The sequence below is a fragment of the Panicum virgatum genome, chromosome 4K (assembly GCF_016808335.1).
Source record: "Panicum virgatum strain AP13 chromosome 4K, P.virgatum_v5, whole genome shotgun sequence".
Taxonomy (NCBI): domain Eukaryota; kingdom Viridiplantae; phylum Streptophyta; class Magnoliopsida; order Poales; family Poaceae; genus Panicum; species Panicum virgatum.
Window position 1 is genome coordinate 2,670,316 of NC_053139.1, and position 60,948 is coordinate 2,731,263.

General features: G+C 46.7%; 1 protein-coding gene, 1 non-coding gene and 2 pseudogenes across 4 annotated transcripts; all 4 read right to left on the minus strand.

Annotated features, from left to right (window-relative positions):
• Positions 1 to 192: 192 nt before the first annotated feature.
• Positions 193 to 331, minus strand: LOC120705312. Its single transcript, XR_005687899.1, has one exon. It is a non-coding gene; the product is annotated as a small nucleolar RNA Z247 (small nucleolar RNA).
• A 14,525-nt stretch (positions 332 to 14,856) lies between these two features.
• LOC120704952 (probable protein transport Sec1b) lies at positions 14,857 to 30,963 on the minus strand. The gene is made up of 21 exons (XM_039989504.1): positions 30,900 to 30,963; positions 30,763 to 30,821; positions 30,360 to 30,441; positions 30,074 to 30,152; positions 29,906 to 29,956; positions 29,703 to 29,799; positions 29,579 to 29,611; positions 29,058 to 29,186; positions 28,056 to 28,241; positions 27,860 to 27,943; positions 27,685 to 27,780; positions 27,531 to 27,601; positions 26,853 to 26,949; positions 26,107 to 26,232; positions 25,916 to 26,011; positions 16,123 to 16,242; positions 15,938 to 16,015; positions 15,401 to 15,600; positions 15,190 to 15,283; positions 15,005 to 15,094; positions 14,857 to 14,892 (listed from the first exon to the last, which is right to left on the minus strand). Exons 1-21 carry the CDS (start codon positions 30,961 to 30,963, stop codon positions 14,857 to 14,859), a joined length of 1,968 nt encoding a protein of 655 aa, XP_039845438.1.
• Positions 30,964 to 31,673: 710 nt separating this feature from the next.
• On the minus strand, positions 31,674 to 34,739 carry LOC120702510 (annotated as a pseudogene). The gene is made up of 5 exons (XR_005686423.1): positions 34,336 to 34,739; positions 33,513 to 33,633; positions 33,339 to 33,430; positions 32,608 to 32,704; positions 31,674 to 32,389 (listed from the first exon to the last, which is right to left on the minus strand). The product of XR_005686423.1 is annotated as a hypersensitive-induced response protein 4-like (transcript).
• Positions 34,740 to 34,998: 259 nt separating this feature from the next.
• Positions 34,999 to 39,320, minus strand: LOC120702509 (annotated as a pseudogene). Its single transcript, XR_005686422.1, has 8 exons — positions 38,814 to 39,320; positions 37,691 to 38,702; positions 37,540 to 37,604; positions 37,378 to 37,433; positions 36,766 to 36,869; positions 36,579 to 36,651; positions 36,302 to 36,482; positions 34,999 to 35,430 (listed from the first exon to the last, which is right to left on the minus strand). The product of XR_005686422.1 is annotated as a BUD13 homolog (transcript).
• Positions 39,321 to 60,948: the final 21,628 nt, after the last annotated feature.

Here is a 60,948-nt window from a genome sequence, read left to right on the forward strand (position 1 = left end):
GCCTTGCACCACCATTGTTGGAGCGGTCACCATTATTGTTGTTGCCACGGTGTGATCCGCGTCCACCTAAGCGGCCACCACGATGACGACCACCGCTGTTACGACCACCACGGTATCCACCGTGATAGCCTCCACCATGTGATGCACTGTTTGCTGAGGAGTTGGATCCACCACTCAGAAAGTCAAGACGTTGCTCAAAACTCAACAGCTGGGAGTACAACTCGTTAATAGTAATTGGTTCCACACGAGCAAGCACTGCAGAAACAATGGGATTGTATTCCATGACCAAACCAGTGAGGATATATTGGACTAATTCTTCATCTCCTAGGGGTGTGCCAGCAGATGCCATGTCATCCCCCAGGGCCTTCATCTTCCCGACGAAATCTGTGATCGTCAGGTTCTCTTTCTTGGTGTTAGCCAAGGCAATTCTGATGTTGACTGCCCTAGCTCGAGTCTGGGAGGCATAGATACCTTCCAGGGTGCTCTAGACTTGCGCCGCCATTGCACAAGTGGACACCTCTGCCAGCGCATCTCGTGAGAGCGTTGACAACAGATAGCTGAGGAGGTTCTGATCCTTAGTCACCCATGCGGCGTACGCAGGATTCATCAGCTTCTTCCCTTCTTTATCTTCGATCTCAGCAGCAGGGGCGACGGATGTGCCGTCAAGGTAGCCTGCTAGATGTGCAGCGCGCACTGCAGGAAGAACTTGAATCTTCCATACAGCATAATTGTTCTTGGAGAGTTTCTCAATCACCGGATGACCCAGCGTGGGAGTCGAAGAAGAGGAACTCACCATTGTAGATGTATGGAGGAGTGGCTCTGATACCATGTAAAGATAGTCAGATTATAGGTAGAAGCACCAAGCCCTAACTTGGGTCTCTGGTGTATGCGTGTGAATTAGTCACAAGTTGCAAATGCTACATATATATAGTCTTGGAGATAGATCGGCCAGAGGAATCTAAACTTATTACAACAGATCTCCTAATAGGATACAACTACCAGGCCGATCACAATCCAAAACTATCTGTTACATAAAACCTTTTTATCTCTAACAAGAGATGCTTGAAATTGCATTGCATGCACACATACAGAGAGAGAGAGATGCCTGTATTACATATCAGGTTGTGACAGAACCGCCTAAATTAAACCGGCTTAAGTGCGCTAACTATCATCTTAAGTGTTAATCAAGTCACCGCGCACTTAAAACGGTGTAATCCGGTAGCCTGTTGGGTTAAGGATCGAAAACACTGGAAGTCTCACCCGAAGGCGAGCAAAGATGATTACAAGCAGACAGAAGTTTCTTAAATTTTAAATTACAAAACAGAGCTTAACAAAATGTGTTTAGGTAATGCATCAAAGTTCAAAATGCAGTGGAAATTAAATAAAAGCTCGGTTTGAAAACAACATTATCTACATAGTCGTGAGGACGTCACATCGAGCCCACTGATGTGAATCCTAGTTAGCTTCAACCAGCAGCAGGTACCTGAAAACAGGATAACAACAAACCCTAAGTATACTAATACTCAGCAAGACTTACCCGACTAGTGGTATATACTTAGCCGACTCCTAGATATGCAAAGCTGTTTGGCTCTGGGGTTATTTTGCCGAAAAACTACTAACAGTGAATCCTTACTTTCAATATTTTAGCTCAAGTTTATTATACAAATACCAACTAGGCTTGCCTGAACATCTAGAGCACGCATGGTTGATCACATTATCTTTTCAGAGTACCACAGTCATACCTCATATTCCCAACTTTCCATTCCCAATTCCATCTTTTACTACGATGTGACAGAGAGATCAAGGTTCTCATATTCGCGAGTCACGGCGAATCGATCCGATTTAACATTGCAAGGTGGACCTAACTCACATGCCAAGTGCGAATCCGTCGAGTCACACCGAGCAACCATTCCCACGATTACCCCGAAGCCTGAATCAAGCCCGCCAAGCACCCGAATGAGGAGGCCCACACGTGCGAACACCGCGTGAACCCGTGGACGACTATCCCATCCGTCAACCCTTGCCCAGCACCGCAGGTCGAGAATCAGATTCCGACGCAATTTAGGTAATTAGCTTACCGGTTTCGACTACCTCCTACTTCCGGCATGTGGTTAGTACTGTTCAATCCTCGATCAGTAGTGCCTACAACGGTACGGTCCTCAATCGACACAGGCGGAGGCTCACTTTCTATTCATTCCATATCCATAACCAAATTCATCTCCGCCTGGTCTCCATTTTCTTTCCTCACTGATTCATTCTCCCGCAACTTTTCCATAAGTAACAAGACCTATATCTCGCGAGTGACAGGAATCACTCGACTTCTACCGAGTTCCTACTTAGCAAAGCATTTCTAACGACACCTGTATACTAGTAGAGACTCATAGGTACCTAGGGAGAAACATGCATACTAGGGTTTCATACAACTCCTAGCAACGTAAATGCACAATACTTAAATAATAACATTGAATATTAAAATTAAGGATTATGCTCCGGGGCTTGCCTAGGAGTAACACTAAGCTAGTGTTAGTACTAACAAGGCCTTGGGCCCTTCCGACTTTGAGCCGGGTCTTCGGTTGCTCCAGCGGGTCCTTCACTTTTCAGGACGCGTCCACCCAACACCGTCTTGTGGTTCGGTTCTGTCAGCACGTGCTTCCCGTCCACACATTGTACGTCTACCGTACCTAAATGATAGGCAACAATGCAAGTACATGAACTTCAGGAAAACAACCCTGATGCATGGGAGTTCATGATGTAATGCAAGGCAATACGATTAAGAAGAAAAATATGACTGGGCAATCATTTATCGAGTAAACACTACAAACAAGCTCAAAAGGCAAAAACGGGTTGGTGCTACAATATGAGAGTTCATTCAATTTATTTTAGCCTGAAGTATTTCCTACTAAAAAGCATTACCGGCTTGTTTAGAAAAGGCTAAGCAAAGATATAAAGCAAGAAAGAACAAATAGAACAATTTATTTCACTAGCAAGCAACTTCAGCAAGCCCAACAAAAGCAACCTACAAACTGATCATAACAGAGTTGGAAAGATCTACAACTGAACAAAATATGTTTCTGAAAAGTACACATGCAGAAAAAGGATTTACTTAACAACATAAAAAGAAAACTATAGCCGGAACAAAACAATGTAAAACTAGCAAGACAAGTTGAAAAAGAAAGATCTAAAAACATGCATATAGATTATGAGCCTAGCAATTTATAGTGAAATACACATGCAAATACGAGGCTATTATATAAATATTGCATGCTCAGGATTTATAACTTAATTAGCACCCACAAAACAAGTTTTAATTGAACTTAAACAGATGAGAGCAAGATAAAGACACAAATCAACATTTTCTGTAAGCACATGGCCATGTTAAATGTTTAGAAGGCATATGAATACCATCCAAGGGCAGAGGAAACTCATTATACATATATATAAAATTCTGTTATTTATAAACCATTTACTCAGCATTCAACGAGTTAAGTCAATAACTTGGTCATACTGCACTCAATGAACTTGAAATTTTTACCACAGCACACACATCACAACAATAGCCTACCACAGAATTTTTACATCATTTGGAGCACTAGAACTTCAGTTACGAAAAACACAAGCAACACTAGCATTTAAAACCTTAACAAGCATAATCTATTTTTATAGTAAATGTTATCAAATAACACCCATCATATTATGATTCCACTGTGTAGATCTACTTACAAGGATTCCAAAACTTTTTCGTTTGCTATTTTATGATTTTTCTACAATTTGTAACTGAATTTGCAAGCTCACTATTTTTGAAAAAGAAAAGGAAAAAGAACTTTGCAAACAGGCCCCTGGAAACTTACACCGGGGACCCTGGAATTATTTGGGGCCTTGCAATTCGGCCCTTGGCCGGCCAAAAATAGGGGAGGGGCATAGGGAGGGCGGTGCCGGCTGGTTTCCGGCCGCTAGGCTCGCCGGCGGCGAGGGGAAAGTAGGGAAATAGCTTGAGGAGGTAGAGAGCTACCTCGTGGTGGGTCAAATCGGGGTTGGGGACGGCCGGACGCGGCTTGCCCGTGGCGAGCAGGGGCGGGCGGCGCAAGGCGGTGGTGCCAGGCGAGCTCTGGCGAGGCTAGGCGAACGGCGCCGGGCCGTGGAGCTTCACTAGGGCTAAGGGAAGCTTGCTGCAGGGTCGGTTGGGGCGGAGAGAGACCGGAGGAGGGATCTTGACGGCGGCCTAGGGGCAGCGGCGGCCATGGCGTGCGGTGGCGGCGCTGTGGCTCCGGCCAGCATAGGGCCAAGCGGCGGCGCTGTGGAGCGGGGTGAGCACCAGCGCGGCCAGCCGGTGTCGAAGCGCGTGGAGGCTCGGCCCAGGGCCGCGCAAGGGCAGCCCGTGGCGTGCGACGGCGGCGAGCGTGGCGGCATGGCTGGGAACGCGCGTGGAAACTCGCCAAACACACAAAACGAAGGGGAGCATGAGCTTCCCTGGATCACATACAGTCGATTTGAGTGGTCACTCGAAGAAAACGGAGGCCGCAGGTAGGAGATCGACGGCGGGGCAAACCTTGGGCGGAGCGGTAATGGCGGCTGCGGCGGCGCAGGAGTGGAGGGCTCGGCCGAGCTCATGGAGGGGCGGAGGAGGTTCGGGGCGAGGCGGAGCGGCTCTGGGCGCGTGGAAATCAGGGCGGGATGGCGAGGGGCGGCCGGAATCGACGCCGGCGATGAGCTCTGTTCAACGAGCTCGACCTGAGCTGGAGAAGGGAGAAGGGGAGGTTTAAATAGATGAGGCTCGTGCTCGGGATAAGGACGCGCAATGCGGAGTTCGAGGATCGCCGGCGCGGCGACACGTGGAGTCGCCGGCAACGATGCGGGGTCGCGGCATGGGCACGCGTGTACGGGCACAAGAAAGAACAGGGTAGCATAGTGCCCACGTTTGAAAAGTTTTGACCCGATTTTGACCATCCATAACTCAAAATTTCATATGGGAACTGGAATTTGGCCAAAATAGAAGTTGTAGAGGAAGAGAAGGTCTACAACTTTGAGTTTAGGCGAAACTTGATTTGAGGCTCGGATCAGGGAGAAAAACTGGATCGAACTCAGCTAAACCGAAGTATACTACGCATGCTTAATTAACACTAATGACCAAATTAGGATCATAATTAGCAAATTAAGCATAAAATTAACACCGGGGTGTTACACAAGTGCAAACCAATCTATCTGTGGAAACTATGCAAACTTTAATTTAGGCTACCGGATCAACATTCAAGGGGAGAGCGCAGGGAGGGTAGGATGGGGATTTGCAAATGTATGATTACCTAATTTAAGGACGGACAGTTAATTGTAAAGTTATCTCTCTTTCAATGCCTCTTGTATGTTAATCCGGTGGCTAGATTGAAGTTTGCGTACGCTCGTTCACAAACCAACCTAGTATAAAAATATTAATAAAATTTCCTCAAAAAGCTGGCTTGCCTGTGATCCGCTATGGCCATGGGTCTGTTAGCGCAGAACTAGGGCCAACACACCAAAGTGCTAGAACGCGCAGCGAGCGACGGCACAACACAGCGCTGATGCTCAGACCGGTCAAATCGGTCAGGTATACTGGTCAGACCAGTTGTCGCCGGGAAGACCGGCGGCAAGACCAACGAATGTCGCCCGGGAAGGACCCGTCGGGGCAGGCGCATGCAGGGTTGCTCTAGGATCGGCAGGCCACCTAGAACGCCCTCAATCGACGTAGAGACGAAGAAGGAACAATAGATATTAGATGGAAAAAAGCTAGGGCAAAAAGAAAGTAAAAAGATAAAAGTTTTTTGTATTTGATCGATTGGATACCCTAATCGGCCATGAACTTTTATATTTATAGGGTGGGGTGGACTTATCCTGCAAAAAATCCTATTATAAGTGCTAAATCTATTAAAATTCCTAATTGTACTCAGATTCCACTTGGACCAGTCAGACCCACCGGTCAGATCGGTCGGTCGTGCCAGACCGGCTACAGATGCTTCGACCGGTCAGACCGCTTGAGCGCACTGGTCAGACCGGTCTGTACAGGTTGCTGCCAATTTTGGTTGTCAACATATGCCCTCCTATTCTTTGGCAAAGCTTGCGTGCCAAAGAACACTCTTCTGAACCAAAATTGTCTAAGGGCGATGAATACATCAGTTATTTTTTGTGCTAAGGGTGATAACCATTTATCGGCCATATCTTGCTTCTTCTTCAAGCTGATGACGAAACAACTTGCTTAGGCCTCCATACCTGCTTCATGGTCGCTGATCTTGTTGGTACAACCTCCGCTTGCTATTCCATGGACTCGTTCTTGCGCATCCGTTGCAGCCTCCTCTTTTGGGTGTGAGACAAGCCTGAAGGACACCACCTCGGTTGTAGATATTTTGAATCTTGTTTTATGCTCTTATCACACTCTTTGCTGCAATTAATGTCTTTCTTGACCAGATTATCGCTAATCGGTCTTTACAAAGCATAACTTGGATATATATGAGGATAATAAATATATTATGACTGCATGTGCATCCTACTATAATCCAAAAGCATACAACAAGGATACCAGCAATACCATGGAGCAATCGGTTCATTAAATGAATTACCACGACTTAAACTTGATTGCTCTTGAGACGATGATGGCTTTGTATCCTTTACTTTGTCTGGCCGTCCCTTCTGCTTCTGGACGACTCCTTTCTTATCATATTTGGCCAAGAGTTTTTTAAAACTCGGCCTTTTTTTTCTTTCTTGTTTCTGGAATTCTTTCCAGAATTCCCAGAGTGACCGGTCAGACCGGTTTCCAGACCGGTCTTCGCAGGCTCGGCTCCTTTTTTCTGTTTCTACCCCCCCCCCCCCCCCGAGCATTAAATTGTTCCATAAATCTTCAGGGACCTTCTTTTGCTGGAGCTTTCTGGTGAGATTTCGAAAGCTCAGATCTCTCTTCACCAATAATTATATTTTTTTTTCTTTTGCCGATTCGGCTTGATTTGGCCCAATTAACACTTTAGGATTACTCAATTCAAGCATATGTGTATGTGCAGGGAAAGGATTCTGATCCACCTTTATTTGTGGAATAATTATTCGGTCTTCATTAATAGCTGATTGAATTTGCCTTCGAAGCACATTGCAATCATTAGTCGCATAAGGAAAAGTATTATGAAACTTGCAATAAGCTTGCCGCTTTAATTTTTTAAGCGATGGTATGACATGCGACATCTTGATGTATCCATTCTTATATAATTCATCAAATATTCTCTCACATTTGGATACATCAAAGGTAAATCTTTCTTGCCGATCCTTGTGAATCGGCTTAAGAGAACCGCAAACGCAAGGTTTATCGTTGGAGGGCCAAACAAATTTAGCGGTATACACACCCAAGCACATAAACAGGACAATTAGGTTTTTCATTAGACTTTTGAGAATCTCTAGCTTCTTTAGCTTGGCTTTCATTAGCCAGAGCTTTTTGTAGGACTTGACTAACATCTAGAAATTCTTGTCCCTCTAGCTTTGCTTTATGAAAATCAAGTATTAGATCAGCTAAATCTTTATCAGAAATTGTCAAACTATAGCATCGGTTTCTAGTATCTCTAAATCTTCTAATATACTCAGAAACACTTTCATGTATATTTTGCTTTACCGATGCAAGATGTGACAATTTCAATTCAGTTTCACCACTAAAGAAATAATCATGAAATTTTTTCTCTAAATCAGCAAAAGTGAAAACTGAATTGGGTGGCAATGAAACAAACCATGTAAATACAGCACCCGATAGAGATAAAGAAAATAATATCAATTTGTAAATATCATTAGTGCTAACTTCACCACATTGTATAATAAATTAACCAATATGCTCCAATGTAGTTCTACTATCATCACCAGTGAATTTAACAAATTTAGAAATTTTAAACCATTGAGGATATGCAACATAATCGTAATTCTCAGGGTATGGTCTTTGATAAGATCGGCATTTGGCTTTAGTCTCTATACCAAAAGTTTGCCGAAATATTTTAATCACCTCCTCTTTAATACTATCTGATCCAACATCATCGGCGTTAAGCCGATTTGTGATCGGTGTATTATTAGGTTGAGCAAAGTTCGGTGATGTAGAATATCGCAACGAACTTGATGCCCCATATGGCACATTGGCATTAGGTGAAGCATTATAATTAATTCGGCTTTGCTGATTAGTCGAATTAGTCACAATAGCATTATTAGTTGGAATTGCCGAACCACGTATTGTCTTATCGGTATTAGATGTAGATGCATTATTACCAACAGACTTCATACCAAGATGTATTTTAATTCGGCTAAAACGATCATCAAACATATCATGCATATTTTGACCAATAAATTTCAACTTATTATTCACATGAGAAGAAACAGCATCATCTATAACATTAGCTATTTCAGAATTAAGGGCAGGCTGCTTGTTCTCATCGAAGTTCACCTCAAAGTGTGAAGCATCGAAGTCGGCATCCGTCGTGACCTTCCCTTGTCGGTCGATGGAGAAGTGCGAGATGTACTGATTCATGGCTTCTTCTTCCAGCCTTTGAATCTCCTTCTTCTTCTCTTCTCTGATCTTTTTCTGGATGTCATCAAGAATCTTCTGATGCTCGGCCGGAAATTGTTGAACATTCGGCCTCAGGATATTGGCAGCATCAACTTCACCAGGTTTAGGAATACCAGTCATGGCAACTGATTTATTTTTTCTTTTCCCCAGCGGAGTCGCCAAAATGTATGTTGGCGCAGAACTAGGGCCAACACACCAAAACGCTAGAATGCGCAGCGAGCGACGGCACGACGCAGCGTCGATGCTCAAACCGGTCAGACCGGTCGGGTATACCGGTCAGACCGGTCGGGTATACCGGTCAGACCGATTGTCGCCGGGAAGACCGGCGGCGAGACCAACGAGGACCCGTCGGGGCAGGCATACGCAGGGTTGCTCTAGGGTCGGCAGACCATCTAGAACGCCCTCAATCGACGTAGAGATGAAAGAGGAACAGCAGATAGTAGATGAGAAAAATCTAGGGCAAAAAAAGTAAAAAGATAAAAGTTTTTTTTGTATTTAATCGATTGGATACCCGGCCGTGACCCTTTATATTTATAGGGTGGGGTGGACTTATCCCGTAAGAAATTCTATTACAAGATCTAAATCTATTAAAATCCCTAATTGTATTCGGATTCCACTTGGATCGGTCAGACCGGTCGATCATGCTAGACCGGCTACAGACGCTTCGACCGGTCAGACTGGTCTGTACAGATTGCTGCCAATTTTGATTGTCAACACGGCCGTGCTGCTTAATCGAGAAGGCAGGCTAGAACATCGCCCCAACCAACGGCCTAAGCCCAACCCAAACCCCCCGGGCTGCCTCTCGACGACCAGTCAACCGCCGCCACCACGAGCCTCGGCCGCCGCCTGCCGCCCGCCGCCCGCCGCCCGCCGGCCAGCATCGACCGGTTCTGGCGGCATCCAGGACGACGACGCCGAGGTCCGTACGTGCCTCCCCCTCTTCTTCTCCTTCCGCATCTGTGTTCCTCTTTTAGTTTTAGGCCTCCCTTTACATGTAAACGCAAAATTTTTTGCGAAGGAATCTTGCCAATTTGAAGTACTAAATGAAATCTATTTACAAAACTTTTTGCACAGATGGGTTGTAAATCGTGAGACGAATCTAATGATGCTAATTAATCCATGATTAAGCAATAATTAGCGGATGGTTACTGTAGCATCACTGTTGTAGATCATGGATTAAGTAGGTTCATTAGATTCGTCTCGTGATTTACAGCCCATCCATGCAAAAAGTTTTGTAAATAGACTTCATTTAGTACTTCAAATTAACAAGATTCCTTCGCAAAATTTTGCGTTTTGCGTTTATGAGGTGGGAACTGTTAGCCCTTCTTAGTTAGACTACTCTCGAGTCTGGGGTAGTCGCCGCGTCTGTCTGGCTAGTGAGTTTGTGGCACCTGACGGCTGATTCCAGCACTGGGTACAACCTGACCTGCTCAACTGATTTGTGGACCCCTCAACATCTGCACTGCCGCTATTGTCTGTTGCCATCTTGTGCTTTGCCTGGTACTAGAATGATTTGACTGTAATCATTCTGGCCTCGCTGCAGTTTGTGAACGAGCCTACGCAATGCCTTTGAATCTGGATCCCAGCAAACAAATGGAGAGGGCTTCCTATCTGCAGTTCAAGGCATGTTTACCATCCTTGATTCAGGTATGCTTCCTCTCACTGCAAGACATGACCCAACTTGCTGCACTAGTACTACTCTGTTCTCCGTTCAGCCAGCTCATTACTCTGTCGACTATTTCTGACTTCCCATGTCCCCCTCCATGGAATCCTGCAGCAAAAACTTGCTAAGAAGGGCGGGGCTTCAGTTGATTGGCAAAATGACATTCAGTTACTTTGGTATTTCTATCTTGAATACAAGAGCCTGTGCTATGGCTGGGTCAATGACGACATGCAACATGAGCCGAAAGACTCAGGGAATCAGGAACTTTTAGTTCTGAGGACAGAGTATGGCCTCTCTTTGACTCTCTGTTAAGGGATTGTGGTTTGCTTTCTTTTCCTGGTGACTCGAGCAGTAGGGTCTCAAAATTTTGTATGTGGCTGTGATGGAATTTAGTTGAACATAACTTCCTAGTTCTTTTTTCTACTAGCTGCCAGTCAAAAATTTGATATTTTCTAAAGAGTACAATTCAAGTTTACTGTGCCCAGAAGGGTTTGCCTGCACATCGGGCTTTTGGTGACTGGCTGTGTGCTTAAACTGCATTTCTATTAGCAATTTGTGATATCGTGTATGTCAATGTAGTGAAATTGTGATGATTTCGGAATTTACGATGATATATGCATGCTGTTGGTTGTGGTTTGCTGCTTACTCATTCTCTATGCATTCTTTGATGTCTGCTAGGTAGCTCATTGCCTTCTTATTGTCGAACCACTAGAGTCTCACAGTGCTACTATGTCAAGTAGAACTTCTCACTGAAGCTACTATTATGTCATGTTATAACATCCCTCCCCCTTTGGGTTCTCCTCCATCAACAAGAAATAGGGTTGAGTGATCCATCTACTCTGTCCGCTAGAGCAGAATCTAATTTGTGGAACCAAAACTAGGCCACGTTTTTAAACAGGATTGATGCTAAGCTAATTGAGTGTTATTCTATTCTCCAGGTGTTTATAAAGGGCTTTCCGTGCCCTTTATAAATTCAATTTTCCTTCAGGCTGTCAAATCAATTTTCATTAATTCAATGGAAACAATGCAGTCTCGCCTATCCTATCCTCCTAAGTCCTAAATATATACCCCTCTAGGGCTTACCCCGTTATGTCATTCCTTGAAATAAATCTTATGTGTGATACGATACTGCTCGTGCTATTCCATTTTGTTTGCTATGATCCGGATGGGAGCTAGGGCTATGGAAATGAAGAAGGTTTATGCTACTTTGACAACTTTGCTTGATGTTCTGGAAATCCTCATAGGGGAGTACCAGCTAAAAGATTTCATAGATAAATTCTAGAGGAGGTAATTCATGGCAAAACTCCTGACCAGGCTAATATTTTATCACTTCACAACGATTTTTTTTAATACAAATTTTAACTCAAATTACAGAAAAATACTATGAAATTCTCAAATTACAAAAATAGGTCATAGTCATCTGCTGGTTGGACGAAATATGGATTTTGTCCGGTGGATAGATGAAATGCACTAATTTCGTCCCTTCAGTAGACGAAATATAGGAATTTCATCTAACCGTCGGACGAAATTATATTAATGCATGAATTAACAATTTATTACTGTTTTCATTTAGGATAGCATGACGAAATTTATATTTCGTCTAATGGATAGACAAAATCAAATTTCATCCAATGGGTAGACGAAATTTGAAATTTCATCTACCCATTGGACGAAATTTAGTTTGATTTTCCCCCAAATTTGATGTTTGCAATGCTGTTTTATACGTGTCTCACAATTGATTTGTTGTTTTACATCTGGAACTCCGAGTAGGGCGTCGAGCTGTAGGAGCAGACCGTCGCTTTCATCAAGAAATGAGGAATGAACAAGGCTCCTGCTGCCGGCAAGGGTTCATGGAGATTGTGAATTTGTCATGAAATAAGAGTGTTTCTAAGAGTTTTATGCTACCGTTGATCATTTGCAAACTTCAATTGTAATGCCTCAATTGTAATGCCCTGAACCTTATTCGATCTGTTCGTGATCCCAATTAAACTTTCAATATTTTTGGATCCTTTCATTAGTCAGTCACGTGTCCTTCCTACTCAATAAAAAACTATCAACATGTCTTATTGAACAATGATTGACCGGCATTTATAGTGGAGGATAACTGGTACTGCGAGAGTGTATTACTTTTCTCATTTTTTCACTCGCCTAACAAATAAAGGATGTCCTTTCATTTCGTGAAAATATGTTATGGATGTGAAGTTTGGGAGGAGGGTACCATAGCGAGCCATGGTGACATGGAATGGAAGGTCATGGTGACATGGAATGGAAGGCATGGTGACTTAGGAAATTTAAATTACAGAATTGTTGTAATGGCATGTAATGGCAGAGGTGCCATAACTAAACCTAACATACCTATCGTTGAGTGGTTGCCGCGCCCCTATCTCGAATCTAGCCCAGTCGTGCCACTTGTAACCTGGTACTTATATTTTTACCCCAATACTCACTCCGTCCCAAATTATTTGCTTTGATTTTTCTAAATGTATAAATTTTGTTATGCTCCTAGATATATATTATGTCTAGATGCATAATAAAAATTGTATATCTAGAAATGCTAAAATGACTAATAATTTAGGATGCAGGAGGGAGTATATGTACAACACCACCAAATCAATCATGAAATATATTTTTATAATTTACTTATTTAGTAGTTTAGACATGATTTTTGTTCCCGTAAACTTGATCAAACCTGAGATAATTTGACTCAGGATAACAATAGTTAGCAAAAGGCATGCTGATGCACCAAAAGCCATACGTATGCGGATGTTCATGGATGCGCAGGAATTATCCAAAATGGCTTGCGTGATGGCTCTGCAACACCTTTGCATGGCTCGTGCACTTCCTCTGCTCCCAGTTCGATGTAAAACACATGCAACCGGCTGTCCACCGAGCTCATCCAGTAGACGCTGTTGGGCAGCAGCCCGAACTAGGTGGCCGGACACCACCCTCCAAAGCCGCTGCCGGAGCCTGCTAGAATAGCCCGATCGCCGATGCTCTCCACCCTGACGTGCTCCTGCTTGGCGAAGTCCATCCTGTAGACGCCGACGTCGGCGACGCTGGTGATGTCGATGCCATGGCACACGCACACCGTGTGGAGGTCGCCGCCGATCTCAACAAGATACGTGGCCGCCGTCGCCATGAAGTCGCCCTCAGGGATACGGGGCCGCACCATTTTCATCGGCACGGTGCCGAGCTCCGGCAGCCCGGCGCCGGCGGCTGGGGAGAAGCCGATCACGCCGCACCGGGTCGACGAGTGGGGGTAGTAGAACCTGCCCCGGCACGACGCGAGGCGGTGCACGGTGCGCTTGCACCACGCGTCCCCCTCCGGCACCCGGATGCTGGCGCTGCCCAGGTCGTACTCGTGCCTGGTCCACGCCGTGCCGCCGGCGTGGCAGTACCACAGGATGGTGCTCTGCGGCGGCTCGGCGAGCAGAACCGTGCATCGTCCGCCGGCGACCGTGCAGCATGATGGGTCGCCAGACAGCGCGCAGACGGACCGCAAGGGCGGCGGCTGCGCCAGCGGCGGCAGCGCGATCTGGTCGGCGGCGGCCCCCGGAGCGCGCGGCGGGTTCCACAGGAACGTGGCGCGGTCGCCGGGTCCCACGCGAGCACCCAGCCGTGCGACGTGCCGACGTGGGCCAGCTCCGCTTGCCCCGCAGCTCCTCGACCTCGCACGCGCGGTGCGCGCCGTCGGAAACGCTGAAAAGCTTCGTGCGCTGCTGCTCGCCGCCGTAGTCGAAGACGAGGCAAGGTAAGGTGGGCGCCGCCGCTGCCATGAGTGCGCCTGCCTCGAGGCTGATTGGTGTCGGACGGCGACGTCGCCATGTATGGGCCCGTTCGTTTTTCCCGAGACAGTTACGGAGTCCCGAGACAGGCCGTTTTCTAACCGGTAGGAGCTTATTAGTCCGACATCAACATGGGCATGCGATCATCACGGACAAGGATACTCCCTACTGAACGAGGTTGTTGGTGCCATGGTGGTATGGCTTCGATTGGTTAAAACTTAAGACAAAGTGCTCCGGTGGTCCGCTTTCTCCATTTGAAAGTTGTCATTCGAGTTTTTTGTTGTCTGTCAAATATTTCTATATTTGGTCATCAAATTGCAAGAAAATTGTATAGTTAATGATAACATGCGAATGCAAATTGTATATTGTAAAAGTATTTTTTGTTGTGAATTTAAAAACATAATTAAATCTTATGCTGTTAAACTATACGATATTTTAGAAAGGGATTGATAGCCAAAGATAATGAAGGTAGAGATGTTGGCAAAACCATCCTATCAATTTTTCTATTAATCTGTTCGTCAACAACACCACCAAAAAATAAAAACGGACAAAATGTTGTACGCACGTCTCTTATTTTACATCCTAATATGCCAGCTCACTTCCTCAACTCAAAAATAAAGAAGAACAACGTGTGATCAGTTCGACAGACATCAATCATTGGTGACAATTGACAACATCAACCTGATAAATGTAGAACTGTTCACTGGCCAAGTGTGTCTGCTGTAAGCTGCAAAAGCAAACGAATTAATATACTACGGACTGAGTAAAAAAATGGAACGAAAATGATTGAACCAATAAGAAGAGAATGTACCTTATATCGAGTACTATAAGGTGCGAGTTCATTCCATTGCTCGGCATGCAAACTACTTGTTAGCGGCGCTACCTATCGACTTCAGCTTCTGCATGTGGCAGAGTCGTTGCATGAACAGAGCAGGCTGAATTTCAGCAATCCAGTGCGAAAGAATTGATGAAAAACAAAATGGGAAACCTTAAGACAGATCGAGTTTTTACCGAAATGAACTGCGGAGGGTCATCGATGCTAGAAGAGCCCAAAACGATTTCGCGCTTCATTTTCATTGTAAGCTTGTGCACCGTGCGCAACTGATCCATTGGAGTGTGAAATGGTAAATAAATATATATACGACACAGCAGAAATCGAAATTACTAATGTATTTTGCAGTAAAGACACAACGTACTTCAGATCTAGTGGCTCCACCAATCATGAAGACGAAAATCCGGTTGCCTAGCCTCTTGAACTCACCTGATGAGTGTCTCAAGACTGAAGAATCACTGCCAATCCAATTTATTATGATAAGAAAGTAGCCAAAGCTTGGAATCCACTGAAGTAGGTGTGTTTCTCGAAATTCATAAGGCCCAAGCGATCCAAACAGAAAATTATGTTTATACCTTGATTGAGAATCGCCAGAGGCCCGAGACTTAGCCCATTGTGGTGTCCGCCTTGACCTCATAGACATTGGCTGTGGGTTTTGTGGTGGTCCTGCCGTTGATGCTGTTTGAGTGGCACCTTGAGGAGCAGAACTTGGTTCACTCATAGATGGGTATTCTTTCAGAGGTAATTCACCTTTGCTCAGTTTCTCAATTAGCTCCTGTTAATAAATCATGGAACTCCAACTGTTACAACCGATAATTCAACCTGTAACGAAATTCAGAAGAAAAAACTTGAATGTAGAAAAAAAAACACATGCACTTAAGAAAAATTCTGAAGAATAAAGGCAACATACTTAACCATAAATTTAAATAGTAATTTTATTTGGTTAATGGTAAGTAATTCTTGACCACAAAAACCTAAGGAGATACTCTCTTCAGTCAGGACTATACAACAAAATATAACTGCATGCAGGTCAATCTTGCTGTTGGAATGTCATATAATTCTGACACAAGGTAATATTTGTTGAAGACAAGGGAAGGTCAATAAGCACATGCCTCAATAAGTGGGAAAAATCGTGATAACGCCCATGTTTCCTCCCCATCCTGTTTTTCTATCCTGGCAGCATTTTTCTTCTGGAATAAAAATTGGAAGCATGTGAATACAGGGGAAGACTGTAGAAAGTTATTTCGTACAAAGTCATGACTTTCATCTCTATACAGAGAGAAAATCATGAGCTCACCTTTTGTGCATCAAATTTTAGAGAGAAAGTACCGGTCCTTGATGACTTTTTTGTATCTACACCTTCCAAGTACCTTAAACACTTTATTACATCCATATCATCATGTGGAAGCTTTGCTAGCTGAATATCAAAAAATTAGCTTGCTGTCATATAGCTATAGAACAAACAACATTACATGAAATTTGTCAACAAAAAACAGTCGAAGCTATTCTATAAAATTTGTTAACAAAGATCCAAATGACAGCATAATCTTTAGCTTGTGTGAAATCTTCTGTAATGCAAGATGACATTAACAGTCTCAGTCTATACAACCCAGGATTATCTCAATGACTCAATCTGGGTTATTGGATTTTTTTTCGCAGGTAGCATAAAGATGGCTTATAAGGCAAAAGTAATTTAGATGAACTGGGATGCAAGTGTCCAATTACATGATGTAAAAGCTACTCTTAACTAGCTTTAACCGCCTCCAGAGATAGATTAACTTTTTTTCTTTTTTTTTCTCGAACACGCAGGAGAGCTGCGCATCAATATATTAAGAAGGAAAAAAAGGGGGAAGAGCCCCAAAATCAAAAAGTTACAGGGGTAAAGAGTCTGTAACACACCCTACACACACTCTCTCTTATACAAAAACTACTACGGACCAGACCACAGCCCCTAACTAGAGCAGTCATGAGGTAGGAGCAAGGGCAAGGAGATATGAAACCCCTCGAGCCCCTGCTACAGACCACAGCTGGGCATCTTCTTTAAAGGCTGTCATGACCCTAGCTAAATTAGCCCCCCCCCCCCCATCAAACACGCAATAGTTACGGTGCTTCCAAACTAACCAAGACCCCAAGATAATGATGGAATTAACTCCCTTTTTGACCTGACCAGAAAACCTGCTGCTTGCTTCAGCCCACCAATCAATAAAACAGAGATCATCTACCTGTGGCGCGATAGCTTGCAAACCAAAATGTTGTAAGATACTAAACCAAAACTGTCAGGAGAAAACACAAGAGACCAACAGGTGATCAATTGTTTCTCCAACCTGGTCACAGAGTGGGCATTTCAGTGGGTGGTTAAGGCCTCTTTTAGCAAGTCTATCTGCTGTCCAACACCGATTATGTGCTACAGTCCACATGAAGAACTTGCATTTTCCTGGAGCCCAGCTCTTCCAAATTCTTTCCCATGAATCAAACTGAATGGCCCCAGTGAATAAAGCTTCATAGGCTGATTTGGTGGAATAAACTCCAGAAGTTGTGAACTTCCAAATATGTATGTCCTCCACCTCTGGCTGCAGCTCAACATTGGAGAGAAGCTCCCATAGGTGAAGATATTCAATCAGGACCTGCACACTTAAGGCTCCTCTAATATTTGAAATCCAACTACCCCCAGTGATAGCATCATAAACTGTTCTTTTTCTTGCTCTTACTGCAATTGCATTGAACAGATTTGGTAGGGTCTGTTTAAAGCTCTGACCTGCCAGCCAACAATCTGTCCAGAAACGAGTATTTTTGCCATTTCCAATTACTGTTTCCACAGCCATTGCAAAGAAGGACTGGACCTGGGATTGAGCTTGGATGGGGAAGAAAGCCCATGCCTTTTCAGGCTCTGTTTTCTGCAGCCACAACCACTTGAGCTTCAGGACCCACCCTAAATTTTGGAGATCAGAAATGCCAAGCCCCCCCAAATAAACTGGTCTTGTGACCTTTGGCCAAGCAAGCAGACAATGCCCTCCTCTAGCATCTTTTCTGCCTTTCCACAGAAAGCGCCTTCTTATTTAATCAATTGCCTTTAAAGCACAAGGTGGTAGCTCAAGTGCCAAGAGAATGTAGATGAGCATTGAGGTGAGCACATACTGTACTAGAATCAATCTTCCAGCTTTAGTAAGCAAATCAGCTTTCCAACTGGGGAGTCTGTCTGCTATTTTTTCTATAATGGGCTGTACTTGTGCTTTGGTGATCTTGTGAGGAGATAGAGGGACTCCCAAGTATTTGCAAGCGAACTCAGATATCTGGCATGGCAGTGATTCTTGCAAAAAGACTTTGTCATCTTCAGTGCACTGTATGGGGACAACATTACTTTTCTGGAGGTTTGTTGTGAGCCCAGAAGCTTTACCAAAAAGCTGTAGAATATCCAAGGTAATTTCAATATCACTTGCCGAAGGCCTCAAGAAAAGCACCACATCATCTGCATACAAGGATATTCTATGTTGCAATGCCCTTCTAGAAAGTGGCTGTAGCATGCACTCATCTACAGCCTTCCTTATTAGATGACAAAGCACGTCCATGACAAGAATGAAAAGCATGGGTGACAGTGGGTCCCCCCTGTCTTAAACCACGTTGATGGTATATCTTTTCTCCTGGAGAGCCATTAAGTAGTATATGAGTTGAGGATGTACCAAGCAGCCCACTTATGATATCACACCAAATTGGTCCAAAACCCAACCGATTCAGAACTTCCAAAAGGAAGGGCCATGAAACCGAGTCAAAAGCTTTGTTAATATCCAGCTTGAGGAGAATGCGAGCCTGTTTTTGTTGGTGTAGGAATTTTGTAGTATGATGGACCAACATGAAGTTGTCAAGAATGAAACGACCTTTGATGAAAGCACTCTGGTTAGGAGAAACCAGCTGGTTTAGGAAACCAGCAAGTCTGTTAGCAAGGATTTTTGTTACTAGTTTGGCAAAAGAATGAACCAAACTAATGGGCCTAAAATCTTTGACGCTGGATGCATCCTCTTTCTTGGGTAAGAGAGTGACAAAGGCTGAATTTAGGAGCTCGAAGTTAGCAAATTTTCTGCTCCAAACAGCTGAAATTGCAGCCATTATGTCTAGTTTTATAATCTGCCAACACACTTTGTAGAACTTGCCTGTAAAACCATCAGGTCCAGGAGCTTTGTTAGAAGGCAGTGACTTGATTGTTTTCCAAACTTCTTCTGAAAAAGGTGCCTCAAGATCGTGAAGGTCAATGTTTGGCATGCCCAGCTCCGGTAGATTAACTGTCATCTCTCTGTCAACACTCCTGCCCAGCAAGTTGTTGTAGAATTCAAATATATTCTGCTCCTTCTCCCCGTGCTTGGTGAGAATTATCCCATCATCCGTGGTGAGCTTAGCGATGAAGTTTTTCCTCTTACGGTGACGAGCTTGTGCATGAAACAAAGCTGTATTGGCGTCACCTTCCTTAAGCCAACTGATTCGAGATCTACTTCTTGCAATAGTGCGCTGCAGGGATGAAAGAGCCAAGCAATGCGGCTTGAGTTTATTCTTTAGCCACAATTCAAGCCTGGACAATCCACGACAATCTTGTGCTATTTCCAATTGATGTAGGACATCCCTGGCCAGCGCTAGTTGTGAATTAACGTGGCCCACTTTCTTTTGGCTCCAACTCTGAAGATTTCGTATTGTTTCTCTGAAGTTTCTTGCCAGGGTGTCAAAAGGGCAGTGAGGGGCAGGTTCAGATGCCCAAGCTGCAGCAACTACATCTTGAAAGCCTTCCAGGCTGGTCCAAAAAGCTTCAAAGTGAAATCTGGCCTTTCTGGGGTGGACATCATTCAAGCCTAGGAGAAGGGGACAATGATCAAAGCCATCTGTAGCGCAACTCTGCAGTAGACAATTAGGAAATAGCTGCTCCCAATCTGCCGAGCACAACACTCTGTCAAGTTTAACAAGCGTCAGCGAGTTCTGCTGATTAGACCATGTGTATTTGCGATCGAGCAGGGGTAAATCCTTTAACTCTAAGTCACTGATCAAGCGGCGAAATCTTCCCATCATTGCTTTGTTGATATTCCCACTATTTTTTTCCTCAACACTTGCAATCAAGTTAAAGTCCCCAAGCAGTAGCCATGGTCCAGGGCAAGCAGTTCTCACAGCCCGAAGTTCTTGAATAAAAAGAACTTTATTATCGTTGCCTTGAGGTCCATACACACATGAAAGCCACCAGGATTGCGAGCTGGTCGGGGAGAATCTCACTGACAAACTGAAACTATCAATTCTAGTGGCAGTGGCTGGTCCTAAATCATGCCGCCAAGCTACCAGTATACCTCCACTAGCACCAGCTGCGGGCAACTCCACCCAATGGGTAAAATCAGAACCCAGCATAGATAGAATGCACCCACGAGAAATCCCGGACATTTTTGTTTCTTGTAAACAGACCACTTCAATTCGACCAGTGTTGATTAGTGTTCTCATAGAATCTTGGCGTGCCTTAGAGTTTAATCCACGCTCATTCCAGCAAAGTATCTTGGAGGGATTCATGATACAAGAAGAGAAAATAACGACCTTTGCTAGAACAGACTAATAGCCAGTGATCCTCGCTAATTCCTCCTCATCAGGGGCGGCCCAACCAAAGAGTGCTGAAAGCGCCAGAGCCTGAGAGTCCGGGAGTCTCGCCGAGCCAGTGAATAACTTGCTGTACTCCTCCAAGCTCTGCTGGTCGATGCCGGCAGTCTCCCCAATAAGATTCAGGGCACGCATCACCTTCTTTTTTGTTCTTGAAGGTGCCCCACCACCAGGAACATCTGGCTCCATCCCGGCTATGCGGCGGCTGCGCCGTGGAGGGGCACAGGGAGCACGGGTGCGAGAACGCAAACTGGTCGCCCCTGGTGTAGGGACTAGGGAGGATCTTCACCGTCTTCTTTGTAATTTTTGCCAAGAACCGCTTCCGCAAGCCTGAATTGGGAGTATCAGGGCGTGATGGTGAGACGACCTCCCCAGGTAGTGTAGCATCCAGCGCGGAGTGCGACTGCTTTTGGCGCCGAGAGTAAACCAGTTCGAAGCTCGGAACCAGGGGTGATGGAACCGCGGAGCAACCGCCAAGGTGGTCGTGGTGGTGGTCGCAGCCCTTGGCGGTGTCGCAGTTGTGGTCGCCACAGCCGAGGGAGAAGCGTTCGCCGTGGTCACCACCAAACTAGGGGTCGGGGGGATGCACCGGAGGCGTATCCTCTGCGACCAGTAGCATGCGGGCCAGCGCAGCAGAAACTGCCGTGTCATCACAGGAATCGGGCACCATGGCAAGCCCCCGCTGCACGACGTCGACGGGCGCACCAGCATCAGCCGTGAGCAGAGCAGAAGGTCCTGAAGAAGAGTCGTCGTTGAAGCTGCTGCTGGACCCCAAGCCAAGCGCCCGCGGCGCGTCGTCAACAGCCACTCCCGCAGAAGCCGCAGGGGCTGGAGTCGCGAGCGGAGCGTTGTCGAAGCTGGGTGTCATGGCGTGTTCCCGCGGCGCGACGTTGTTCGACGGCAGGGGGGAGGGAAGCCCTTGGCGGGAACCGTCGCTGGTCGCAAGTCACCACGGGGCCTTCCACATCCGCCTTGGTAACTGAGGCGGGGGATCCCACGAGATTGGCTGGCGAAGCAGTATTGAAGAAGACCGTCTCGGCAGGGGCGTCGTCCGCTGGAACAAAAGTCGCGGATGCCTTGGGACTCGGCGAACAAACACCGCTGCTGCGGGCCGCGACCGGGTCCACCGCACAAGCCGCAGGTTCCACGGCCGCCGACGCATTGATGGGGGGCTCCTCGGGCCCGCCCCCGCCCGATGGCGGCGGGTGTTGGGGCGCAACGCCATCAATGGGGGCGCCAGAGCCCGAGCAATCAGCCCTCGAATGAGCCGGCCCCAGTCTCGAGTGCACCGGGACGCGAGCCGGGGCAGCGCACGACGGCTCCACCGCCGGAGGGAGCCCAGCAGACAGGCCACTACGCCGTCTCCAACGCCTACGACGACGATTGTCATCGGCCGGAGGTGGAGGAGACGGGGGATCATCTGCCGCCGGGGACCGATCGAACGGCGACACCGACACATCCACCGGGTAGACGAGGGAACGTTTCCCCGTCTCAGGATCGTCACCCGCCACCACTGGCTCCACGATCTCCAAGTCGATGCCCGCAGGGATGTGGTCGGGGGACGAACACCATGCGGCGACCCTGAAGACGTCACAACGCCACGCCGAGTCGGGATGAACTCCACCAATTCCGCAGTAGCGATTGAGTAGTTGCTCCGCCGTGCCGACCTCCCAAGCGTGCGCCGGGATGCCGCGTAGTTCGACCTCGACCAACGACTGCAAGGACGAAGCAGTGGACTGAAGGAAACGGGACCACCGCCTGACGTGGAGACGATGGGAGGCGGCTATGATAGGCTGCCCGCCGTTGTATACTCTCGTTGCCATCTCCTCGTCCGGGAGGAACAGTAAGAAGCTGGAAGGGCCGAAGTGGTGCAGAACAAGGCGATCCCCCTCGATCTCGAAACGTCCGGCGATCGTAGCCCGGATGGACTCCGCCGAACTGTCCAGGCAATTGCCGAACGCCGAAACGACCAGAGCACTCGAAAGCTCGTCCTCCCGCAGCGAGATGCTGTTGGAGCGGTTGATGATGCACCGCGGTCTGCCCCCAGAGACAGGTGTAACAACCACCACGCGGACAGTCCGCGAGGTGACGGCGGACAGTCCGCGAGGCGTCGCCCAGATATTTATCTGGATGGGCTTGGGACCCACTCGTCAATCCTCTCTTCTTCCTCTTTCCTTCCAGAGCCGAGCGGAGCTCGAGCTCCCGCGCCATCGTTGCCCCTTGCTTCGATCTCCCTCCTCCGTCACCAAACCTTGATTCCTCGCATGGGAACATTCCTCGGCACCTCCTCCACCTTCCTAAACCCCTAAACCGGCTTCTCCCCGGCCGGAATCTTTCCACCACCGCCGGACACCATTGGAGGTGCTTGAAGCTTGCCCCACCGCCGATCCGCCTCTCCGGTCGTCCTCCACTCGAACCGACCGCGGGAATGGATTCGTGGTGAGTCCCTTATGCTTCACAACCTTTTTTTCCCCTTCCGTGACGTGTCGTCGGCGCCGGAGCACGGCCTCCGCCGTCGCCGCCGCCCTTGCTGCCGCCTAGGGCGAAGGTCAGAAATTAGTTATCGCGGACGGTCCGCCTGGGAGGCGCGGACGGTCCGCCGGTCAGGTTAGTTTTTGTCCAGAGACGATGTTGCCTCTGGTTGTTTTTGCAAGGTTGACTGCGGACAGTCCGCTATGGGGGAGCGGACGGTCCGCCGTTGAGGCTTGAATTTGTTCCAGAGACGATGTCGTCTCTGGGGGTTCGCAGGGGTGAACTGCGGACGGTCCGCCACTTGGGCGCGGACAGTCCGCAGTAGAGTCTAGGAAATTGTCCAGAGACGTTTTCGTCTCTGGTGGGTTGAGTACTTGAACTGCGGACGGTCCGCCAGGGGTGGCCGGACAGTCCGCAGGTAAAGTGGGAAAAAGTTCCAGAGACGTTGTTGCCTCTGCTGGGTTGGTAGGATAGTGCGGCGGACAGTCCGCCACTCGGGCGCGGACAGTCCGCAGGGTAATTCAGTTAAAGTAAACTAGTTACGTTCTTGGGCTGCACTCATTTAATTCATATGCATACGTGTAGCATCCGCATCTGAGGGAGCCGTCTTTGAGGCGATCGCGGCACCACAAGAGCAAACGACGCAAGCCCAAGAGGAGAGGTGTGAGCACCCGGCCCAAGGCCCGTCTGGCCCCAGTGTTGAGCAGCAGGCGCAAGGCAAGCCCCGGTGCACATCCTAGTATTTTAAATTTAGACACCTATGTATGTTTCTACTACTTGTGCATTAAGTTCAGGAATTGTTTGGAACTCTAGTTGCATGATTCATAGGATTCCCGGAGTTATACTAGCATGTATAGGACGATAGTTGTGCTAAGCTTAATGTTACCGGTAGAAGACGAGTGATCTCCTGCACTCGCGAGATGTAGGATGTTAGGAGTCGAGTAATTTTTATAGAATCTGAAGCTAAAATAATGAAAGTAAGGAATTACTTAGTTGCTTTTTCTGCAAAATAACCACCAGCCAAAAGCCTTGCATGTCTAGCTATGTGGGCTAAGTTATACCCACTGGTCGGGTAAGCCTTGCTGAGTATTAGAATACTCAGGGTTTGTTGCCAACATTATTTCAGGGCACGCAGACGTAGACTTCTGTCCCTGCTGCGCCAAGTTCATCCGCCGGGATGCAGAGGGATGGGTGGTCGTGGAGCCGGACGTCTAGTTAGGGATGTCTCTAGGGCTCACTTTTGGTAGCTGTAGGCCCGTTCCTCTAGACGAACTCATTTTTGGTAGCTGTAGGCCCCGTTCCTCTAGACGAATCAGGATTTCAGTATTATAAAGTTTGTGAATTATGTATTTATTCAAACTCGGTTTGTAAAACTTAAGGTCAAGTTCTATGTATATTTGTTGTATATTCAAATATGTGTCGTGCTTGTACCATCTGCGCCCACCTTCGCGTGGGACTATCGGTGATGTTTCGATCGGGACGTGAGTTGCGAAAGGATCGCCAAATTAAGCCGTTAAGCTAATGAGCCCGATGTGTTCAAGTGACGGCCATTACGCTTAATTAGAGTTTTAATTTGGCGGTTCCGTCACAACAGGCCGGTCACCACTGTCAGAGGTCAACGGGGAGCTCACGCCGGAGGTAACGTCCTGAACATCGCCGGGGGCAAATGAACGGGGAGGCACCGTCGGTCGCCACCAGAGGACCCCCGCCGCCCGCGTTTGTGGCCGCGACGTTTGCGACCACCACCGCTCTCCCCCGCCACCGTCTGTCCAGCCATGGAAGCCGTGAGGGGCGGGAAGGAGCGTGGCGCAGCTACCGGCCGCCAAACCAGCTGCGGCCCAGGGGGCGGCGGCGCAGCGTCGCCAGACACGAGCGCCCGGCCACGACCACGGCAGGTCTACGACCGGTGGCCAATCTCCCAGCAAAAGAAGCAGCGGGGCCGGAGCGGCACCCCACCGCACGGTGACGCGGCGAGAAGCAGTTGAAACACCTTCCCCGGAGATCCACCGGAACCGGTCGACGGGGCAGGCGTTCTAGCTTCTTGCGCTCCAAGCGAGTGCGGCGACTCTCCACTTTCCTCCAGCCATCAACGTTCGTCCGCAGAACAGCCGGCGGCACCCTGCGGTCCGCAGTCCGCAGCACGAACCGAGGCGCACCAGTCGCAGCCCCAGTGGCGGCCGGTGAAGAAGCTGCCCGGCGAGGGACTGCCGGTGCACGGGTTGCGCCGCGAAGAAGGACCGTCTTGAAGGTAGGGGCGCCACCAGAGTCAGCCGAAGATGGAGAGTCATCGCTCCAACGCAGGGCCTTGGAGCGACCAGCGCCCGCAGCCGGAGGAGACTGGGAGGAAGCACCCGACGCAGGGTTAGCAGGGGAGGCCGGGCAGAAGGGAGCCGCAGCCGTGGGGGTGGCCGCCGTGGCCGGAGTGGACAACGGCGGGAGGCTGGAGGTAGGGTGAGCGTCGGGTGGGGGGGAGGGGGAGAGACGAGACGAGCCATTGTGTTGCACTGATCATAACAAGGTTGCCAACCTGAAGTGATTAGAAAGATTAAACTTATTTTAATACTATTACTGAGCTGGATTTATGTCCAAGCTTTACGAATTGCATCATAAGGTAGTCGAAATAGTTGCATGAGCATTTTCTACCTCATACAGAAAAAATGGGATCATGGTACCTTTAGTTATTGCCAAGTAGTGATCCTAATTCATACATTTACTCCTACGCAGAAGCAATGCACATTACAATTTTATTATTCCCTATAAATAATCAAGATCTGATATTAGCTTAATCTGCAATCCGTAGTGTGACTAACCACATGATAATTTTAAGCACAAGTTGCTTTTTTATTGACATGTACTAATCTGAGAGAGCCATATGGGAATTATGTAGGATTTAGCAACTAGAATAAGATATCACATATATGGCACATTCCAAATATCTTTGCATCTTGAATAAGGCGTGCACTACAATCAATAGCTCATAGCAGTCAAAAATTGATGTGAAATACCTGCATCAACTTATCGCCTTTGTCACCTTCAAACTTTTCTGGATATACAATTGCATATATAATCAGCAACCTCAGTTTGTTTTCTGGACTCATATCCTTGATAGTAGAACAAGCATGTCAAGCAAAGAACAAAACAAAACTGAATGGGACTTAGCAGCAAGCCGGTTTTTCGTTTCTCTTTCTGAACAAACCTGCTTTGACCTAAGGATGTTGATCACCTCCTTCGCTCCTGCATCTCCAAAAACCAGGTCCTGCTCCAGCTGCCCAATGTCACGGAGCCTATACTCCCTGATAAACCTATTAATTTTTCCAGCAATCTGAAAAGGAGACCAGTCGAAAGTTTTAGTACTCATCAATTGAAATTAGAGGTAAATATAACAAAGGTTGCTGTTCAAAATAGCAGTTAGGGCCTGTAACCTAACGAACTTTATTTCTTCTATAAATGAGATGACACAAAGTCTTCTGCAATGTTCCCAAAAGACGTTCAAATGCAAGGCACTGAGCCATATGATGCATGAACTAAATATGGAAAACATGCGTTAAGGTGAAAACAAATGCCTTTAAACGACAACTTCTTGCTTTGAACTATATTCTATGCTTAACTATGTGGGTAAAACATGTAAATGTGCAAAGGACGATAATGACATTCCTTACCATGTTAAATAATTTATTTTCTACCGTGGCTGCAATAGATTCCATAATCCATCATGAGCCATGAACCATCTTATGGCGCCCCTTTATAATTATGTACCATATAAGATAATATAATTTTTTAATGCTAATATAATTTTCTTCTTGAATCTGTATGAAAGTTAAGTTCCCAATTCCCTTAAATTTATAAATATAGGAAATGGTAAGTGATGACTTGTAAGGAAAAAGAATAAACATCAGAACAGAAAGCATATAGGGCAGATATTCTTTGAGAGCAACAATCTACCTCTATATGTAGTGTCAATTTCTCAACTTGATCACTATATTGTGGCAAGGCTTGAACGATTTTCTGCAGATCCCTTGTTGAGATTTCACCACCATCTCTAGTTGAAAATGGAAACACCACTATCATTTATTATGCAAGAATTTCAAAATATTATGCATTTTATGGTCTGGCATCAGAAGCAAATTTTGTGCCAATACCTAGTGATAGACCTTTTATATATAATACAAACTAAAGCTACAGTTTAACTTAAAATATAAGTGTTTCTGTATCACTTGCCTTGCAGCATTAAATCCAAATAAAATCACTTGTTAAAAAGAATGTTATACGCTACCGAGATGCAAATGGTCATATTTGACCTTTGAATAATTGTGCCACAGATAAATATCCAGCACAAGGGTTGGGATAGAATATGACTAAAAAATATGAGGCATTCTCAGTGGCGGTCCCAGGCCCCGTGTGCTTGTGCTGCAGCCCGGGTCCTAAGCCTAAATCGACAGTGGTACAGCAATCTAGAAAATAGGTAAAATGTTGAAGCTAGTAAGAAGTTAGCTATGCAGCCCGGGGCTTGATTTGTTTCTGGATCCGGCCCTGGGCATTCTTATGAAATACTGTACTAGGATACACCGTGCCCAAAAGAAGCACCCACAATTACATTCGAAATTGAGAAAGGTTATGCACCTTGAATGTAGTTGTGCTGCTTTATTCTTGGAAACAAAATTATTCATCTTTTCGTACAATCTCTCGCTAACCTGGCATTTTAATTAGTGTTAGGAATAATAGACCAAATATAGTTAAGCGATTGAAATGCACCAATAAAACACATAAGACTCACATCAGCTATGTGAGCATGGCGAAGCTCAAGCCAAAGAGGATCATGATCCTCCAATACAGCCTCCTTCTGTTCAGGTTCCGAACCTGCCTTTGATACCTTCCAACAGAAAATAACATTAACAATAAGGAAACTAAAGAGAATTAGTAGCTCTTTACTAATATGATATTACAATTACCTCGTATATGTATTTGGTACCATCCATTTCAAGTAGATCATGGCACATTGCATCATAGGTCCATTCGTGAATAACAGGTGCTATCTTTGCAGTCATATGAAATTGTTTTAAGCTGTCATGAATATATTGATGCTGTTTGCTATATTGACGATCTTTACTATACTTTTAAGATGAATAAAAGGTTATGCTTTAGCACCTGATCTATAGGCCTGTCAACAATGAGTAGTTCACATGTCTCCTTCTGGGGAAATTCAGGAATTGTTGATTTATATTTTGACACAATATCCCAAACAGCAGTAGCAAGCCACTTTGGAACCATGTCAAATTTAGTAGTTGCGGAAGCATCTCCTTTTGGGGCCCGATACCGCACACATGGAAATTCCTGCAAAGTACTTAAATCAGCTTTCGTGTTTAATAAAAAAGGGGAATAATAAGGCTATTTATTCATAAAATAGTGCAATAGAGCTAAAGATCTAGTTGCCTTGTTGCTAATTAAGATAGGAGATAGTCGTAAATGCAGGAAATCTAAAGTTAGCATTGTAGACCACTCCCTCCTTTTCAAAATGTAAGAAATTTTAGTTTTGCACTAAGTTAAACTTCTCTATTGCACTGTTGAGCCATATTTCATGGTGGATATAATAAAACTAACTTGATGTTCCAGATTTAGTGTATTTTTCATAAAGTTAGTCAAAAAGTTAGAGAATGCTAGACTTCAGAACGTTTGCTACTAGTATATCTATATCATGGTTTTAATCAAGTTCCATCTAGAGTATACTATGTCATATTATCTTCATTTGAATTCAAACGACCTTCTTGTATGTGCATAAGTTTAGTTCAAGTGAGGATGTTCTGGGTTGTCACTTCTGGACTGTAGTTGCCCAACACGAGGGGTGCACCAAGGTAAATTGTAATGTGGATCAAGTAAAAACACGCTGGTGCAATTTAGGTAAACGAGCATATATCACAATGTAACCATCCTGCTAGCTAACATGTTTGTCAGTAAAGATTCAAGCAATTAGTATGAAAACTAACTATGAACACATATGATGAAATTTATTGCCTTTTCTGATAATTTTACACTGCTTGTCTTTATGGAAGTGATACATACCTTAGCTGGCTGTGTTAATAAAAAAAAAGGAATTTTCTACTAATATCAGTGGGCATGAATAGACTGTAGCAATGGAGTTCACTAACGTACTTTCAATGATGCAAATGTGGTCGCGATGCGAGTAGCCATCGTGCTTATAGTATCGTTGAATGTTTTGGAATTATGTTCACTTGGGCCATATAAATCAGTCAGCGCCGTATCATGGTCAGTTACGAAGCCCTGCATATATGACAGATAAAGTTAGTAGTAGAGTGATCATCATATCATAAACAGTCAGCATGAGACCAAGACATGCAAATACAAGTGCATCCAGCATGTTTACGAATGGAATTCCTATGCTTGTCACTTTTAAGAAAATCATGAATATTTCCACCATACTAGGAAATTTGAAAACCATTTAATTCTTTCATAACGCAAGTGCAGAAGTTCCAATCTATGTAACAAAACCAACAACAACAATAGTTTGATCACAACACTATGTTGTTAATTATTTATATTGAATGTTTGTAGCTGACACCGACCAGAAAAGGAGAAAATAATCAAGTGCATATGCTACTTTTATGTATTAGTCTCAGAATTTATTGAAATGATGTAGATTGAAAGCTGAATACCTGCATGTCAATAGTAAAGAATTCCAAATTCATCTGCAACCAATTGAATCACAACATTAGAATTTATTAGAAGAACTTGTGCCATAGCTCAAAGCAATGAAAGATACATTGTGAAATAACCTACCTCTCTTAGTGCACCAATCCGCGGTATTACACTGCTGTCATTCTTTATGTAAGATACCAGCTCCTTAGGAATCGGTGAACTAAAGAAGATGTATGCCCTAGCGTTTGAAGTGAAATCATCAGCGTGTGACTCAAAATTTATTACATCTGAAGCTTTTGGAAATGAAATTCTAGCTACAAACTGGAGGTGCCAATTCAACGCACTTCCTGTACAGTGGACATCTCCCAGACATATCGGAGAGGAGCATTATGACACTGCAGATTGCAGGAAATATGCATCAGAGAAGAGAGCTTAAGATGAGTAACATATTTTTTATGCCACATAGTAAAAAGATGCTGCCACAGGGCATAGCAGCGCCTGTTGAAAATTACTTCTCTTTCAGTGGCTGCAGAAAGTAGATTGCATCCATTGAAGGCATCGGCTCCCTTCTCTTGAACAGATCTTCGACCACTGCAGGATATGACAGTAAGATTATTATACATAAACTCCTTCAACCAATCAGCTCTGCCCAAATGTTATTGGTTAAAAACGTTCGTTCAAAAAAAAGTGTTATTGGCCAAAAACAGGTGTCTTCCAAGGAAACGCAGTCAGAAGATGGTAATCACCACCCATTTACTTTCTTCTAGATGATCATGCATCCAGGTCTGGGAAACTTACACGAAATCCCTGCATCGGTGATTTCCGCCATCTTGCAAGCATAACCCATGATCTTCACTGTAAACTTATCCATTATAAGAACCTGCAAATGTGACAAATTTGTAGCTCAGATAACCACCGCAACTAATTAGTAGTGCTCAGACTGATCGGGGTACTTCCATAGCAAATGTGCCAGGATCATCACATAACTTGGGGGAAGAGCCACGCTTGTTGCATTAAGAAAACAGCAACGTGAAGGAATACGACACGAGGATTGGCTTCTCGACCAAATGACACACTCAAATGTATGAATGTGAACTTTTTTCGTTCAAAACGGTACATTCTGAACAGATTGGCAGCAAGCAAGGGGCGAGCAGAGTATGCATAAATAAATCAAGCAGCTGTGCACACGTATCAAAATTACCTTCCACGAGCTCTTGGTCTCCTTATCCTTGTCCGGCTTCAGCAAGTCCTTCAGTATCCCTGCAGAGCGCAAAGCGGATTGAGATTGTGGGAGGCGGCCATCGAAGAGCCGGTTCAGAGGCGCGCGCGTGCACGTACGGTCGCGGCAGATGTTGCGGAAGACCTTGGGGTCATCCGCCGGGGCGCCGAAGTCCATCGACATCTCGCCGCCGACGACTCCGAGCCGATCCGATCGACGACCTCCGCACCACCACGAGCAGCTCCCTCTTCCTCCCCCGCCTCTTGTCGCTCCCGCACTAGCCTATATCCTGATTTAGCCGGCCGGGAATGGCGACGAGCGCAGTGGGTGCGTGATAGGTGCGTGCGCGCATGCCCGCGCGGGGTGGGGAGGGAAGGGGAGGAGGGACGGAGGGAGGGAGCAGGCGACGCGTGGGGCCCGCCGCGATCCCCGCTGGGGAGGAGGAGAGGAGGGCGACGATGCCCAAAGGCGCTGGAGGGAGGATGCCATTGCCATGGGCGCACACGACGAGTTGCAGCTTCGTTGCATGAACGTAGTGGCGCGCTACACAACTGCAAATCTTTCCCACGAAACGCCTGCAAACTTGGTCCAAGAAAAATCTTGGAATTCAAGACAGATTGGTGTGTGTGTGTGTGTGTGTGTGTGTGTGTGTGTGTGTGTGTGTGTGTGTGTGTGTGTGTGTGTGTCCTGCATTCATGCAAATGCAAATTCAGCGTTCTGCTTAATCTCTGGTTCCAGCCCAGGTACTGTGACTGTGAGCACAGCCAGCAATCTGTTGCAGCAAGTGACTGTGAGATGAACAGACCATACACGGAATAATCAAACGATGAAAATCTGTTCTGTGCCACTGACAGAAACAAGCGTGCAAAATTACAGGAGCTGAGCCATGTAAAGATTTTCCAACCATAAATGCTTCAATTCACTAGTAGTATTCTGCACAGGCAAAAATCCACACCCACGTATCAACTGAAGCGCTATACACTGTCTAAAAGGGCAGATCACTATGTAACTTGTATAGTAGTTAGAAAAGAACATGCAAAAACGCGTACAGCCTGGACATTATCTCATACGAAAATTCATCCACACTAGTTTCAGGACCGCATACAACTCCAGATGACAAGCCGAAAGTCCTAGCGCTCGTTATTTACCACTAACGATCTAATACTACAAACACTTAAACAGATTAGCTCGAGGCTCAGCCCGAGCTGAGGCGTCTCCAGCCGTGTGTACCAACGTGAACGAGTGGTCTACACGTTGCTGCTCGAGGCCTGCATCATGCCGTCCCGGATCTGCTCGCTGATATCTTTCACGTGGCCCGGGCCATGGGGGATGAACACCGTGGTGTTCTTCGAGCCATCCCCGAGCTCCTTGATGGTGTCAAAGTACTGCGTGACCATGATCAGGTCCATGACTTCCTTGGCGCTGGTGCCGGACACCGAGTGCGAGAAGTTCAGGATGTTCTCCCTGAGGCCGTCGGTTATAGCTTGCCGCTGCTTGGCAATGCCGACACCGGAGAGATATTTCGCCTCTGCTTCTGCTTCTGCCTTCTTCACCAAAAGAATCTTCTCTGCTTCTCCTTTGTAGACGCTTGCCAACTGAAGCCTTTGGGCTGCAATAAGAGTTAATCAGTTAATTGAGCACATATGCAAATGGTTGAAAATGCTACTCAAAGCCAGAGATAAGATGAAAACTTAAAGGAAGCATGGCTATAAAAGGATAGCATACAAAAGCAACATTATGTTTTAACTTCATGAACAAAGTTCAGTTGACATTTCCCAAGCTGTATAACCTGGAAGCAGTTCTGCATGAATAAAAACAGCACAATACCTGCATTTATCTCATTCATTGCTTTCCGCACAGCAGCGTCAGGAATGATATCAACCATGAGAATGTGCTCAATGCTGTAACCATAATCTGCCATTACCTGAACAGCAGCAAGAGTTTATTTAAATGCAAAGAAAGACAGAACAGAAGCCGCATACAAAAAAACATTGAACTAACCTCGAATCCTTAAAATTAAGTAATGCAGAGGAAATATTGTTTCGAGAGACACTAAATAATACAAATCCAATCAAGCATGGGGTAATATCAACCAAATACGATTCCGATTCATCAGAAACAAGCATAGTGTTCAAAACCATTAAGCATGTTGTTTATATAAGAATCCTTGCAGTACTTGGCACAACCAAGTTCCATCAAATTGTAATATTGTATTATGGAACTATCCTCCTTATAATAGACATGTTTAACACATACTGAAAATAAAACGGCCAGAGGCAACAAAGCATGATTAGGATGTACTGAATCAAAGCAAACTGTGAGCATTTACAAGGGACAGAGAGATAAAGTTTATGCTAAGGTGGTCAAAGAACAGATTGCTAATTAAAAGCAGAGTATCAGCAAAATGTATTTGAATCCATGAAACCATGTAACATGAATGTGAACAATACATGTAAACAAGTGAAAAAACAATCATCAGATGCGTCACTGCAAGAGTATGTGTATCAATAATTTTGAGGCAATCCCAGACTACGAGTGAAAACTGGCCTTTAAATTACCTTTTCAAGCTCCTCAAGTACAGATTTTGCCACATCATTCTTTTGCTCGAAAAGATCATCCAGATTCATTCTTGGAACTATGGCCCGAACAACTATTTATCACGAAAAGTTAAAGTGTCAACTTATACTTTAGAGAAACAGTACAAAATAACTAGTGCACTATCAATAATTCACCATCAAAGACGTAGGCCTGAATTTGCTGTTGGGGATTCTGCAACTCATAGAATGCATCGTCAGCATGTTCCTTGACAACACGATATTGAATTGTGCAAATCAGCTGGACGAAGACATTATCCTGCAAAGGAAAAGTAAGTCATCAGTTATTTTAGCAAGAAACAAGCACCATAGAAAACTATTTAGTATTTCACTTCATCTGTAAACAGGCTACACAGCTGGCCCGTCACATGGTTGACATATGTGATTTAGTGTTGTTACAGCCACACTTCCAAATCTAGCACGAAAAAGGAACGGTCGAGTCTGTGTCACCACAGAACAACTGCAGCGTCCGGATCAGTTACTCCGCAGCTCACAAATTTTACTACTCAGAAACTCAAATTTCAGTTGTCAGATATAATGTCATCAATGATGTTCTTCCAATATCCCAGAGTCCCACATTAATTAATCTACAGGAAAAACAGGTTACCACTACTCCACAGACCATGTAAAGTGATTCCAATTCCCTTCGCACGGTAAAGCATAACCCTATCCTGGACCTGGAGTTCTGCAACCAAAAGGATACCCCCAGTCCACTGTCCACAGCAGGATGCAATTTCACATGATCCCAAAAACTAAACCATCAATCTAGCACAAGTACTGATCAGAACCGCACACAGCTGGGCGACTTATTCACCGAGCACTGGTGAATTCCAGGACTGAACCCCCCGAGGTTGATCAATTTCAACATCTAACATAGGCAATCGTACCAGCACAGGATTGGGAAGGGGAGCTAGACAGCCTGGAACAGAGCAGAACAGATGGGGGAGCAGAACCGGCAAACCTTGGTCTTGGTCTCGACGCGGACGTCGAGGGACTGGACGCGGGTGGGGTGGTGAGGGACCCCGCGACGCACTCCCCGGCGAAGGGGTTGAAGAAATGGAGGCCCGGCTCGGCGAGGCGGACGAAGCGCCCCCACTTCTCCACCACCGCCACGCTGGCCTGGTCCACGCACCCGCAGAACACGAAGAACGCGTTCACCATCTCGGGCTCCCTGCGCTCCGGCTCCGGCGGCGACGAATTCGGCTCAGCCCTCGAACAGCGTCGCGTCGGCGGGGGATGGGGTCCCTCTCGATCTCGCGCCGGCGGCACCGCCCTCGCCTGCGTGTCCCCTCTGTTCTCCGCTTGCGAGCCTCTCCAACTCGAACGATGGGCTTGGACCAAGGTTTGCTTGGGCTATATTCGATCACGCGGCGCGACCTGACGCGAGGGCTTATTAAAAAACTGAACGTGACTTGGATGGAAAGCAGTTTGTATCGCGGTCAAAACGGCAGGAAATTCAGATCAAAAGCAAAACGGCACAGAATATTGATCATGATCGAACGTGAATACGTGATCGATGTCACGGACTTGGCGTGACGTACTCAGTAATCACCCTGCGGTTTCCTGCTTCGGATGGCGTTCTAATTGACAAGACAAGTGCAGATCCAGAGACTCCAAATCTTCCTAGATTCAAAACGGAGACAAACTATTCACATGGAAAGCAGCAGAAAGTGACAAACTATTCACTCCAAATCTCATCTTCTGTACTAGTCCAAAAACTGCGTCTTTGCAGCATGTATGTCTACCTATATTACAAAATGTCAAGGATAACAAAAGAAGTACGAGTAGTAACAAGTTTCAACAAATACATGTAACAAAATCAATGCTTCATTGGGCTTTCCAGCAAACACAGCACCCACCAGCGTGGTCATTTTGTGTGTTTAAAGAAAAACGTTTGAATAGTCTCTTTGTTTCTTCCTTCAGACCACATTAGTCCCTTCAGAATTCATGTCTTGGAACAGCAGCTGGGATCACATATCTGACACAGACCAAAGATAGGCCTCTTGCTCCATTGCTTGCTTCTCGTTCTTTAGCTTGAACATGTCCTTCTCAAATCCTGGAAAGAAATGGGAACAGATTTAGAACTTGTGTCAGGTTCATGCCACAGTTGTTGCAAACAGTGTACACCAAAATACCAATTAGCCCAAAGGTCAGCAACTTTAAAATACACACAAGATATGCTGTGCAAATCCCCAGGCTAAGCTGGCCTTGAACATGAAGATTAGCATACAACGGAAAAACAGAAAGCAAATATTTTCAGAGGTTCTCTCCTCTCCAACCATGTTCATCCATTAACAACCAAACCCAGCTTAAACAACCCATGCGGGCAAACTTATCTTGTTTGAAATTTAATATTCTCTCAATGATAGAAAAAAGCTCTCAAGTTAATAACTCCATTGACAATAGCTCTCCTTACAGAATTTTACAGATTCTGTGTTAAGCTCAAAACCACATGTTTCTTATATGGGCATGTGGTTAGTTGACGGGCATATTGCCATGTCCTGCCAAGGTCAGCAAAACTCATGGATGCTATCATACAAGAAAGTTTGCTGATAAATAAACCCACAAGATATGCAAATGAGCAAACATATTAATTGTGTGAGGTAACAGACACCTAGCACAAATGACTAGTTGGGCAGGTTAAAATGGTGAAGTTTCACCTATTGCTATGCTCTTGTAAATTGACTAATTTACTACAATCTCCTAAAAGGGATATTAAGAAAGGCTAAAAAAAAAGTGAAGTAAAGCAGCCCAGACTATGGTTGTGCTCTGTATTAGTGATACACTGATACCAGCCTGCATATGTGATAGATGACTCTAAGCAGGAAGGTAACATTCAAGCTCAGGTAAACCTTTTGCCGCTTGCATGCTGCATGAGGACATGAGGTTATAAGCTAAAATTGGTAGTGACATTGTCAGGTGCATACCATTACTGCGATCCACGCCATCCCAGTGACGCCCAGGCTTTATGCCATAACGATTTGGAGGGGGGTCTACTCCACGTTTCAGCCAACTGTAACTAGGTATATTTTGGGGAACTATGAAACCAGATTCTTTCATCTTTTCATCGTCTCCAAAGTCTTCAAGGAGAAATTCTGGATCTTTCCTCTGCAATAAATTAGCACAATATCAGCAATTGTACAGAAGAAATAGACAAATAGTGTTCAACAGGCAACCAAGCCACTCCAATCAAATCGCAGTTACCTTGACAAGGTGAGCCATAGGATCACCCCATCGGATTCTGTTTTTTAGCATAGAGTCAAGCTCAGGGTCATCCCTACAAGGAGAACCAGCTAACCGTCAAATACATGCAAGGGAAGTTCAGACAGATACACACCTAACTAAACAAAGAATTAAGAAAAAACACAGATAGGCAACATCTGTCAAGTACCTTGTTCGAGCAAATGGTTTACTCTTCTCAGCTTCAAGCTCTTTTAATCTAGCCTCGGCTTCTCGCTTCTGCGCCAATCCTTTACCCCATTCTATATGTATTTCCTGCCCATGATGGGTACAACATAGGTCATTTTATTAAAAGCTAAAACAAGGAACTTGCTTTTGATTAGACATATTTACAACTAGTATGGGGAAGGACAAATTTATCATAACCCCAGCAATAAGCTTCAAGTCTGTTCTGACATTTATAGGTACAAGGTGGGGGAAGCTGCACAAATATATTGTTTAGTAGGTAATTTGATAGCCTACTGTACATTCTCTCTCATATGAACAGCTTAAAATCGGTGCTTAGAAACAATTGCTCTTTATAGTACTGGTGAAAGGAAAGATAAGTTTCATGACAGGTTTCACTTGTTTTAAAAAAATGCAAGAAATATTTCCTAATTACCAAAATATCAAGGCTCAAGACAGATAAATGTGGAAAACTGTGCTCCCCAATCTATAGACTCATGGTAGAACCACATGAGAAATTCCATGCACCACAGAACATTTCAGAAGATACAGACACAGATGACTAGAAAATAGAGGTTCAAGAAGAACATCTATCTACCTTCGGCTTTTCAGATTCCTTTGACTTGCGCATCTCTTCTTCACTTATCCGTTTCCCTGGAAAACATTACCAGCTATGTTAGCGCAAGAATATAGTACGGTTATATGGGTAAACAGACAACAAAATAACCAAAACAAGCTGTGCATACTGCATATGCCATACCTTCCTTATCTCGGAATACAGCCTTTGCCCCTTTCCCAACCAATGAGGGATCCTACGCTGCGAACCTAATAACAAAACAACAAATAAATATATAATAAGTTTCAATCAATGGGCAAGCATATCTATTCTTAGATGTGTAGTCGTCACTCACTTGAGCATCTCATCCTCCTTAATCTTTTTGATGTCCTCTTTAACTTCCTCTGCTGTCATCAGTCCAGCTTTCCTTGCCTGTTTTTGGGCTCCTTCCTTCTTACCCTTCCTTGGTGGTGAAAAATCTGGATTTTGCCCCATATTTCTCCTTCTTGGAGGCGACAGATCATCCACCTTTGTAGAGTCCTGGTACTTCCTCCTCTGTGGTGGCATGTCTTCGGGCTCTTCTGAATCATGCCGTCTCCGTCGCCGAGGTTGGGATAAGTCTTTGGGTTCCTCTAAGTCATGCCGTGCTCTTCGACGTGGCACAGAGAGGTCTTGCGGCTCCTCTGAATCATGTCTCATTCGCCTCCGTGGTGGTGACATGTCTTGGGGCTCCTCTGAATCATGCCTACGCCTTCGTGGTGGTGACATGTCCTGAGGCTCCTCAGAATCATGCCGCATTCGCCTCCGTGGTGGTGGCATGTCCTGCGGCTCCTCTGAATCATGCCTATGCCTTCGTGGTGGTGACATGTCCTGCGGCTCCTCAGAGTCATGTCTCACACGCCTCCTCAGCAGCTCGAGGTCCTGGGGCTCCTCAAAGTCATTACGAGCACGTCTCCTCGGTGGCGAGGGGTCTTGTTGCCTCCTAGGCTTTCGTGGTGGTGACATGTCATCCTGATCAGCTGCACCGTTGCCCTTTGGCGATGGTGTGTCCTGGCGCCTCCGCCTCTGCTTCGGTGGCGAGATTTCCTTCCCAGCAGCATCACCAGGCTTAGGTGAGGGCGTGTCACGCCGCTGCCTCCGACGTGGAGGAGAAAAGTCCTTGCTCCCAGCACCTCCCCGCTCCGGTGACGGCGTGTCATTCCTGCGGCGGCGGGTCGACCCACCACCCTGCTCCTCCGGGGCCGCCACAGTGACCCACCCGCTGCCGTCCTCCGCAATGGCGTTGTACGGCCGCGCCGTGCGTATTGCCTCCAGGCGGCGCATCCGCTTGACCTCGATGTCCTCATCCACCAGAGGCCTGTCGTCACCTGCAACCACGAACCCAACCCCAAATTCAAAATCCCTCACCAATCCATCCAGAACTCGCACTACGACTTAGGGTTTGTTTCGGGGCTCAGAAGTCAGAATGGGCAGCGTACCTGACGACGCGGGCTCGTCGTCCTCCACCCGTACGGGCTTCTGCCACACAGGGTCCTCGTCGACGATGAGCACCCCGCCTCCCCCGGCGGCGGGCTTGGGCTTCTTCTTCGTCTTCTTCTTCGCCTTCTTCTGGTCCCCGTCGGCGCCCGGGCCCGACTGGTACCTCTTGAGGTACTCCTTCATGGAGAGCCCCCCCGCGGGCGCGGAGGCGGACGACGGCGGCGGCTGCCTCGCCGCCATGGCTGGCTGACCCCCTTTCCGCCGGTGCGGTGCCGGATCCCCAAATCCCCGAAAGCAAAGCCAGTAGACGGAAGCGAATCAGCTGGCTGCTTAGCCGAGCGGCCGCTGCTATCCTGCTCCGCCCACTTGCCGCAGCAGCCGGGCGCGATGCACCGCTCAAGTCCGTCGCGCCGGCGACGACCGGTGCAGCGGTGCCTGGCGGGGTCGGGTCGGGAGATGCGAGAGGCGGAGGGAGCGCGTGTGGACTCTTCAGCTGGGCCGGGCCGGCTTCGTTAACTCGGAAAGGGAAGAAGGTCGGCCGATCCCACACGACCACACGCCGGTGCTCTCTCCCATGGAAATATATTAGGTGCACATCAATTTTTTCACGCAAACCGTACAAATTTCAATCTAGACCACCAAATCAACATCCAAGGGGGCGCAGGGAGAGTGGGAGAGGGATTTGCAAAAGTGTGATTACTCAATTCAAAGGTGGACGGTTAATTATAGAATTACCCAAAATTCTCATACTCTTTGGATGTTAGATCCGATGATCAGATTGAAATAAGTACGGTTTGCACATAGAGATTGGTTTGCACCTAATATGTTCTCTTTTCCCATGCGGCGACCTCTTTCCTGTGGCACCCGACTAGATTGTTTTAGGGGTGTTTAAATTCAGGGGTGAAAAATTTTGTGGCGTCAATATCACATCGAATCTTGCACGGGACGTCGGAAGTGGTGTTCATACTAATAATAAAAAAATAATTACATAATGTGTCCGAAAATTATGAAATGAATTTATTAAACTCAATTAATTTATCATTAGCATATGTTTACTATAGCACTACATTGTCAAATCAAGGATTAATTAGGATTAAAAAATTCATCTCCCAAAGTTGTCGCAATCTTTGAAATTAGTTATTTTTCATTTATATTTAATACTCTATGCATATGTTCAAATATCTAATGTGATGAGGTGAAAATTTTAAGGAGGAACTAAACAGGGCCAGTTTTAAAAGATCTATAAACAACTCACTTTAAACTCGATTGTTTTAACTGCTAAATTTTCAGACCCGTCCCTGGCCCTCGCGATGAAATCTCATCGTATCCAGATGAAGGTCCAGAAAATCAAATCTATGTTATGCAAACACAATTTTGCAAGAGATTGAAGGAACGTGCCTGTACAAATAGTAGTACAATCAGTTCGCTTGTACGTCGCGTATCCATCAACTCTGTCACACAGAGCCCAACGCAACTGCGGCAATGTTTGTTGCACCGTCGAGATAACAGGTGAGAATCGTCTTTTTAGCATCAACAGGTGAGAATTGTTAGGAAACGGGTTCTGAAGCACACAACAAGATCACACACGAACACAATAGAGAGCTAGAGAACAGGATCGAGAGAGCACATGAGAACGGAGAGGAAATGCCTTGCCTGGCTTAGATTGATTTTATTCCATGGTCCAAGCAGGCCCGGTTCTGAGTTTTCAACCCAACAATATACTGATTCAGCATTAGAGTGGTCAGCTTATCTTCTTGCATTTTCTCCATTTTAGTAGTGTGCCCTTTAATCTCGTATGGAAAAAGACCTAGCCAGATAAGGTAAGGGATGGGAAGGCAAACATCTAAGGCCCCGATTCTTTGACCCAAACCTGTATATACAGTACATCTCAGCCCCAAACGAATTTCCATTAAAAAAACCATAAATTGGAACATCCAAGAGATCACTAAGCCAGCGCAACAGTACTCGAGTGCTCACACTAGGTTGGCCATTTCCAGTAATCAAGATGCAATTGTGTTTACTGTGGAAACCACGGTCTGGCAAAGGCTTTAAAGACTATTTCTTTCTCCACAAGAAGAATATACTTTATCATTGTTCTTGATCTTGCTCTAGTGACCTTATGTGTTTCAGTCGGTATCTTACATCCTGATAGTCCATCCAAATTGCAGTCGACTAATAAACGATCATCGCTCATGTACAGAGAAAAATCCCCTTGATGAAACCAATAGAAGAAGTATAAATATTATTAAGACTTTCCCTGGTAACTCCAAGCATAGCACAAATCTCAGTGACATCAGAATCTGACAGGGGTTGATTATTTGCATACATACCACAGGATAATTGTATGGTATTTCATGGCAACAAATAGTTATGTTATCCTTAAGTAATCTTTTGATTTCCTTCATCATTGTGCTTAATCTAATGGCTTTTTGCTTTAAATTCAAATTCGTGGTGCAACATGTGTGCATTGATAGCGGGCTAAAGCATTTAGCATTTGATGTTTGTAGAGACTAGGAAAGGCTATAGCGGGCTACAGCCTAGCTAACCTATGTAGCAGTTGTATAAATATCATATGTTGAGAAATCAGTCCACTAACCATGACATCAACTTCTTTTGTGGACATTATACCCACACTACAAACTTATTACAACACAAGACTATTGCACTCTTTATCTGACTACCCTACCATGACACTACTACACTACATGGCAATCTTGTCATCTTCTACTTGAGACCTTTTATGCCATGGTGTGGCAACAGGAGAGAGGAGCACCCCTATTGAGTCTATAGCTCATATGGTTTTACCATGTGTCCATCTTTTCCTTGTATTTATTCAATCATACAAATATCTAATTTCTAGAGTATTCCATATTTCACCATGAAGCATGGTAACCATGGTCATGCATACTCTCTAATCTTCTAGAAGATTATCACAATTATGTATTTCTACTTCTACACCATGCATAATCTATTAGCAATTTTGCATATAAACATGAAATCAAGAAAACTGTATGTACTAAAGTACGTCTTGGATTTCATTCCCCCATCACATCACTAACAAAATACTAAATTTTGTAAATGACGAAGTTCAATACTAAACAAACAATAAATATAGACTAATTTATATGATTTAGCTGGCTAAATAACTCTTAATTTAGAGGCTAGAGCGAGATATAGTTGTCTATTAGCGAATTTAGTGTTTTAGAGCTAAAAGATGGATATCCTAGCTTTCTCCTCTCTCTCAAAAGCTATAGTAGGCTATAGCGGTGGCTATAGCCGGCTATTTAGAACTTTAATTTAAATGAGGTTTGTCTTTCCTTTGCTTCAGATGATTTCTGCGCATCATCAATCAACTTGATAGCCATATCTTGATCTACGTTCTCAACAAGAACATACTTTTCTTTCAACTTTTTAATCTGTGCCTCAGAAAACCCTAGATATACCAAAGGCCGTCTTGCCAATAACCCTTGTTTTTCATCAATCACCTCATCTTATGATGACTCAGTTTCAGCATTGTTAGCTTTTGTTGCATCGCTAGTTATCTTCAATAATCCCATACGCATGTTAATCGATTCAAGATTGACATTTGAGGTTCTAGGACCAGAGGAGGGATCTGGGCTACTTGATCTTAGTTTCACAATTCCAGTGATCACAAGATCTCTGATACGAGTCATATGACATTTGGGTACAGATAGCATTACTGAAATTAAAATCATAAATTCAACATTAATAGCCTGACACCACCACTGCAATGCTTTTAATAAGAAATAGCTGAAAGAATATATTCAAAATCATAAATTGACATTATTTGTCAGCAAGAAACTTCACAACTAGAGAGTTGAAAGCTTTCTTTCCAGGTATTATGCATGGGGTCAGACTTACCCCAGAGAGCATTCTAATGGGAGTTTAGTGGGAGTCAGACAAGCAGACTATGATGCTATATGTGTGGATAGCAGAGAGTTCTTCTCTAGCTAGTATGCACATAATAACAAACAGAAACGACCACTTTCAGTGGAAAGTGAGCAATTTTAATTGGCCTATTTAGATGGAGTTTGGTTGGACGGATATTCACTTCTCTAAGAAAAATGCATCAAGGTTGAATACATTTTTGTTGGAGGGATATGTTGAATACAACATTTATCTGAGAAAAGTGCATGGAGGTGGAATAGAGTGTGACTGAAGAATAAGAGTCATTTAACAATTGTTCAAATTTTACTGAGAGTTGGTTAAGATCACAATATTCTTTAACTCAAATCAGGATAAAATAGAAGTTCAATTCATCAAATTTCATATTAGAGATGGATTGGTTTTTAAAGAGAAGCTCATAGCTAATTGCATGGCCAAACATTAGCTCATCATATAAGATTGATGAAGTACGCACCTTCCATGTCATCATTAAGGATGGCAACGGGCCGGGTTCGAATCGGGTGGAGTATCTGGGCACCCAAAACCAAAATCTGAATTTAAAACCCGAACCCGCCCCGAATACTGTTTCGGGTGAAAATTCATCCCCGAAACCAAATGTAACACCCGGTTTATAAAAGGACATAAACCGAGCAATCATATACGTGCCAGGATCAAGTCACACGTATATACAACAGAATGAACAGTATATCATAGCACATATCACGTAAAAAGACATAATAAAGCGAATACGAATGTTATTTATTACAATAATGACAAAATGTCTGATACAGCGGAAGCGAAGTACAAAATACGAAAAAGCTCTCCGAAGCTGAAGCAGGGCGCCACAGGGACGTCGACTGGGAGACGAAGCACCTAGAAGTCCTCGTAGTCCTGGTAGCGCTGGACGAACTCCCTCATGTCGGCAGGAACTGAGCAGCAGTAGCGTAGCCAAGAGGAAAAGGTAGAGAAGAGGCAAGAGTGAGTACACAACTTGTACTCAACAAGTATAACACAAACTATGAGGCTCTAGGCTGGCTGACTCAACTGCATTAGCTTTTAAGTGTTGGCAAAATTTTATTAAAACTATTTACTACGAGTTGATGAATTACCATTAACCCAGTTACATAGTAATTAATCAGAATTAATTATACTACTACTGAGAACCATACCAAAACCAAGCCACCAAGGTAACCCCGAGAAGCACCTCCCTCGTCGGAAGGAGATAACTTCACTAATCAAAAGGAGGATCTGGGCCGCTCATAACCGTGAGCACGGCTAGTATACCAGTTTTACACTCTGCAGAGGTTGCACATCTTTACCCACAAGTCGTGAGCTACGCCAGTTGTTCATCACACTTCCTTAGGTGAGATGGCCAGCGACTCACTACGAGGCCTTTAAAAAGAATCTCGTTGGTAAGGCGTAACCGCGAGAGTTAGGTCGGCGACGATGGGGCCCACCTCCAGGGGTACAAGCACGTAGCACAGACCAAGCCGGAGGAGCAGGGACCATTGAAGCTTACTACTCTTGCCCCGCAGGTAAGTTACTCCAAACCAAAAAGATCTAATTATTACGCCAAGTCTATCCCATTCTAGCCTTGTGGTAGCGCTGTTGTCCCAGGTTGTCGCTCTATGAACCGGTCCTTATGGAGAGTGGCCAACCAGGCAGTAAGCACCGTGCTGGCCCCCTAAACCATGTTTCTAAAAAAACATCTTTTAACGAGAAGTGAGCCACTCAAGCCACACAGAGTGCCACTCTCAGAATTAAGTTCAAGTAAAATATTAATCAATTTAATTAAAAAGGACCAGAGTGTGTTATAGCGCAGCAACCTAGCACAACTAACCAAAATGCAACCCAAAGGTATATATAAAGGATATAAAGTGGCTAGGAATGTCCTTATAGGCATACAGTATTAAAATGCAGTATGAAAATGTATTTAAAGGTGATAGGTTGTTCATGTTATACTTGCCTTCCTCGTACTGCTCTGGCTGCTGCTCAAACTGCTCGGAAGACGGATCTTGGCACTGGTACTGATGCTCCTCCGGTAGCTCAACGTCTACTCACGAGCACGTGGCCAAAACAATGCACAAAATAAGCATACAGGCAAACACTAACAAAAAGCTAAGAAACAGTACATCAATACATAAAAACAGCACATTAAACTAGTCTAAAACTATTCTACGCGTTACAACGATCGCGTGGACATAAAGAACGCTAAAAACGGAGCTAAAACGCGTATTCTAGGCTAAAAACTAGGTTCAGGGGCTTATTTGTAAGAAAACTAAGGTTTCAGGGGGTTTTCTACAAAAACTGAGGGCTAAAACGTAATTAACAATTAGATCTAAGGGCTATCGTGCAAAACTGATAGCTCTGGACGGCGGGTACTAATACCGGAAAGTGCAGGGGCCTAAGTGAAAAAAAACAGGAACTAAACTGGGAATAGTTTTGAACTAAGAAGGATGGCGGGTTGATTCGAACAAAACAGAGGGGTTCTTATGCAAAATGACCGGCGAACCGTTATCTTTGAATCGCAGCCGTCAGATCTGAATCGAGAGGCTCATAACAGACAGGTTTTGGATCTAATCCAGGGCATTGGTTTCCGATCTAACGGCTGGAAGCCATCCCGCGCGCGGGGGCGGCGGCGCTCGCCCGCCGGCGGCTCCGTCCGCGGCGGCGCGGCGCGAAGTTCGCCGGGATTCACGAAATCGACGGTCTGGGGGTGGTTTCGACCGGGAAAAGGGTCAGGGAGGCAGTAGACACGACGGCGAACCCTCCTGGGCACATCCAAGGAGCGGGTCAGGGCTCGGTGAGGCATGCCGCGGCGAGGGGCGATCCTAGGTCGCCGGCGATGCCATCTAGGTGCTACAGAAAGCAAAAAGGGCGGGAAACGGGCATGGAGTGTTCGTTACCCTCGCGCGATGCTGACGCCGGCCGTAGAAGTCGACGGGAGGTGTCGCAGGGTGGAAATCGGGGCGGCGTAGGGGCGGCTCGACGGAGCTTCACCACGGGAAATCCCGTGCGCAGCGGGGCCGAGGTCGGAGGCTGCGGGCTCGGCGAAGTCCGGGGCCTCCGGGCGGAGCTCCTGTGGCGACTTGTCGAGGCTGGAGGGCGACAGAGGGGTTAGGCCACGGCGGCGCAGGGCCCTGTTCCGGAGCGGTGTTAGCGGGGCGGCTGCGGCTTGAGTCTGGTGGCTGTGGGGGAGGGAAGGATGGGGCACAGGGTTCCGCGGGGCCAAATAAAGGGAGGAGCGGAGATTTCGGCGTGCAGGTTTGGGAAAGGCCGCGGAGAGATCCTCGGCGGGGATCTCGGGTCGTTTGCGCGAGCGCAGAGGGGGGAAGCGGAGGAAGGGGACGGGACCGACAGGCGGGCCCGAGCTGCAGCGAGGGGAAAGGCGACGCGCGGGTGGGCGCTGGCTGGGGTCAGGCGCGGGGATGGGCCGGGGCGCGTGCGCGTTGCGCTGGCTGGCGAGCGGGGCCGGCGGAGAGGGGGCGAAGCGGGCCTGCGCGGGCGCTCGGGCTGAGCGGGGCGGTCTGGGCCGGCGTGGGGAAGAGGGAGCGCGAGAGCAGGGCTGGGTTCGGGAGGCGGAGGCAGGCCGCGGGGCAGGCCGTGGGAGGGGAGCGCTGCGCGGCGTGGGCTGCGGGGGGGGGGGAAAGGCGAGGGAGACGGGCCGTGGGGAAGAGAGGGAGTGGCTGGGCCCGTGTGGGGAGTGAACGGGCTGCCAGGTTTGGGTGGGAAAAAGGAGAGTGGGCCATGGGCCGCTTCGGGTTGGGTTGGGCTGTGAGCTGGGTTTCTTGTTTTGGATTTGGGCTGGGTTTTGGGTTCACTGATCCAAACCTCTTTTCCTTTTCTAATTCTTTTTCCTATCACTTTTCTATTTCTAAATCAAATAAAGTTTGAATTCAAATACAAATTTGAATTCAAACCACACTCAAATAATCAAAACCATGCACCAGCATGAATGCAGCAACAAAGTTTTAATCTAGGAAAATTTTAATTAATTTAGGAACAAAAATTAGATTAAATGCAAGTCTAATCACCAAAAACCTTAGAAATTTAATTAAAACCAATTAAATTTATTATTCAAGCTGAAAATTTGAATTAGGGTGTTACACCAAAACCCGCAGATATCCGAAACCCTACGGATAACCTGAAACCCGAACTATTTTTTCACAAACCAGCACAAATAGTGTAATAGTACATGCAAATACTACTCACCCAGCCTCCACAAACGGTCACATGCAGCACTCCAACAGCTGACACGCAGACCCAGGCGCCTAGCCTTCAAGCCTCGAATGGCACCAACCAGCAGTAAATGTCACGCTCGCGAGCACGCTCCCTCTCAGCCTCAAACACGCTGACAAGCGGGCCCAGCAAACCACGCACGTAGCCATGCACCTGCGCCTGCCCATGCCACCTGCTCTCCCCTGGCAAAAGCACGAGCCCGGTCCCACCTCTGGTCCTCTGGACCTCCCACACGCTAGGCAACCCAGCGGGAAGCCAACAGACCATCGGACGGTTGAATCTTTCGGGTCTTCATTGGATATCCATGGGTTAAAATAAAGATCCGCCCCAAACCCGCTATATTTCGGGTACCCAAACCCGAAAATCCGTGAACAAAAATTAAACCCCGAAACCGAAACCCACGGACCCAAAATCCGCGGATATCCGACCCGACCCGAACCCACTGCCATCCTTAGTCATCATCCATGGCAGTCTCCTCGAACTCCTTGTGTTCCGGGTTGCTCTCGATGTGTAGTGCCACTTCCAATGTGCAGCAAGACATTATAGAAACGAACTAATACAAATCAGCAAAGCTTGGCAAGGAAATTTTGAATCCAAGTGGAGTGTCATCTTACTGACAAGTATGTGAAATTTGATTTTCATCTAGAGCAAACGAGGTTGAGCTCACCGTGTTCAGGGATATGAAAGGAATTGTGTTTCATGTCCTTGAAATGAAGGGCAGTCGAAGGTACTAGCGCGAAACAAATACTGCACAGGACCCATTCGTCCTCCTCCGCCATTGCTACCTATGCTTCCATCGGACGAATGAAAAATTGGGTCTATTTTTACGGCAAAAAGGAGAAATGGGAATGTCTAGCTAGGGTACAGAAATTTGGGATCACATACTGCAGGACTAACGATGCGGATCACGGCGGGATGAAGGCAAGCCATGCGCCGGTCGTGGTTTGAGTGAAGTGATGACCGGCAGCGACGGAGGTGGTCAGGTAGGATTTTTCTTGGACCTTGTAGGATTGATGGTGTCGGCCTTGTGGGCTAGGGCACAGTAGAAGTCTTCTTTGGATCACAAGATAAATCGACACAACAGTGAGGCAGTCGAGTGAGTCACAAACAATTCAGAACCAGGGCGTGGTATATTACTAGAAGCAAACAAATCCATACACTATTTTAGGAAATGCAATGGCATCTTCAACATAAACGTTAGGATGAAAACAAAGCAGCTGCCCAAGCCACCCAGCAACCCATTTGGGACACCCATGCAACACAACATGTAAAACTTTTGATAACATGGTTAATTGCATACTATTACACATATACTTTTGTGGATCCCAAAAGAACTTAGGAGGACACATATAATTTCTTGTTTGCTCAAGCCATCCAGCAACCCAATTAGAAGGTACATAACAACAAGAAAGGCACTGTCATCACAGCTGGGAAGGAAGGGGCATTTAGGAGATATAGCCCAGACCAAGCTATAAAAATCCTAGAGGTAATTGCCTTGCCAAAAACAAAACTGCGGATGGAGTTGCATAAACAATTGGTAGTCTAAGATTTCTATACAAAGCTGCAGTACAAACTAACAGGATACTAAGTTTGGTAAATCTTCATATATTGCAAGCTAGTATAAGATTCATTTGGCCTCCGAAGAATATGTGTAGTCTAAAATCTAAAAAAATTCTAAACATGCCTCTTTAATGGAAGACGAATTTATTTTGTGTATGTGTGTGTGAAACAGTTGGGCTTGGTTGTATACTGCACCTCTCTCAGCCACTCATCGTGCATGAGGCCCAGCCCAGCAAGCCCCACAAAGGTTGAGAGGGGAAAGAATATATGGGCCGGACCTTGTTGGGCAAGCTGAGCTTCGATGTTCTTTTTCTTCATTTCAAGGGCCTTGAGCTTTAGTGCTGCTTCTGTGAGTTGATGAGCTTCGGTGTTTTCAGTGTTATCAATTTAGTCTCCATGAAGAGCAGCTTCGTTGGTGATGTCTTCAATTCGTGGGTTGGCTCCTTCGTGCTGCGGTTGAGGGCCATCGAGGATACGACTAGGCTAAGTGGAGGTGCTTGTGGTGTCGGCGGTGGCTTTCTTCTTCGCTGGGGCCATCGTGGGTTGTCTTTCGAGCTGGAACGGTGGGCGCCGCTATTGGGATCTTAACTTCTTTGACACCCAGACAGGGAGCATGAACAGTATTAAGATGGCAATGAAAGTATGTGCTGAATTCTCCAATAATGGTAAGAAAATTCAACCAACTACACTGTGGAGAGAGGGGGCTATTTATATCCCTAGCCCTCGGCCAGGTTTTCCTAAATTGCCCCCTCCCAACTCATTTACAGCTCACGTTTAGCCGACTTCGGGGTAAAATTACAAGATGAGAGGTGTACAAATCCGACCTTCCTACATATTCGAGGTGTACAAATCCGACCTTCTCACATATTCACGTTTCACACACATATCTACAACCAATGAAGGTTTTCACTTCCTTCGGGGACCTCCGGGAGTCACAGCCATGAAGGTTCCATCAACGAGCAATTAGCTGTCACCTTCGTTCCCGAAGTTTATCCTTTTACCCGAAGGTCCTGGTCTTCAAACTTGTGCTTCTGAGCAACCGTTTGCCACCTCCGGCTGGACGAAGGCGATATCCTTCGTCACTGAAGGTATTGGTCTTTGCGCCTGCGCTTCTGGGCAACCATCCGTCACCTTCGGCCTATAGAAGGTGATATCCTTCGTACCGAAGGTCATGTTCTTTGAGCTTGCGCTTCTTAGCGTTCATCTGATACCTTTGGGTATGGTTGGCTTCCTCCCGTTGGGGCCCTGCAAACAAGTTAGGGAGCATTTCTGAGGATGAGGGCTTGACCCGAAGGTCCAATCCCCAACAGTAGCCCCTCGAGGGTGAGGTTTGAAGTCAACGGTCCGAACCCGCGTTGAAGAAGAAGATTGCAAGTAACCTTTGGGAAGCTCCCGAGGAAAAACGTCTCCCGAACCGTCGGCTGCAACTGTCAGTTTTGCTGGTGTACGTGTCTTGCTCCTATTGTGCCGCTTGGGCGGCCGACTCCTCGATTTTACCATTGGTACTGTTGCTTTCCCTCTCCTATATAAGCGGAGGGGGGGTAAATTCTGTGCCCTCTCGAGTTTTGCTTACCTTCGGCGCTTTCCACTATAAAGCGTTTCTTTCGAAGGTTCCGTTTTCGTGCGTGGTCAAGCTGGTTGTTTTCCTCGGTGTAAGTGGATTTACGGTTCATGGCTCGTACTAAGCAAACAACGAGGTTCATCGAAGGTTCGTTTGAACCCTTTTTCCTAATTTGCCTTTCTTCGTTTTTGTGTAGATATGGCATTCATTAAGAGGGTGGTTCTTCGTGCAGACTCTGGTTCAGCTCCCGAAGGAGAGGCGGGTGGCTCGCAGCCTTCTCAGCAACAGCAGTCCAGCGAGAGCCTTTCGGCGGTGTCCGCGGATGTGTCAGAACTAATGGCTCCGGAGAAACGTAAGACTTTGTTTTTCGAGCCATCTGTCGTTTCTCAGAGCACGATAGACTTCTACGTTTCGAAGGGCTATTTCGCCGAGGGGGTTTGTCGGTCTCCAGGGGCAGAATTGATTCCTGTATCGGAGACCGGCGAGGTTGTGGTCTTTAAGGATTTTTTTACAGCGGGGCTTAGGCTTCCGATGGATCCAATTGTGCCGAAGCTTTTGGAGCCATTTAACGTGAAGCTCCACCACTTTACCCCGAACGGGATTGTTGCATTGGCCAAGTTTCTGTGGGTGGTGCGGACCTTCGGAGGGGAAGTATCCGTGGATGCCTTTTGTAGGCTTTCAACTGCACTGCCAGCCTCGTAAGGTCTATGTAGATGATGATGCCGAGCTTAGCGAGGTTCAGAACGGCTGCTGCACCTTCGTTCCTCGCAAGCCGAACAAAAGGACCGGCCTAGAGAAGGTTATGCTCTCGACGGCTTACAAGAACAAGTGGGAAGGGAACTGGTTGGGATACTGGTTTTACGCCAAGATTGGCTTCCCTGATCCCGAAGGTTCTGTCGAGGAGAAGTATCTGCTGGCTTCGGATATTGAGATGTTCGATCACGTTTATTAGCCTGCCTTCAGCAAGTGTGGGCCGGGTTTCAAATCGTGTCTGGAAGCCTTCATGACGGCTTGCCAAGTTTGTGGTGGCAGGGATGCTGTCGAGGAATTTCTGGCTGTGAAGGTTTGGCCTTTGGCTGCTGGTTGGTCTCCGTTGAGGTTCGAGCGCAAGCGCTTTGCTGGTTTGAAGTATGACGTGGCTTCTCCGCTTTTTGGACTTCAGAGGCCCGAACGCTCCAGTGACGAAGTTATTGTGGGTGAGCTGGAGCGGCAGGCTGCGGAGATACTTGGTCCTTGGAACAAAAAGGAGTATCATTCTTTGGTGGAGGTGTGCGGCGGTAACCTTCGGTTGAACCGGTGTTTGGCTGAGATGGGCGTGGCCTACGAGGCTCGGCCAGTGCCGGCTAACACCGTTCCAAGAATGACTCCGCTGGGGAACGTTGGTTCGGAGGTTCCTGGGTCGAAGTCCAGAGGTAAGGCTAAGGTGGAGGAGGCGGGGAGCTCCAGGGCTGTTGGCATGCGGGGTCGCGGGCGCGGTCGGAAACCTTCGAGCATGAAGATTTCTGTTGCGAGGGCTGAGAGCGCCAAGAGGAAGGCGCAAGATGAGGAGGTTTCTTCGGGCGACAGCGGTACGCCCTCATTCATGGAAGAGCTCATGGGGACGGTGGGCGGGGAGATTGTAGTTCCCGAGGGGAGGCTTTTTAGATCCCGTTATGATCTTAGTGATGAGTACGGGACCATACTTTTTGGTTCCAGTCGTCGGGTTGAGGTGGCGAGGGCTCTGATTAACCTTCACTGTTCCTCCGAAGGTACGACGAAACGCCAGAGGATTCAGAGTCTTGTCAAGACTGGGGCCAAGCCTGCGGACATCCCGAGGCCGCCTGAGCCTAGGCCTACTGGGCCTGTGGTTGGTGTCCCGAAGGATGCAGCGCCGACGACGGCAGTCGCCACACCTTCCCTTGCGGCGGGTGCCGAGGAGGGGGAGATCGTGGATGGTGAGACGCTGCTTTCTCTCAAGGGCGGGGATTTCCCAGGCATAGTCTCGGCTCTACCTTCGGATAGGGAGGCGGATGCTCTGGAGGGGTTGGGCTTCGACGAAGCCGGTAAGCTTCGTTTCCTTGGTTTTGACAGCTCTTGGTTTGTTTGTGATCTTAAAGGGTCCTTCTTTTATTTCCTTTGCAGATGTGTCTGCGTCGATGAAGCAACTTTTGTCGTTGATGCAAGGGCCTAGCCAGACCGGGATTCTCCCCCCAGAGAAGGGTAAGGCGGTGTTTTATTTTGTTTAGCTTTTGTTCAATTTTTAGTGTTCCCGAAGGTCATTTTGTGTTTGATTCAGAGTTTAATGCAGCTGTGGCAGAAACGTCCACTTCCGATGCTGCATTCATCGTGGCCTACTTGAGCAAGAAGCTTGCCCACGCAAGCCGAATTTTGATGCAGAAGGCCAAGGCGGACGCGGACCTTCGGGTCAAGAGTGCCACTGAGAAGCTGAGCCTGTCGGAGAAGCTATGGCGGGCTGAGGCGGAAGTTCTCGCTCTAAGGGATGAGAACACACAATTGAAGGGGAAGTGTACCAGGCTGGAGGCGGCAGCGACGGACAACGAGAAGGTTCTTGAAAACCTTCGAAAGACGGTAGAGGATGATGCCAATGAGAAGAAAGCTCTTAGGGATAAGGTTAGTGAGCTGGAGGCGATTCAAACTAGGGTGGCGGAGCTCGAGGGGGGTTTTCTTGGAGGTTGCCGCTCGGGCCGACGCGGTGTACCAAGAGTACAGGAAGGCTCTTGCTGCCCTTGGAGCGGAGCCTTTGCCCTTGCCCGAGCCGGCCGAAGGTCCCCAAGTTTTCTTTCAACTTTTGTACTAGTTGCTATCGGAGTTCGAGGGGCTCGGGGAGGTGATGAGCGTTGCGAATGATAACGCGGCGTCCGTCTCCTTCGAGGGGCTTATTGGGAATCTTCTCCGTGCCGGCGCCGTCGACCTCTCTAAGATCGAAGGGGACCATCAGTACATTCCCTACGAGGGTTTGTCCGAAGAGGTTGACAGGATTTAGAATGTCAAGATTGCATACTTCGAGTGCTTCTTGGAGCCTTCGGGGAAGGTCGCTGTTAGGACTCTTGCGGCTGCTGCGGCGGGGGTAAGCTTTCTTTCAGATGGCTCTTAGTTTTTTTTTTGGTTTTTGGCTTTCTCGTGGTAAAACTTTGTTATTTGTGCAGGATTTAAGTCCCGGTCAACCTTCGGGGGTTGGTGGGACACACGAAGCGAGCAGGTCTCCTTCGGGGCACGAAGCAGACGGATCACCGAGAGCTTAGGTGTAAAGATCAGCTTGTAGGGATTTGTTTTGGGGGCTTTAGAACTTGTTTGTAAATATTCCCATGCTGCAGGACGTGAACAACGCTAGGGTTTCAATGAGCTGGGAGGCTTTCAGCCTTGCTCGTCCCGGATGCAGTGTTGCAGAATACTTGTGCTGGTCCGGACGTGATTCATTGTAACTTTTTTTCTTTCGTTCGAATGTTAGCTTCGCGTTGCTTCTCGAAGTGTATATACTCTCGGGATTGCTTTTCCCGGGGCTTCTTGTTGCGCATCCTTTGGGCTTCCTCTCTTGGTGCATCCTTCGAGATGCCTTTGGTCGGGCATCCTTTGAGATGACTCTTTTGAATGCATCCTTCGAGGTGCTGTGTTTTTTGGACCCTTGGAGGTGCCTTGTGATGTGCATCCTTCGAGGTGTTGTTTCTGTGCATCCTTCGAGGTGCCTTGTGATGTGCATCCTTCGAGGTGCTGTTTTTGTGCATAGTTCGAGGTGCTGTTTTTGTGTATCCTTCTAGGTGCCTTGTGATGTGCGTCCCTCGAGGTGCTGTATTTGCACCTAGGTTTGCAGAGTAATACTGTCGTGGGGCTCTTGGAGAAAAATGTCTCCCGCCCCAGTTTTTTTTTTTGCCGAAGGCTCTTTTTGGAGTTAATTTGCTGTTGTCCGAGGTGACGCTCGTTAGGGTGGTTCTTGAAAAAACGTCTCCTCCCCTTCCTAACGAGTCGTTGCCCGGAGGGATGATTTGTTTGCTAATCGATGCAACGCGCGGAAGCTTTGTATTTTGTGAAAAAACGTCTCCCCCCTTTCTTGTGCGCTGTTGTCTTCGAAGGGTTTTGTTCTTTTAGTTGCTGGGTAAATTGAATGATGTGTGCCGATGGTTAGGATGGAAAAATGTCTCCCCCCTTTCTGGCATCCATCCTTCGATGCTTCCTTAGTTATTTTGGGTTCGGACCTTTTGAAAGGTCGAAGCCCCTTGGCGTTTTTGGTATAGTTTTTGTTTTTTGCCGAAGGTTTTTTGGTTCGGACTTTTTGAGAGGTCGAAGGCCCTTGGCGTTTTTTTGCACTTTTTGTGCGCTTTTTTACCGAAGGTTTTTTGGTTCGGACCTTTTTAAAGGTCGAAGCCCCTTGGCGTTTTTTGCACTTTTTGTGCGCTTTTTTGCCGAAGGTTTTTTGGTTCGGACCTTTTTAAAGGTCGAAGCCCCTTGGCGCTTGTTTTGCACTTTTTGTGCGCTTTTTTGCCGAAGGTTTTTTGGTTCGGACCTTTTTAAATGTCGAAGCCCCTTGGCATTTGTTTTGCACATATTGTGCACTTTTTTGCCGAAGGTTTTTTGGTTCGGACCTTTTTAAAGGTCGAAGCCCCTTGGCATTTGTTTTGCACTTATTGTGCCTTTTTTTGCCAAAGGTTTTTTGGTTCGGACCTTTTTACAGGTCGAAGCCCCTTGGCGTTTGTTTGGATAAGTATGAAAAGTTTGCGGATTCTGCATACTTTGCTAACTTACTGTTTTGTGCAGCATGTAGGTGCTTGCCGAAGCTTGCCACTTGGGCTACTTAGGCGAAGGTGACACTTTGTTTGGGGAAATTCATTGCATTGAAATTGTTTACAATGGGTCTGCCTCGTCAAAAATCTCACCTCCTGTGTGGAGTTTCCCCTTGTGAGGAAAAGAGTACGGCTCGTTTGCAATGTAAAAAAGAACTGAAAATAAATGCGAAGGTCCGCAATCGCTTATAGCTTCGCGATGCGTCCTTTTTACAAGTTTATATGTAGTACCTTTTGAGGCTGTCCGCATTCCAAGGATGCTGCAGCTCATTGTCTTCGGCGTCGGACAGGTGATATGACCCTGGCCTGTTGCTCTTGATTACTAGGAATGGCCCTTCCCACTTGGGTTGAAGTTTGCCGGAGGTTTCGGCATTTGGCTTCCTTTTTAGGACCCAGTCTCCGACTGCAATGCCCTTTTTCACGATTTTCTTGTCTCTCCACTTCATGGTTTCTTGTTGATACTTGTCTAGGTTTTCTGAAGCTTGAAGGATGTCTAGCTCTATGAGGTCTTTGTCATCCGAGGGTGTGCCCTCAACTTGGTGGGTCACCCTTTGGCTTCGATTTTTAAGCTCCTCTGGTGTCATTGTTTCGGCACCGTATAGTAGCCTGAATGGGGTGAACTTGGTGGTTCTTGATTCTGAGGTGTTGTGGGACTAGATGACATTCGGGAGTTCATCTGCCCATTTGCCTTTTTTCTGATCAAACAGGCACTTTTTGATGCTGCCGAAGATGGTGCCATTGGCCCTTTCGATGGCCCCGTTGGATTGTGGGTGGTACACCGAGGCAAAGATTACCTTCGTGCCCAAACTATAACAGAATTCTCTGAAGAGCTGTGAATCAAATTGTTTTCCGTTATCGACAGTGATCTCCCTTGGGACCCCGAACCTGCAGACGATGTTCTGCCAAAAGAATTTTCTGATTGTTTCTGATGTGATGTTGATGAGTGGCTTTGCTTCGATGCACTTTGTAAAGTACTCAACAGCAATTGCTGCGTACTTGTAATTGCCCTGAGCTGTGGGTAGGGGTCCCACTAGGTCAATTCCCCATCTTTGAAGAGGTCAGGTCGGGGATATCAGCTGAGTTGGCTCCGAAGATTTTGAGGATTTCGGACCCATCATTTGGCATGCTTGGCATGTTTTCACTATGTGCTGAGCGTCCTTCAGTGCTGTTGGCCAGAAGAATCCTTGCCTGAAGGTTTTGGAGACAAGTTGTCTGAAGCCAATGTGGGATCCGCAAAACCCGGAGTGAATTTCCTTGAGGAGCTCGATTCCTTCGGTTGTCGAGATGCACTTTAACCATGGGCTGGTTACACCTGACTTGAACAACTCTACCTCGGAGATAATGTAGCCCCTCGCTCTCTGGAACATTTTCTTCTCCTCTTTCTCATTTGGCAACTCAATGTTTCCCCGAAGGTACTTCATTATAGGTGTTCTCCAATCTTCGGTTGAGATGACTGAGACTTGTTTTTCTTTCTTCGGCTTGACCGAAGGTTCTGTGATTTCTTCGAAAAATACATCCGAGGATAATTGCTCCTTTCTTAATGCTGCCTTTGCCAGTTTGTCTGCTTCGTCGTTCATGTGCCTCGGGATATGAACGATGTCGAAGCCCTTGAAATACTTCTCCATGGATCTGACGGCATCGAGGTACTCAATAAGCTCTGGTTTTCTTGCCTCCGAGTCCTTTTCGATGTGGTCTCTGATGACCTTCGAGTCTGTTTTGACTATGAAGTTTTGATGGCCAAGGGCTTTCATTTTGCGAAGGCCCAGGAGCAAGGCTTCGTACTCGGTGGTGTTGTTGGTAGATGATTCGAGGTTTCCGAAGGTTAGTCGTGCTGCATATCTTGTTTTTGCTCCCAAAGGAGACTCTATGATTGCAGCAATGCCCACTCCGTCATTGCACCAGGCCCCATCGCAGTGCACGATCCAGGTTTCAGTCGAAGGTTCCTCCTTGAAGGTTGGGGATGTCCAATCGGCAATGAAATCTGCTAGTACTTGTGATTTGATGGCTGTTCTTCTTTCGAAGTCTATGTAGAACTCCGAGAGTTTCGAAGCCCATTTGGCAATTCTGACTGAGGCCTCTTATTTGCTAAACACGTCGTGCAAGGGTTGATCTGTGACCATGATTATCTTGTGAGCTTCGAAATAGTGTCGTAGCTTCCGAGCAGACATGACTACTGCGTATGCAATTTTCTGTAGCTCTGAGTATAGGAGCTTCGAGCCTGCAAAAGCTTTGGATACGAAATAGACGGGTAGTTGCTGCTTCTTTCCTCCAACTTCTCTCTCGAGGACGAGTGCTGCTGTAAGGATCGATGGACCAAGAGGGGGGGTGAATTGGGACTTTTTCAATTTCTAAAACAAAGTAGAGCAACCTTAACCTATGCAATGCTAGTAAGGCACCAATTCACCAACCGGATAACTAAGCTACCTACACAAGCTAAGAGAGAAAAAAAAAGAGAAGAAAAGCCTAGCAAGGTAGAGCTAAGTTATGATCTCTAAGTCAAGCACATGAATAAATTGCATGAAAGAAAACGCTTGAATAAAGAGAGTGGACAAGAGACGACCGGATTTTTTTCCCGTGGTATCGATGTGTTGGCACACACCCCTAATCCACATTGTGACACACACACAAAGAGTCTTGTCACCTCCCAAGTCACCGAGACGAGGGCGCTCACTAAGAGTCTCCGTTCACCATCCCGGCGTGGTAGAGATCAAGCCACGTACAATCTTCTTCTCCAGGCTCCCACAATCCTTGGCAAGCTCCGCGAGAAATACCTCGATCACCAAGATCGCCTAGGTGATGCCAATCACCAAGAGTAACAAGCTAAGGCCTTCACTTGAGCAAGAACCGATCACCAAGAACGGATGCACACAAGCTTCTCTCTTCTCAAGTCCTTAATCTTGCTTCTTGATTGATTGAATGAACAAGTATGTGAAATGATGAAGCTCAAGGTGGCTCTTGACTATAGTATGAGTGTTTGGATGTTGCTTGGTGTTAAGAGTAGCAAAATGACCCATTGGAGGGGTATATATAGGCAGCTCACACGAATAGAGCCGTTGGAGAAAAAGCTGCCAGAAAACTGCGCATCGCCGGTTAATCCGACGTTCCTCCAATAGTCATCGTCGGTTTAACCGATGAATGTAAACTGCCCCTTCTGAAAACTAGCCGTTACAACTTGGGCAGATTAACAGACGTACCATAGGTTTAACCGGTGAGTGTAGTTGTCCACTGATCAACTGAAAAACCGAGTCTCTGGACAACTGCACCGACGTTAACTCAACCCTTTCGTCGGTTTACCCAGTGAGTACAACTTCTGAAATCCTTGGAAAAACCATCTCACTGGTCAATTTCACCGACGTCCCATTTCAAACATCGTCGGTTTAACCGGTGTATAGAACTTGAAATACCCTGGAAAAACCAACTCTGGACTAATGCACCGACGTTAAATTCAAACACGTCGGTTTAACCGGTGTATTGACTTGTCCAGACTCTGCTGACTTCGTTTAACCGACGTATAGAAAACTGACAGCGTCGGTTAAACCGGTGTTAAAGACTTTTTCTGATTTTGCCTTTTCTGATTTGAGTCTTGAATGAAATCCAAATATTCTTGAGATATAAGTTGAGAACCACTTATTTGAACTTCTAGAAACCTGAGTGACCATAGTGTGCATCCATTTTCAAATGACCATGTCCATGCTCAAGTTACTTAGCCTTAACCCCTCTTAATAGTGCGATCACTACAAAACTATAAAACCTATACTAACCTAAGTGTCCTTCTCAACCTTATGACACTTAGGACTAGAAAGATCCTTAGTCTTGACATATATATAAATTGAATACCGAGATCGCCTTTTTGGTTAACGAAATTGAGGGGCCTCTTTTGTCATATGACCAAATGAGCAATAAAGATCTATTAAGCTGCACAAACTCATTAGTCACAATAATGGTTGTCATTAATCACTGAAACATACCTTGAGGGCCTAGATGCTTACAATCTCCCCCTTTTTGGTGATTGATGACAACACAATCATAAATAACGAGAGAGCAAGAAAGATAAAGCAAGATAAACACAAGCAAACTTGAAAGAAGGACCAAAAAGCTCAACGGCTCAAACGAAATCCATAAATATGTCTCAAAGCACGGCATACTCAAGCGGCAAATGTACATATCCATGAACTAACACCAAATGTGATACAAAATATCAAAGTCCTGATAACTACGAGCTCTCTCTAACTCTACCCTCCCCCTGACTCCAACACTCCCTACACTCCTTCTCCCCCTTTGGCATCAAAGCACCAAAAAGGCGAGCTACTGGTCCGGCTGTCGTGGCACGGCGAGGAAGCGGTCCGGGTCATCGTCATCGTCATCGTCATCGGACGGTGAACCCTCGGTGACGGACGGGAGCTGCTGGTCAGAACTGCCTGCTGGATCTGAAGTGACTGGGGGTGTAGCGGTGGTAGAGGCTCTCGTGCTAGCACTGCCTGGGAGAGGATCCGTAGACGTGGTAACCGGCTCAGCAGAAGAAGTGTCAACATCTGACGTAGTGAGTGCTGAAGCTGCCGGCTGTGTCGACTGCTGAAGTAAGGACCCCTCTCCTCCTCCCCCTGAAGGTAGTGTCTGTGGAAAGACGGGGAGAGCGACTGTCGACGGTGAGTCCTGGAAGAGTGTGGTCACTGGCAGTGGCGAGAACAGTGGACGACTGGCAGACCCAAGTAGTGCGGACATCGAGAACGTGGTCTCCGGTGTCGTCGAGAGAGCAGGAGCTACTGTAGTGACTGGAGCTAGTGTAACGGCAAGCTGAGGTGCTCCAACACCCTGAAGGCCTGGCTGCTGCGGGGCAAGTCCGGTGTGAGAGTAGAGCTGTGAGATCATCCCGAACATCGCCATCATACCCTGCTGCATTTGCTGAAACTGAGCGTCTGTCCTCTGTGAAACTCTGTCGATAAGACCGACAAAACGCTCCTCGGTCGCTGCCCGCTCTCGGGCGGCCTCCCTCTGTATAGTAGCAAGCTGAGCCTCATGGGCTCTCCTGGCCTCCTCCTATGCAAGCCGGTCCTCTGTCTGCTGAGTCACGAGCTGCTGAAGAAGAGAGGTGAGCTCGGACGGCTGAGTCACCTGTGACTCTGTAACTATAGTAGCAACGGCTGACTCTGGAGCTGGCTCTCTGGACCCCCCTACCTCGTGGTCGTGACTAGCTGGAGCTGCTGCAGGGAAGTACTCCACGTCCTCGGAGGAGTCTGACTCAAGCTCAGACCAGTGTATCTCATCCTCTCCTCCGGGAAGCTGTGCCTCGGCGGCTAGCAGTGCCTCGTCCTCCTGTGCCACTCGGGCCTGTGCCTCAGGCGACAACTGTGCCATGGCAGCTCTCTCTGCCTGTCTGCCCCTCCATCGGTCCTGTGGTGCTGTCGGTCGGTAAACTGGGAACTGGGGAGCCTCGTCCTGACGGTACACACTGCTGACGGGTGACTCTGCTGGTACAATCATCGAGCAAATATAGCTGATCCAGTGTGCATAGGGGAACTGCCTCACGACCGCCATCCCGTCAGTGATAACATCCTCGATCTCAGCCAAAATGAAGTCAACTATATCAAACGGCTCGTGAGTGAGGATGTGTAGAAGCAGGAGCTGCTGCAGACCTGTAAACCCCTCTGGGTAGCCACTCCTCGGCAACAACGTCCTCCGGAGGGCCATGTGAACTGCGTACGCCTCCGGGGTCAGCAAGCTGGGCACTCTGGCATACGACGCTGGAAATGGCTGGCGGAAGCACTGAGAGATCGCCTCGTGTGAAGGTGCTATCCCGCCAATCATAGCTCTACGCGGTGGATCTGCGTCTCCGTATACCATCTCGTGCAGGGATACGTCAACCAAGTCAACTCCAAGTATCCCTGCTATCATCGCTCTCGACAAACCAAAGACCTGGCCTCCAAAAACAAAGTGTACTGCTCGACGCTCGGGAGCAATCCAGGCCGTGGCATAGAAGACTCTGACCCAGTCCTCGATATATCTGTTCTGCTCAATCTGGAGTAACCTGGGAGGCCCCTGAAGTGGGCGAAGTGCTCTCTGACGTCTGCTCCCCCTGCGGCTGTCCTCAGTGAC

Excerpts from the sequence above, each read along its gene's own strand:
- LOC120704952 (XM_039989504.1), bottom strand. The coding sequence starts at position 30,963 with ATGTCGATGGACTTCGGCGCCCCGGCGGATGACCCCAAGGTCTTCCGC. Across the intron at positions 26,950-27,530 it reads GCAGCACAACTACATTCAAG|AGATGGTGGTGAAATCTCAA; the intron begins GTGCATAACCTT and ends ATTTTCAACTAG. Across the intron at positions 26,233-26,852 it reads AATTGACACTACATATAGAG|ATTGCTGGAAAAATTAATAG; the intron begins GTAGATTGTTGC and ends TCTCCTTTTCAG.